The sequence below is a fragment of the Bos taurus genome, chromosome 15 (genome assembly GCF_002263795.3).
Source record: "Bos taurus isolate L1 Dominette 01449 registration number 42190680 breed Hereford chromosome 15, ARS-UCD2.0, whole genome shotgun sequence".
NCBI lineage: Eukaryota > Metazoa > Chordata > Mammalia > Artiodactyla > Bovidae > Bos > Bos taurus.
This window is the reverse complement of record NC_037342.1, coordinates 74,045,740-74,117,828: the sequence shown is the minus strand read 5'-3', so window position 1 is coordinate 74,117,828 and position 72,089 is coordinate 74,045,740.

Sequence of the window (72,089 nt, the reverse complement as noted above, 5' to 3'; positions counted from 1 at the left end):
AGGGGGTGGAGGACGGGTTCTGGAAATGCGATAAAACTGGGAGCGTCAGGAATTCCCTGGAGGTCCAGCGGTTGGGACTTGGTGCTTTCACTGCCGGGCCGGGGTTCAATCCCTGGTTGGGGAACTATGATCCTGGAAGCCGTGCGGCGCTGAGAATGTCACAGGGAAATTGGGGTGAGCTGATCACTCATGAAGTCTGGTATACAAAGCACAGAGCACAGACCCTGGCTGGGAACACACCCAACGCACGAAAACTCTTTTGCGTTACCAGGCCCTCTTCTGAGCTGTGGCTCCCTCCACCAGCCTGGCTCATCACAGACAGTCTGCCTCCGAGCCCAGAAGCCCAAGACCCCACCAAAGCCCAGTGCTGCCCTCTGGGCCCTCCTCCCCACTGCAAAACCCTTTGTCCTCAGAACGCTCCCTTCCCCCACCCAAGGCAGGCTGGGTGCCAGCAGTAATTACAGAATCACTTATTCACAGGAGCTGGCACGTGCAAACCCTGATCAGCGGTAATTAGGCAGCAAGGGGCTTTGAAAGCCTGTCAGCCAGTGCTGGGAGCGGGTGCTGAATGGGACAATCAGCTTCGCCAGCTGGGGGCAGGGAAAGATTGGGAGTCTTGGGGAGGATGCCATTGAAATGGCTTCCCCCCACCCCTTCTCCAGCTGCTGTGTACAATGAAGGGTGGGGGTGCGCTTGCCGAGGACTGAACAGCACAGGGCAGGCTGGCATGAGGGAGACGTGTTGGGCTGGGAGGGACGTCCCCCCCTGGAGGGAAGGGTCTTTGAAGACAAGGCCACCCTCATCACCCCAGTGTGGCCCCATAAAATAGACCTTCTGAACACCCTCCTTTGGGGGTCGACCCTGTGGTATCCCCTCTGGGTTGGGAGGTTGCATTATTTTAAGGGAAAGAACTTCTTTAAGGCAGTGCTTCTCCAGCTCTAAAGTGCTTGCAAATTACTAGAGTTCTTGCTAAAATGTGGATTCTGGTTGGGAGTCCAGGGAGAGGCCTGAAATTCTGCATTTCTAACTAGCTCCCACACCGGTGCCCTTGAGTCAGACCACACTTAGAGCAGTGAGGTTATACATCTCTGGGGAGGGGTGGGTGAAGGGAGAGGAAGACCCTGGGGTCATTTTCCTGCTCTGTGACATTGGGCAAGCCCCTCAATTTCCAGAGCCTCATTATCCTAACGTAGAAAAGAGGGACATCATGCCTGCATCACAGGGCAGAGAATGAATGGGAAACGAGGGCTGTGGACAAGCCCCGCATTTATGGGGAGGGGGCTGGACTTCAGCTTGGCCCAGAAAGCCTCGGGCAGTGGGGAGTGAAGGGGTGAGGGGGAGGAGGATAGGAATCAGCCAGAGCTCAAATTTCAGAACAAGATGGTGAAACTGCTTCTCCCACCTGGGGTCTGGATGTAGTTTGGGGGTCCCCCAATGGTTCAGCAAGTAAAGCATCCGCTTACAATGCAAGAGACTCGGGAGACATGCATTTGATCCCTGGGTCAGGCAATCCTCTGGAGGAGGAAATGGCAACCCACTCCAGTATTCTTACCTTCGAAATCCCATGGACAGAGGAGCCTGGCGGCCTACCATCCATGGGGTCACAAAGAGACATGACCGAGCACATGGCACCCAAGGGAGGCACGCAGGTGGGCAGACACCAAGAAGAAGAGACTGGCCCAGAATGGCCTGATCTGGGCCCCGCCCCTGACTGCCCTTCTGCTCTGGGGTCCCTGGGCTCCCAGCCTGGGACGCTTTTCCGCCTGCACCCGACTCACTCCTGGGAGCCCTCAGCCTCTTTTCCCCGCCCACCTGCAGACAGCCCCATCCCTGGTTCTCAGCACCAGTCAGAACCAGAGGTTGTAGATAGCTGGGCAGCCTCTGCTCAGGGTCCTGGATGTCTGGTTCTGGTGACCCTGACCCCAGCCTCTCCCAGGAGCCCTACCTTCCTCCTCCATCAGGGAGGAGCTCCCTGCTGCAGGCTGCTGCTCCCGGGGCCAGGGTCTTCCAGGGCAAGGCACTCACCACCTGGCGTGTAACAGGTGCCCCCAGCAGAACCCAGACCCACAGCCCACGGGCAGCAGTCAGGGTCAGAGCTCCCGGAAACTTCCCGGGCTGCCTCTCCATGCTGATTACCTGAAGGGCAGGTGGAAAATCAACAGGGAGAAGCTGGCAATGGCTGAAGAGGCCCTGAGAAGTTCCTTCCAGGGCCCTTCTCTGCCAAATCCCGAAGTTCGTGCTATATTTTAAGTTTTCTCTTTTCTTCTCACTCCTTTTAAAAACAGGTTTCCTAGCCATTGGATTACTTTTCTGCAAAAGTTAATAACATTTAACCATTTACAAACATTTGTTAGTTCACTTGCTCCTTGGAAGAAAAGTTATGACCAACCTAGACAGCATATTCAAAAGCAGAGACATTACTTTGCCAACAAAGATCCATCTAGTCAAAGCTATGGTTTTTCTAGTGATCATGTATGGATGTGAGAGTTGGACTATAAAGAAAGCTGAGTGCTGAAGAATTGATGTTTTTGAACTGTGGTGTTGGAGAAGACTCTGGAGAATCCCTTGGCCTGCAAGGAGATCCAACCAGTCCATCTTAAAGGAAATCAGTCCTGAATATTCATTGGAAGGACTGATGCTGAAGCTGAAACTCCAATACTTTGGCCACCTGATGCAAAGAGCTGACTCATTTGAAAAGACCCTGATGCTGGGAAAGATTGAAGGCAGGAAGAGAAGGGGACGAGAGAATGAGATGGTTGGATGGCATCACTGACTTGATGGACATGAGTTTGAGCAGGCTCCGGGAGCTGGTGATGGACAGGGAGGCCTGGCATGCTTGCAGTCCATGGGGTCACAAAGAGTCGGACACGACTGAGCTACTGAACTGAACTATTTGTTATGAAATAATTCACGTGAACTATAAGGTCTTATCCGTGTACACCCACCCAGCTTATACATCATCGACGCATGCCTCCTGATGCCTGTATGGGGTCACATCTTCTCCTCCCCTGATCCCAGAGGGGCCACCATCACAATGCCCCCATCCGATCCTTCCAGCCCCCAGCAAGGCCATAGCAGCCACGCCCTTTTTATGGAGTCACTTCTCCACCAGGAGCCTAGATGGTGCTTTTTGCATATTATCTCACTTAGTCTCCATGACAAAAGTCACTCTAGGTAAGGTGACTATCCCTTTTACCAGGGAGGATTCTGAGGCTCAGAGCGGTTAAATAGTTTGCCTGATGACACACAGCATTCAGGCCCATGGAAGGTAGATTCCCAGATAGCCCTTTGCCAGATGCCAGTTAGGTCTAGGAGAGCCCCTCCCACACAAGTAAGGGCAGAGGGAGGGGGTGGTAGCCCTTAGGGAGTGACCACCTGACTACAGTCTCTAAAGTCACTGGCAGTTCCCAAAGTCCAGTCTCTTGGGAAGTGAGCGGTAAAACCATGGGCTGGCCCCAGGGATGACTTTTGGTCTTCGTCAGATCAGATCAGATCAGATCAGTTGCTCAGTCATGTCCAACTCTTTGCGACCCCATGAATCACAGCACGCTAGGCCTCCCTGTCCATCACAAACTCCTGGAGTTCACTCAGACTCATGTCCATCAAGTCAGTGATGCCATCCAGCCATCTCATCCTCTGCCGTCCCCTTCTCCTTCTGCCCCCAATCCCTCCCAGCATCAGAGTCTTTTCCAATGAGTCAACCCTTCGAGTGAGGTGGCCAAAGTACTGGAGTTTCAGCTTTAGCATCATTCCTTCCAAAGAAATCCCAGGGCTGATCTCCTTCAGAATGGACTGGTTGGATCTCCTTGCAGTCCAAGGGACTCTCAAGAGTCTTCTCCAACACCACAGTTCAAAAGTATCAATTCTTTGGCACTCAGCCTTCTTCACAGTCCAACTCTCACATCCATACATGACCACAGGAAAAACCATAGCCTTGACTAGACTAACCTTTGTTGGCAAAGTAATGTCTCTGCTTTTGAATATGGTATCTAGGTTGGTCATAACTTTCCTTCCAAGGAGTAAGCGTCTTTTAATTTCATGGCTGCAGTCACAATCTGTAGTGATTTTGGAGCCCAACAAAATAAAGTCTGACACTGTTTCCACTGTTTCCCCATCTATTTCCCATGAAGTGATGGGACCGGATGCCATGATCTTCGTTTTCTGAATGTTGAGCTTTAAGCCAACTTTTTCACTCTCCTCTTTCACTTTCATCAAGAGGCTTTTGAGTTCCTCTTCACTTTCTGCCATAAGGGTGGTGTCATCTGCATATCTGAGGTTATTGCTATTTCTCCCGGCAATCTTGATTCCAGCTTGTGTTTCTTCCAGTCCAGCGTTTCTCATGATGTACTCTGCATATAAGTTAAATAAACAGGGTGACAATATACAGCGTTGATGTACTCCTTTTCCTATTTGGAACCAGTCTGTTGTTCCATGTCCAGTTCTAACTGTTGCTTCCTGACCTGCATAGAGGTTTCTCAAGAGGCAGGTCAGGTGGTCTGGTATTCCCATCTCTTGAAGAATTTTCCACAGTTTATTGTGATCCACACAGTCAAAGGCTTTGGCATAGTCAATAAAGCAGAAATAGATGTTTTTCTGGAACTCTCTTGCTTTTTCCATGATCCAGTGGATGTTGGCAATTTGATCTCTGGTTCCTCTGCCTTTTCTAAAACCAGCTTGAACATCTGGAAGTTCATGGTTCACGTATTGCTGAAGCCTGGCTTGGAGAATTTTGAGCATTACTTTACTAGCGTGTGAGATGAGTGCAATTGTGCAGTAGTTTGAGCTTTCTTTGGCATTGCCTTTCTTTGGGATTGGAAGGAAAACTGACCTTTTCCAGTCCTGTGGCCACTGCTGAGTTTCCCAAATTTGCTGGCATATTGAGTACAGCCCTTTCACAGCATCATCTTTCAGGATTTGGAATAGCTCAACTGGAATTCCATCACCTCCCACTAGCTTTGTTCGTAGTGATGCTTTCTAAGGCCCACTTGACTTCACATTCCAGGATGTCTGGCTCTAGGTCAGTGATCACACCATCGTGATTAACTTGGTCATGAAGATCTTTTTTGTACAGTTCTTCTGTGTATTCTTGCCATCTCTTCTCAATATCTTCTGCTTCTGTTAGGTCCATACCATTTCTGTCCTTTATCGAGCTCATCTTTGCATGAAATGTTCCCTTGGTATCTCTAATTTTCTTGAAGAGATCTCTAGTCTTTCCCATTCTGTTGTTTTCCTCTATTTCTTTGCATTGATCGCTGAAGAAGGCTTTCTTATCTCTTCTTGCTATTCTTTGGAACTCTGCATTCAGATGCTTATATCTTTCCTTTTCTCCTTTCCTTTTCGCTTCTCTTCTTTTCACAGCTATTTGTAAGGCCTCCCCAGACAGCCATTTTGCTTTTTTGCATTTCTTTTCCATGGGAATGGTCTTGATCCCTGTCTCCTGTACAATGTCACGAACCTCATTCCATAGCTCATCAGGCACTCTATCTATCAGATCTAGTCCCTTAAATCTATTTCTCACTTCCACTGTATAATCATAAGGGATTTGATTTAGGTCATACCTGAATGGTCTAGTGGTTTTCCCTACTTTCTTCAATTTAAGTCTGAATTTGGCAATTGGTCTTCCTATGTCAGGACTAATTATAAACTGAAGCCAGAGAGACCCTCACGTCATAAACTTTGCTTGAAAACCATCTGTGCAACTTCTTCCTATAAATGAGTCATTCCTGGGGGTCCTGTGTACTCCACTTGGGTGCAAACAGGCCCAGGGGTGGAGGATGGGGGGATGAAGGGTGGGGGGTGGTCTGGGGAGGACTCTGAAGGGATGAGTCTTCAAGGCCAGGTTCAAACAAAGCCCAGAGCAGTGTGGAGAGGCTCCGTCCCCTAGCCTGCCCCAATCTCCTACCTCACTGGAATGCACCCCTGCTCCTGGTGGTCTGGGGTCCAGGACACAGGAGAGAGGAGGAGGAGAGTCTGTGTCACCTTGGCCCAGGAACAGGGACCAAGGAGCAGAGACAAACCTTTCCCTACCTCCTATGCCTGCATATAAAAAAACAAACAAACAAACAAAGATGATAATTGCAAACCCATTTCCTTTACCCTGATCAGCTGCTACCAAGGCACCCTTCCTGATCCATTAATACTGGGAACAGCCATTCTGGCCCTGCGAAGACTGTCCTACACCTACCAGGGTGTAGGAGATGCTGAGGAGAAAGGGACTGGGTCCCTCCTAGGCCCTCTCACCCAGGGGATAGGGGAGGGAGCCTGTGGGGAAGCAGGGCTCGGCCTCCTTAAGCACACACATATACTCCTGCTCGCCCCTGCACCTCCACCCGCTCCATCCCACCCCAGCCATGATTCCAAGGCAGAGATTGAGCCTCCGTTTCTATAATTCCTCCTGCCTGTCCTCTTACTGTTTAGATGTATAATTTGGCTCTGGAAGCAGGTGAATAGGATCTCCTATTTTCTTGAATGAATACAGGAATCTATGAATGATTCCCATTGGACAGATGGACAAACTAAGGCTAGACTCTGCCACCAGCAAGTCATCGCAGACGAGGCACCCACTTCCATTCTTTTCTATACAGCTTCACCCCAGAATCTTACAACATTTCCCAATTTTAATAATTTTGATAGTTCTGTTCCATTTTTTTTTTAATGTGGATCTCTGTTGCTGATGGTAGCATAAGACTGAACAGAAACAGCAGTTAAAAACTGATGGGGAAGCTCAGAAACAAATCACCAGCCAAGGCTGGACAGCTTGGGTGGCTGGGTGTCTTTGTCCCCGGATGCAAGAACAATCCTTGTTTGTTATTTCATTTTTCAGATACAAATAATGAATATCATTTGCCAATCTTTCTTCTGGTAAAATGGTTCCCGGTTTCCACACAGCTCAGCTTTGTGTTTGTTTCTGTCTCCCCCACAAGACTGGGAGCTCCCTGACGGGAGGGAGTGTATTTTATACATGGATCTCTGTGACCCCTGTGACCAGGACAGGCCTTGGCCAAAAACAGGTGATCAGCTAATGTTTGAATAACAAAAATCATGGCGGCTGTTCCTTGAGGAGGCAGCTTAGTTAAGAGTTATAAGGACAAGCTCCAGGATCACGTTTGCCTGGATCTGGGTCCAGACTCGATTTTCTCAAACTCTCCGTGTCTCAGGCTCTTCATCTGTGAAATGGGCTGATAGTACAGTCATCCCCTGATTTCCACAGGAGACTGGGTCCAGGGCTGCCCCACCCCCACCTCCATCCCTGTAGATATCAAATCCCGGGATGCTCAAGTCACTTATATAAGTGGCCCTGTACCTGTGGACTCTGGATCCGAGCATATGGAGAGCCGGCTGCATTTCCTTCACAGAGCTAAGTATAAGACTGAATGGCTGTGGCAAGCCAGCTCGAACCAGGCTCACATCCGTACACCACAGCAGGAGGACACGGTTCTATTCAGTCGCTCAGTTGTGTATGACTGTTTGTGACCCCATGGACTGCAGCACGCCAGGCCTCCCTGTCCATCACCAACTCCCAGAGCTTACTCAAACCCATGTCCATTGAGTCGGTGATGCCATCCAACCATCTCATCCTCTGTCGTCCCCTTCCCCTCCTGCCCTCAATCTTTCCCAGCATCAAGGGTCTTTTCCGAGTCAGTTCTTCACATCACGTGGCCAAAGTATTGGAGTTTCAGCTTCAGCATCAGTCCTTCCAATGAGTATTCAGGACTGATTTCCTTTAGGATGGACTGGTTGGGTCTCCTTGCAGTCCAAGGGACTCTCGAGAGTCTTCTCCAACACCACAGTTCACAAGCATCAATTCTTTGATGCCCAGCTTCCTTTATAGTCCAACTCACATCCACACACGTATTTGTTTAGCCTCTGCCTTGTGACGGTTCCTGGCTAAGCTGTCCACGTACTCCGGTCACTCCACCACCACAACCCCTGTTCAGTGAGGTCTACTGTCGCCCCTTTTGCACATGTGGGGAATTTGAGGTTCAAAACGGTTAAGAAACTGCAGAACGGGATTTAATTCAAGGTTTGCCTAACTCCAAACGTCATGCTTTTAACCTCCATGCAAAGCTGCTGGTGATCTGGTAAGCGAGTAGAGATGCCATTGGATGGCATCCCTGCTGCTGGTGGTCTGGTAAGCGAGTAGAGATGCCATTGGATGGCATCCCTGCTGCTGGTGGTCTGGTAAGCGAGTAGAGATGCCATTGGATGGCATCCCTGCTGCTGGTGGTCTGGTAAGCGGGTAGAGATGCCATTGGATGGCATCCCTGACCCGGCACATCCCATTCCTTTCCCAGTGTCCCCATCCCCACCCTCTGTAGGTGCAGGAGAAGGGAAAACATTCTCTCCACAAGGCAAGGCCAAGAACAGCAGCCACTGGCACTGCTGAGCCCCTGAACCAAAGTCTTCAGCTGCCAAAGTTAGCCTCTTGTGTGGGATTAACAACACATTTGTTTTAGCCGTTATTCCTTGGGTTTCCTATTACACACAGCCAGGAGCCTTCCTGATGATCCATGGCAACAGGTGATCTGTATTTCAAGGTGTTCACACAGGTTTCTTGGCTGGATGAAGCTTAAACACATCCATCTACTTTTGAATCTGCCCCAAACCACACTGAAACGATAGTCAAGGGACGGTTTTGCAGCCGCGAAACTACAAGGATAGGGAGAATAGGAGAGGGGAAAACAGCATGAAAAAGCCTGCTGCTAACCGGCAACCAGACAGGTTGTAGCTGACTTAGATCCCAGACGGCTGGATCCTAAACCAACACTTGGGGGAAAGCAGACATTTAACCTGATTGGCGCTGCAGAATCCCCTGGGGGTTCAGGAATTGTCAGCCCCCAGGATCTCTGGAGGGCTTCACAGGTGGCTCAGTGGTAAAGAACCTGCCTGCCAGTACAGGAGATGCAGGTTCGATCCCTGGGTCAGGAAGATCCCCTGGAAAAGGAAATAGCAACCCATTCTGGTATTCTTGCCTGGGAAATCCCATGGGCAGAGGAGCCTGACGGGCTACAGTTCATGAAGTTGCGAAAGAGCCAATCATGACTGGAAGTGGGAATGGTGGGCTGAAATAAGGGGTTTGGTTGAAAGTTCACAGAAAAGCAGGTGGAGTCACAGGTCCCCTTCCCATTCCTTGCAGTTGGGCAACCCCACTCGGACCCTGCCCCTCCCGCTCACCCCCACCTGGCAGAAGATGCTGAGAAACTGAAAGAATCTTGTCTGGAACTCCCAGGACCCCAAAGAAACCGACACCAGGGGTTCCCAGAAACATGGGTTCACTCCAACCCACCCACAGTGAAGCTGCAACACGGCACCCTCTGCTAAGCTAAAAAAACAAACAGAAAACAAAAACCCCTGACACTTGCATCCCACATGAGAGATTCCAGTTTAATGGTCTGGGATGTGGCCTGGACATGGGGATTTTAGTCTCCCCACACGAGTATAATGTGAAACCAAGGCTGAGAACATCTGTTGAAGACACGTGTCTCCCTCACTGAGGTCCATCAAAGCCGCTCTAGCTAAGTCCCCGAGGCAGAGGCTTCTGGAAACATCTTAGAAGGAGAGCCCAGTCTTTATCTCCGGTCCAAACTTTCCTGGGGGCCAGAACCGGCAGCTCCACTGGATGCCTTAAAAGCACCTCAGATCCAGACACACACCACGATATTTACCCTCAAACCTTGCCCTCATCACCCCTCATCCCAGGGACAGCCACTGCCATAACAGAAGGCAGCATCCTAAGACTCATCCTTGACGTGCCCTGTAAATTCTGTCTTCTGAGTGTCTCCCACGACTGCCCCAGTCACACTGAACAACCATCAGCTGTCAGTAGAACGGTAATGTGACTGTCTCCTCCTGACAGATCTCCCCACAGGTCCATTCTCTATGCCATCCCAAGCAAGACCATCTCAAAACACCAGCGCTAGTCATGCCGGTCATTCCTCTGCTACAAGCCACCCATGCCGGATCAGTTGCCAGGGGCTGCTGTAACAAAGAACCACAAGCCAGGGGCTTATGCGGCCGAGCTCTATCGTCCCACTACTCTGGAGGCCATAAGGCTGGGACTGGGTGAGGCAGGGCTGATCCCCTCTAAGAGCCGTGAAGGAGAATCTGTCTCACGCCTCTCCTTGGGCTTCTAGTGGCTTGCACACGGCTCTCCCTGTATCTCTCCATGGTCTTTCCCCTGCTTGCATCTGTCTCTGTGTTCAAATCTCTCCTTTTTAAAAGGACATCAGTCATATAGGATGAGGGCCCACCCTCATAACCTCCTCTTGATTATCTGCAAAGAGCCTATTTCCAATAAAATCACTCTCACAGGGGACTTCCCTGGTAGTCCAGTGGTTAAGAATCTGCTTTGCAATGGAAGGGGACGTGGGTTTGATCCCCGGTCAGGAAACTAAGATGCCACACGCCATGGAGCAACTAAGCCCGTGCCCCCTCTGCTGAGCCCACGTGCTCCGGAGCCCACGTGCCACAACAAACTCGTGTGCCACAACAAACTCGTGTGCCACAACCAAGACCCAACGTAGCCAGATAAACAAATAAATGTAAAAACTCACATTCACAGGTACTGGGGTTAGGACTTCAGCATCCTTCCGGGGGAGGGAGAGACACAATTCAACCCGAACACATGGCTTCTCACTGTTTTTAGAATTAAGACCAACCTCACCCCAGGGCATCCTATTCCTGTGAGGGCTGGCCCAGCTGCCTCTCCCGCTTAATTCTCTCCCTTGCTCTCTGGGCTCCAAATGCTCTGGCCTCCTTCCTCTTAAATGCAGCTCACCTTTCACCGTCTCCTGGGGAGGGGAACTCTCTCCTTCCTGCCCCCTCACTTACCGGCTTCTACTAGCCCCCTCCACCCCCTCACAGTCTCTCCCAGGTCAGGTCATGTTCCCCGGGACACACTCTCCTTTGCCCTCTCCACCCTCAAAACATCTGCATGGCAACGAGCTACTCATGCTGTCTTCTCCACCAGGAAGAAGGTAAGCTCCCTGAGGACAGGCACTAAATCAGTTCTGTTGACAGCATCACCCATGCACGTCCTCCATGTGGGCAGAGAATCCTATGCCCGACAGGAAGATGTCATCCTCCAATACGGAGGCACGATAGCCTTCATAGTCGCTGTGGAACCAGAGTCTCAGGTTGGAACCCCAATGCCACAACAGCCATGGTAGGTCACCTAACCTTCCAGAGCGCGAGTCTTCATTGAACAATGGGACTAAGGACACCCTCCCCCATAACACCTGGCACCCTGCCCTGCAAGTTCTAAGTGGGGGTTCATTCTCCTCTGCCTGGAAAATGTATGAAACTGGGGATCACAGCAGGAGCAGAGGCTCCCAGCGCCACTGTGCCCACATCACTCTCCCTGTCTGGGGTGTATTTTATTCTGTCCAGGGTGGGAGTGGGACTAAAGCAGTGGTCTAACCTCTGACGCAGTGTCCCCCCTTTTATAGTAAATATTTAGTAACATCCCCTTTACCTCCCAAGATGAAATTCTTGGGAACAAAAAACAACCCATTCACTAAACTAAAATACAAATACACACACACACACTCACACACACACACTCTGCTCTAATGCTAATACAAAGGAGAAACAAAAGAAAAATATTTTATACTAAAATCACAGACATTTCAAAACTATTTCAGTAATGGTATGACTACACCAAAGTCACACATTTGAGAGATGACCGCAAATGACCCAGCTACAAATCCAGACCACACTGGAGCCTTAAATCAGCCGCTCAGACACCTCCTGAGGCATTGCCAGGGAGGTCTCTATTTTCTGAGCTGGTGAAAAATGCCTGGTAAACAGTACAAAAGAGATTAATGTAATTGCAATCTCAAAAAATGAAAAATATAAAAAGGCAAAAAATACTTTGTATTTAGATGTCAAACAGAATGATATTCCAGGTTCAGATACTTAAAAACAGATTTTCCCCCACAACAGCGGTTTTCAAAGTGTGGTCCCCGGACCATCAGAGTCAGCATCACCTGGGAGTTGTTAGAAACACATACTCACTGCAGACCCACTGAATCGGGAAGCTGGGCCGGAGCTCAGGGACCTGTTTTCTGGCCCTGTGTGTTCAGGTGTGGAAGCGCTGCCCTGCAGGAACGTGGGAGGCAGGAGAGTTTCTGCCCAGCCCAGAATCCGCAGCATCCTTGGCCGGTGGGCCGCCTGTCACTGGAGTCACCCAAAATGCACCCACTGAGTTCTGAACATCCCTGCTGAGAACCACTGGACCGTCTATGGTCAATAGGAATCCTCTCTTCTCAGGTTTCCTGAAGTCCTTGACTTGGCGTGGGACCACTGAGAGGGGGCAGGCATTGGAATGAGCAGGCGACAGGGCAGGGAGTCACGGAGCCAGCTGGGATGCCAGGTGTCCTGGCCCAGCCATGCTGCTCACCCCAGCAGGGCTGGCCAGGGGACTGGTTCTGCTTCCGGTGGCTGGAAGTGTTGGGGGAAAGGGAGGCTGAGCTTCCAAAGGGCCTTTCAAACTGCAGCTGCACACGCTTGGCCGTGGAGGCAGGCCTGGTCTCGGCTCCATGGCTGGTACAGGGGGTGGCGCAGAGATTTGTCCTCCAAGCAGATGAGACCATCTGAGAGTCTGAGACATTACCCACAACCCAGCCCGGCCCATTCCACAAAGGAAGGAGAGGGACAGCCTCCTGGGGTCTGGGCTCCTGCAGCTGTAAAATTTGGTCCTAGAATGCTGAGAGTCCCAGGAAGGGTGCTGGGCCTAGAGCCATGCTCCCACCCTCCATGAGCTCTGCCCACCCCCGCCCTGACCAATGGGCAGCCCCACAGACCAGGAAGGGTGGGGATCCATGAACGGCTCCAATCATTCCAGTCCAGCGTGGTCTGGACTGTGTCTATGCCAGCACGTGGGGGTGGCCGGGAGCCCATCTCCCTCCATGGTCGGGGGTCTGCCTGTTGGTCTCCATGCACACACGCAGGAGCTAGCATCACACTGGTGGTTGCCTTGGCAGAGATGGTTAGTGTTCACCCGAATCCACATCCTCCCCTCCTTCTGGGGCACACACTAGCCCCCCAGGTCCCACTTCCTCACTCAGGAGTCGCCATGTGATGGGGTTTTAGGCAACAGGATAGGAGTAGAGGCGGCCTGTATCAATTCTTTTAAGTGTAGCTGGACTTCCTCACAGTCTCACTTTCTCTTTCTGCTCATTGGGTGCAGATGACAACAAGGACCTAAATAATGGTAGAGCCTCAAAATGGAGGGAGCTTGGGTCCCCTGATCACTGTGTGGAGGAAGCCATATGCAGACCAGAGCATGCCTCTCAACCTTACATGTGAAAGGAGCATACTTCCAGCATGTGGGTACCATCAGAGTGTGTGTGGTCTACACTGGCTAACATATCCCATTATACCAGCGTGTAGAGACTCTCAGGTCTTCTCTGTTAGAGTTGGCAGTGGGGATGGCATTTGTCAAGGTCTTTCCCTTACAGTAGGGTGTGAATCTCTAACACTGATCCCGCCTTCCACTTGGGTAAATTGAGGTTGATCATCAGAGGTGTCTTGGCAGACATGAATGCACTCATCAAAAGTCAGTGCTGAGTCATATGCCAAAAGTTAATGACTGTCAACACTCCAAGCCACTACTAGGCTCTCAGGGCACCAGGTAAACGCAATGCATTCCTGCCCAGGGGCTGAGGGGATAGACCTTGGCCACGTGATAATGATCACCACGGGGAGGGACACAGTGGGGGCATGAACACCTGGCAGGTAGAGCCCAGATCCAGGAGGGATTTGTGCTGTCCAAGAGGCTGGGAAGACTCTACCCAGCAGTGGCAGGTAACTGGGACAGCCCTGAAAAGAGGAGGGAGAGGTTAAGAAAAGAAGGGGAGGGAGGGAGAAATTCCAAGAAAGGAGAAAGGCTCGTGCAAAAGCAAGACTTGTGAAAGGGCTGAGTTGTTTGGGAAGTAGTGATGGAGATGAAGTATCCTCAGGACCAAGTTAAAGACAGGGTTGGTGGGGGATGGGGAAGGCATCACTGGGACCAGATCACAGAGAGCCTGAGTTCAGCATGAATGTTGGAAAGTTATGAGGAATGGAATGACAGCATCCTTACCATCCTCATCCCAGGGTTTCCACTTGGAAAATATTTCACATACTGTGATCGAAGAGCTGTGTAGTCTGCTGACACTCACAGCAAGCCCATGGGGCAGGTTCTCTAGGATCCCATTTTGCAGATGACAGAATTGAGGTTCCAAGCATTTAAAAACTTGCCCAACGCCACCCAGTTGTAGGGCTGGGACTTGCACTCACTAGAACATAAGCTTCCTACTTCATTTAGGTTACTGCTGCAGCACAGAGTCAGACCGCAAATATTTGGGGGACGGCGGTGAATGAATAAATCTAATTCCAAAACTCTACAGCGCTAATCAGACTTTTTATTTAGAAAGATGCCCTTGGCTCTAGCGGGAGAGCAGAGGCGGCAAAGCCAGCAGGAAGGTTTGGCAGCGCCCCAGGAGAGGCTGGCCCCGCACAGCAGTGGAGGAGACGGGAGTGATGTAGCAGAGCTGGGCTGGGCGGACTTTGCAGAGCAATCAGGTAACAGGAGCTACAATTTACTGAGGATAATAAGATGAGATGGTTGGATGGCATCACCGACTCGACGGACATTGAGTTTGAGTAAGCTCCCGGAGCTGGTGATGGACAGGGAAGCCTGGTGTGCTGCAGTCCATGGGGTCGCAAAGAGTCGGTTGGACACGACTGAGCGACTGAACTGAACTGAACTGAATAGGAGCTACAATTACTAAGTGTCCAGCCCTGTCCTAAGCACTTCACCAGTGTTAACTCAATATCTCTTCCCCGCAGGCCCATGAATAGAGGGATCTCCTTAGCTCCATTTCACAGATGAATAAATTGAGGCACGAAGAGATGAAAGGCCACGGATCTAGTAAATGAGGGATGTGGCACACCAGGGTCAGAGCTCTGTGCAGGGAGGAGGAGGGGCAGGGGCGGAGGCAAGGGCGGCTCCCAGGTTTCTTGAGGGGTGACTGGGGCAATTAAGACCAGCCAGGCAGCAGGCCAGGGGACTGTCCGGCCTCCTGGCCGGGCCAGCGCTCTGGATGGCTGTTTCTCTAAGGGCCCCTGAGGTCACTCTGGAGGAAGCCGTGTATGGGACTACAGATGACTCCACCCAGTGCGCAACCTCAGCAGTGACGACCGCTGCCGGGGGCCTGAGGGTGCTGATGGCCACGAGGGGCCAGGCTTGCAGAAGAGGGGGCCTGGGCGGGCAGGGCTGAGCCCTGACAACGGGGGGCCAACCCCAGCTCCCCACTTTCTCCATATTTCCAACAAGTGACCAGCCCCCACCCCAAAGCCCCCTTTGGGCACCTGACCTTTGCCCCTCTTGGCTGAGGGTGTGGTGCCTGAGCTGGGAGTCAGGATGTGGGGGCTCAGGCCACATGGAAGGAAAGGGCTGGGGGCAAGGAGCCAGGGAAGGACACGGTCCGGCTTGGAGTCCGTCCCGTGAGAGAGACCTGCAGCCACCACATGGCCCCAGGCAGCAGAGGAAACAGGAGGCTTCTCAAAATAGACCAGGAGCGTGCAGCTCAGCGGCATTTCCCTGCTCCCACCATCTGGCTGAGCCTGGGCCGGAAGAGAGGCAAGGGGGTGGGGGGGCGGGGGGCAGGGGGTGGGGGGAGCAGTGTGTGGATGGGCTCCCCCTGAGCCAAGCAGACGCCCAGCACCTCTCCCTGCCAGGTTTGCTCTTCCTCTTCTGTGGACTCTCATGACAGGGCTGCCAAGGCAAGGATATTGCCACGCAGGAAATGAGGCAGGTGCGGCTCAGAGAGGTGAAGTGACTGGTCCAAGGCCACACAGCTGGCAAACGGCAGAGCTGAGTGGGTCTGAGTCCCGGGTGGAGGCACGAGGCAGCCTGCTCACCCCGGAACCTGCTAGGAGTCTCCAGCCTGTTGGCTCAATTTCTGCTTAGACCAGCTCCCCTTGAAAGCCAAGTTCATAAGGACCCACCTGGTGGCACTGGCCTGCCTGCACTGGGTGGGCCAGGGCAAAGTGAGGCTCGGTGCCAAAGAATGGTAGGGGCACGGTGGGCAGACCCTGCTAGGGTTCTGCAGGGGAGGAAGGCAGGGCCCCCGCAGAGCCTTGAGGTTCTCCCATGCTGGGTGGTTTCCTCAGAATCGCTCAGCCCAGAACGTTTGATCCCCTTCCAGCCCCAAAGAAGGGGCCCCGCACAGGCCTCTCCCGCCATCACCGTCACAACCTGCCCGCCTGGAGGCACCGTCACACCTGCTCCCCTCAGCTGCCCCTAGGGGGTGGACAGGGTCGGGCAATTCCTCCTCGTTTTAACCGAGGGTCCTGAGGCTCAGAGAGGTGAAGGGGTGTCTCTGAAATGAAGCAGTCAGCCAGGACTTAAGTCTGTGGCTTTCATTCAGTCGCTCAACAAGCATTTGCTGGATGCAAGCTGTGTCTGGGGATACCGCTGGGGCCACACACTCAGGGAATGCAGTCTTGAGACGCCTACTCCAGGGCGCTTTCCTTGGCCCCCGGACTCCTTCCTGCACTTGCAGGGAGGAAGGTGGAGGGGGTGGCAGTGTCTTGCTTCCAGCGCTGGCCCAGCAGGGTGGGTGGCAAGGGTGGGGTTGCTGGGTGTCACCACGAGGCCGTGCCGCCCCGACACTCAGCCCAGAGGAAGACCCACAGCGCCCAAGCCTGGCACTGCACTATGCAACCCAGTGAGCAGACCTCGGGCCGGTCTGAACGCCCAGGGGTCTGGAGGTGGGCTGAAGGCAAAAGTGGCCTCAAATCTTCCATGAAACAATGCTGGAGTGAAGGAAGGAAGTGAGGAGATGGAAGGAAGAAGGGAATGAGGCAAGAAGAGAAAAGAAGGGAGAAAAAGACAGAAAAGCAAGGATGACTGAGAGAGCCTCTTCATGAGAAGAGGGGAGAAGAGGACAGAAACCATGTTCTGGAACTGAAAGCCCAGTCCTGAACCCTAAAGAAGACTGAGTCTTGCTCTCCCATCTTCTCCCCAGAGCTGTGGCCTCCCTGAGCTTCCTGGAACCCAAGCGAGCAGTGTAACAGGGCGTGTGGGTGGGGCGCAGCAGGGAGGGCTTCCTGGAGGAGGGGAGCCAGGACCCAGGTGACGGAGATGAGCGTGGAGGCTGTGGCTAGCGGCTGGCGGCAGCCTCTGCAGGTACCTGTGTCCTGCGGCTGTGTCCCTTCTCCGCGTGCTTCCTTTTCAACAAGAAGTCTAGGTGAAGGCCAACCTGGTTACAGCCTTCCTCCCCGCTTTGAGGCTGCTGAGAGAGCTGGAACTGGGGGTCCCTGGGCTCCAGGGCCAGCTCCTGGAGCAAATAGCACCAGGCCCTGCATACCTGCCTGGGGAGCCCCTGGTGAACTACAGATCCTGGTCTTGTGGAGCGCACCGTCTGATGGCAGAGACGAACACCTGTGCAGAGTAAGCCACGAGGAGGGCAGACAGGGGACCTCTGAAAAACAGGGGCTTCAGGCGAACCCAAAGTGAGGCTCCCTGCCCTCCAGCAAAGGCCTGGCTTCCCGGAGCCTTTTCCAAGCCCGCCCTGAAGCTGGGCATCCCAGGGGCTCCTATATTTTCACCAGGCAGGTGGGAGCGGGAGAGAAGGTAGGGAGGAAAACCGCATCCGTGGATGCCTTCCGGTCCTCTCCCGAGTCACTCTGATCGGGATTTGGTTGACGTCTTCCAGTCCTCTCCCGAATCACTCTGATTGGGATTTGGGGACTTCCTGAAAAAATAAAACAGAAACCCACACTCATAGAAGCCTAAAATTCATCATTAGAGATATTTGGGAAGAGGAGGTGTTGAGTGTTTTGTAAAAGAAGAACTTCAGATCGAGCCTAATTAACCTTGGTCCAAATTACCTAGCTTACTCCGTTAAGAACGTGCATTTGGGAGTCAGGTTGCCGTGATTTGAACACTGCCGCCACCGCTTTAGATTCCTGGATAAGTTATTTCACCTCCCCGAGCCTCAGTTTCCTCCTCTGTAAAATGGGGATAAGTACAGTACCTACCACATCTTCACCAAGGTGAAGATGAGATAAGGTAACATACATAAAGCCCTTACCTGATTCTGTGGCATTTAGAAGACATCCAGTAGTTGTTAGCTGTTATGATTTATTTTTGTTATTTCTGTCTTCTTTATGATGATCCACACAACACCAACTCTGAACCAAACCTTGTACCTGGCACTGCAACCATGAAGAGGAATAAACCAGTCCCTATGCTCCAGGAGCTCATAGTCAGATACACAGGGCAGGCGAAGGTCAGCAGGCACTTGTTCACATGTTAGTATGAATTAGCTTCATAAACCACTTGTCTTTGAAAGGGGGAAGGTTGTGAGATCAAGTCCGTAGGAGAGAGAGGTTCACACCGTGGAAAACACTTGCCTGCGCCTAGAACATCAGGGGATTTCATCTATCCTGTTTTGTTGTTTTGGGATCAGAGTGGGGATGCAGAGCTGACCTCTGGGACAGAAACCAGGGAAATCAGCTTCCAGGCAGATTCTTCCAGATTTTGCTGGTGCTTGGCCTGAGGAAGTTCCCTGCAGGAGGCGGGGGAGCGGGAAGGCATCCGCCTAAAGTTCCAGAAAGGAAAAATCTTCTGGGCCTGCCAAAAGCACATCATTGTTCCCACCATACCCCAGCCTCAGACCCACCTCCGCAGGGACCTCCGCCCTGCCTTGGCCTTGAACTTGGGAACGCTGGCTTCTCTGCATTCTGTTCGCTTGGGAAGAGCTGCGGGGCTTATTCTGGGAAGTTGGCTCGACCTCCTGCCCTGTGTTCCCCGCTCCTCCCCTAGATGGGGACAGATACTGCATGGGCCCTGGGCCACCCCCATGGTCTGCGAAGAGGCTCGGTTCAGAGGCAGGCAGAGCAAGCCTGGGAATGTGGGTGGTGGAGTGGGGAGGCTGGGTGGGCTGGTGACCCAGATTTCATTTCCTGTCCCGCTTCCCTCCATTCCCAGACACCAGCTGGGGCTGGACACAGACCACAGGCCAGCAGGGAACCGACAGTCATCTCCTCGCTGTGAAGCCAGGACTCAAGTTTTGCTCCAGCCTGGAGTCGGGCGTCCTGGAGCCCACCTGGACCCCGCCTGGACGGCGTCCCCAAGGCCTTTCTGATGGAGGCGAGGAGTGTGTCCACCAGGTCCACCATCCCCACCTCCGCTTCGGCACAGGAACAAACTGAGCTCGGGGTGCAGCTGAGACCTGACGAAAGTGACACAGTGGGTTGGTGGCAGGGGTCGCATCCAGGCCCAGGTCTTCTGACTTCACGTTGCTGGGAAGTTCAGGATAAACGCAGGCGTGAATGAACAAATGTATGAAAATCCTGATGCCTACGCCCCTGCCACAGTAACAGGGGAAATTAAGAATCCATTAGACAGCTCGTCATGAGGACTCGAGAGGACCAGGACACCAGAAAGAGGGAAGAGGGTCTGGCAGTGCCCACACCATGCCAGTTCTTGGAGTGGGGACATCCCTAGAACTTATTTACCTCTTCTGGGATGGGAGTGGTGAGGGAACTCTTTCCTTCATTTAGTTAACAGAAGTTTATTGGGGGAATATCAAATGCTGGGGGCTTCCCAGGTGGCGCTAATGGTAAAGAATCCTCCTGCCAAAGCAGAAGACATGGGTTCGATCCCTGGGTCGGAAAGATCCCCTGGAGGAGCAAGTGGCAACCCAGTCCAGTATTCTTGCCTGGAAAATTCCATGGACAGAGGAGTCTGAGGGGCTACAGTCCATGGGGCCCCAAAGAGTCAGACACGACTGATCAACCGAGCACACACCTATCAGCGTTTGCTGCCGTGAAATTTGCCCAGCAAACCCCTCAGATAAGGTCCCTGCACTTGTGGGCGAGACAATCAAATGACAAGCCAGCAAAGGAAGGTGGGATGACCAACGGCAACACCCATGTGACGGGAGCAAACAGGGCTGGGAGGCACTTGACAGAAAGGAGGGTTTGGAGGGCTTTGCCTCTCTGAAGAGGTGGCATTTAGGCTGAGCCCACGGAAAGAGAAGGAACCAGCCTGGTGGAGCTCTGGAGAAAGGGCTGTTCCAGGCAGAGGAAACAGCAGGTGCAAAGGCCCTGAGGTCAGCATGATCTCAGCATTGTCACCAAAAAAGATAAAAGGCCACGACAGGTGGCTGCAGCTCCATTAGGGAGCAGGGTCGGGGGTACCAAGAAGGTCTGTGATGTGGGCCAGGTCACACAGGGTTTTGTGACCAGGGTGTGAAGCTTGGGTCTTATTCTGAAAGCACCAGGGATCCAGGGAAAGGTTATAAAGCAGGAGGGTTGATGGGATCCAGTTTATGTGTTAGGAACATATTTTACTCTGAATGGGCTTCCCTGGTGGCTCAGACGGTAAAGACTCCACCTGCAATGCAGGAGACCCGGGTTAGATCCCTGGGTCAGGAAGATGCCCCTGGAGAAGGGAATAGCTACCCATTCCAATATTCTTGCCTGGAGAATCCCATGGACAGAGGAGCCTGGCCAGCTACAGTCCATGGGGTCGCAAAGAGTCAGACGTGACTGAGCGACTAACACTCGCACTTTCAACTCTTTACTCTGAATAAAGGGTGGATGGGCACGAGACGGGAGAGAGGCGGGCAGCAGGGAGACTGGCTAGGAGGCTGTGCAACGGTCAGCATGAGCGATGCTGTCACCCGGAGGGAGGCAGTGCGGATGGTGAGAGAAGCGGGCTGCCTGAAGGGAGCTATAGGCAGCAGGAGTGCCGGAGCTGCTGAAGGAGTTGATGACTGAGAGGAGGAGAGACAAGGCTGCTTTCTGGCTTTAGTGACCCGACAGATGGCGCTTCGTAAGCCTCGGGGAGAGTGAAACGAAGTGCTTGGCTTCAGACATGCTAAGTTAGAGACGCCTTTAGACATCCAAGGGAGATGTGAAGGAGACAGCTGGATGTTCACAGCAACGACAAGAATCCCAATCCTCATACACGGTTTGTGTTTCTATTTCCTGTTTGCCGTGTGTCTCCCCACCAGGCTTTGCCCTGCAAGGGCAGGAGCTGAGCCTGGCTTTGCTCCTAACCCTGTTCTCAGCCCTGAGGCCGGTGCTGGGCTGGAGCCTGGTGGGCGGGGAGGTAGGGAAGTGCTCAGTAAATATTTATAAAATAAACTGAACAGAGAGAGGCTGCTGGGTGCGTAGCCTGTCTGCTGGGTGGGAGCTGGAAATCGAGCCCCCTCCACCCGCACCCCAAGACAGACCCTGCCCGAAGAAACTGTCCACGTTGACCCCCTGGGAAACTCGGGTGGGTAGCTGGGTGTGGAGCCTCTCTCTGCTGGGTGGGAGCTGGAAATCGAGGCCCCCCGAGACAGACCCTGCCCGAGGAGACTGACCAGGTTGACCTCCTGGGAAACTCGGCTGCTGGCTTCCAGCTTTCCTATCTCTCACTGTGGTCTCCTTCCCTCCTGCCAACTTCCTGCCAGGAAACACAGCCCCTCCAAGCATAAATCATTAACTAGCACCACCTCTTAGGCAGGCGCTGTGCTTCGGTTCCCAAAGCACTTTCCTGCCATTATCTTGAGTGATCCTTCAGACTACCGTGGGAGGTGGGCAGAGGCAGGCCCACTTGATGGCTGCTCCCCCCAGGAAACGAGGGAAGTGTTTAGGGCCTCACTGGCATGACCGGAACTCACCAAGAGTCTGGGGGGTGGTGTTCTGTTCTCCTGGGATATTGCCCTGAAAACAGAAAGGCATAGAAGCCCCTAAAAAGAGTGTGGCTGGTGGCGCTGCAGGCTTTGTGACCGCTGACCAGAAAAGCGTGCAGGGCCGGGGGGGAGTACCCTTGGGGACCCACTCCACGGAGCCTCTCCCCATTTTGAACAGGAGCCGTGGGACAGCCAGCCTCCCTCTATGTTGCTCCATGTTCACAGCCCAGGCTCCCCCTCTTCTGAGGACGACGCCCACCAGGGGTCCTTTCCAGCCTCCTCTGCAGAGTCACCCATGTTCCCAGGCTGTCTGCCACCCCCTGAGCCGAGTTTCCCTGCAGGCCACGGAGGTGGCCCAGGCCCCATGTAGTATCTGTGTCCCCATCCGTGAGAGGAGGCTAGAAAAAACCTGCTGTGCTGCCTTGGCCAACTCCCTTTTTTCTCCCTGGGCCTCAGTTTTCCCATCTGACAAATGGGAAGTTGGATGAACCTGGACGGGTCCCTGGAGCCCCTGCAATTCTTTGAGTCTCTGTCTCTGATCTGAAGGTCCCTGGACCCCAGCTTTGAGCGGTCCCCAGAGTGTGAGCTGAAGTCTCTCACCCAACCCCCTCCCCATGCCCCCGCCTGGGTCACCCCTCTGGTGCCCCTTGCCCGGTGCCAGGAGGTCCCCCAGGAGTCCCTCCCATCTCCGAGCAGCCTCCGCTTGGTCCAGCAGACAAGCGCCACCTGTTCTCCACATCGAAGGCCCGTGGCCCAGGCTTGGAACAACTTCCCTCGGTTGGGCAAGGCTGTGACAGGAAAGGGACAAGACCTGACCCCTGCTTGGAAAGCCAGTTGTGCAACACAGCCCTGTGAGGAGAGGCACGTGACCAACGGGAACAGCCGCCGGAAGGAGCCAGGGCCTTCTTTGAAATGAATATCTTGGCAAGATCGACGGAGAAAAGGTCCTTTTGGACGCCACTGACTCTGGGTCACTGCTAATGCATTCAGAGCCTGGCCATGGCGCCGTGTCCCGGCCGCATCCCCGAACACAGAGCCTTGCTGGGTCACCATCACATGGGACATGGTGACCCATGGGGAGCTGCAGGAACGTATAATATAAGCTACCCTTCCGGCTTCTGCACACCCAGACCTCTTGTTTGTACTTACAGGCAGTCTAAACCTGCAGTACATTCCTCCGGGCATCCTCTCCCAAGGCAAGCGAGCAGCATATTTTTAGTAACAAGTGAAAGTCTTTTGTATCAAGCCTAATAGATAAAGTAGATGATGTTTTTGGATGCTAGGGGGGGTGGAAGTAAGTACAGAAGAGAGTTTAATGGTGAAACAGATTTTTTTTTTCCCCTTATAATGTAAGGTGTTTCTGAAGATGATGAAATATTGACATCATTGTTTGGAATAAGTGCATGATAATGGCTGTGTGTATTAGACACCTACCTACCATGTGCCAGAAACAGGGCTCAGAATCAGATTTGTTTTTTAAACTTCTTTCAGTGATTAAAGGCATTAAACTATTCTTTTCCCCCTTGAATCCATTCTTGCTGTTTTTGCCTTTCAGAGAGCTTTTCGTACGCAAACGTTCACTGCACTGGCACAAAGTTGTTTATAACACCCCCTTCCTCGTTTGGTGTCTGCAGGGCCTCTAGTTACGCCTACGCTCGTTCCAGATACGGATCGTTTGTGCTCTTTCTTCTTATTAGTTTCACAGATGAGGAAACTGAGGTTCCAGGAGATAACGGGGTCACCTGAGCGATAGTTAGTGGGTTAAGAAGCTGGAATCCAAACCACATCTGATTCTCCCTGCCCCCACCAGGCCCTTTATGATTATCTTTAAGCACAACATTTAATGGGTGATTTACAAGTGGCCCACGGAGAAGGCAATGGCACCCCACTCCAGTACTCTTGCCTGGAAAATTCCATGGACAGAAGAGCCTGGTAGGCTGCAGTCCATGGGGTCGCGAAGAGTTGGACACGACTGAGCAACTTCACTTTCACTTTTCACTTTCACGCACTGGAGAAGGAAATGGCAACCCACTCCAGTGTTCTTGCCTGGAGAATCCCAGGGACGGGGGAGCCTGGTGGGCTGCCGCCTCAGGGGTCGCACAGAGTCAGACACGACTGAAGCGACTTAGCAGCAGCAGCAGTCATAACACCTCCATCTGCTCGGCATGTTCCTCAAAAAGTTACTCCTGTTCCTTCGCATCCCCTTGTGACCTCAGGCTGCCGCCTTCCTGTGCCCTCCGTCTCCCGGGTGGCCCAGAGCACGTCCTGTTTCTGTACCGCCTCCCTCCCTCTGCTCAGCATCTGAAAGAATTCCCCAGCCTTTGGGAATTTTCCAGAATTCCCACTGTCTTCTCTCCCCTTCATAGCGGTGACCGACACCCAAACCGACCCTATACACCAACTTAGCGGTCGTCCGTCTCCCCGGCTAAGATGGACACTCACGTAGGCAAGGACCACATCCCCTGCTCCAGGCACATAGAAAGTGCGTGACAGATATTTCTAGATGAGTGAATTAAGTGAAAGCGATGAAATTCTGCTCCTCAGTCCCCCTCTTGATATCGTGGGGAAGGCCGCCCACCTTCAGGGTGACCTGGGGGGTGGTACCCACTGCTCTGCTGCCCACCCCTGCTTTCTCCCTCCCATCCCACAGCCCAGATCCCGAATCACTGCCTGACTGTGCCATGCACACTTATCTCCTTCTCAGAGCTGGCTCCAGGGGTCCCTGACCATGCCAGGTGGGACTTACAGGCCCGCCAGTAAACCCAAGGCTGAGTCTAGACCAGAGACCCAGACCCCTGGCTCCCAAACCCCTACAACAGAGTTCAGGCTACTGTGCGCCTGGTTCAGGCCTGAGCCCTGGGGACAGGTGTTCTTGGAAGATGCATCTTTACTCCCTCCCCCGTCCCAGAGCTGCGTGCACACATGGGCACCCACACACAGACACACACACACAAGAGCAATAAGGATAAAGAAAGCCAATAGTTTACAGTGGTGATAAGCTGTTTGAAAAAAAAAAAACAGTTTAGGAAGCGGTCAAGAGGGTCTTGGGATGGGAGAGGCCAGTGAGATGGGTGGTCCTGGGAAGGCCTCTCTGAGGGAGATGAAGGGGAAAGGTAGGGCCGCTGAGGGCACCACCCGCCACCCACAGCTCCCTGGGCACCGTCGTGCAGGCTCTGTCACCCTGTGAATTAGGAACGGGCGTTGTTGGAGCCCCCCAGGCCCACCCACCGTCCCCGTTTCTGCTCCAGTGAGCTGTCTACATCACCAGCGTTAAGCAAAGCTTTCTCAAAGGCACTGTGGCTACTCCACACCTTCAAAGCCACAAACAGACCAAGACCCAGCGACCCGCCCTCTTCTTCCAGCATCCCGGCAGGGAGAATATTTTGATTGGAGGTGAAGAGAGAAAAGGAGATGGTGAGGTGTCCCCGCAGGGAGAGGGGCTGAGGCTAAGGAAAGCCAGCCTCCCTCCCTCAACATTTTGATCCAAACTGACGATGGCCACAGGCACCAAGGCTGCACCGTCCCCTACCCGCGCATTCGGCCAAGACATCAGGCTCTTGAGCAAAGGGTCCCCAGGGCTTAGCTGCTGGGCTGGCCTCCTGGACCTCAGAAGGCGAAATTCCCAGAGTAAGAAAGATGAAATTCCTTCCCATGTGACACAGTGGACGAGGGGTGATATGATAGAAGGATTGGCTAAAACTGGGAGGACTTATACAATGTTGCATGGGAAGAAAAGAACTGCCCTTTATTGTATAAGCATTCATCAAAAGTGACCCTATTTAAAAAAAAAAAAGATAAACTTGCCTACTGTGGCAGATCCTTCTTCTCCTGCTCGTACCCCATACACCCTGACTCGCGGCTTTGGACAGCGAGCCTCTGTGCTTCTCTGCCTGGGGCCTCCCACCATTTGCAGGGAAAACAGTGCTTGGGGGAGGTCTGAAGTGGCAGCGAGTTAATGTCCTCGGGGGGCTGACTTCAGTCAGTGCTACAGGGAACTGATGGATAAATACCCGGCTTGAGGCCCCTCTCATGGGTCTGTGTCATGTATTACCCAGTCCCCCAGGAGTTTCCCACTAGATGGAGGCCAGCTGTGTACAGCGGCCACCTGCTTGGTAATGCAATCTGTGTCAGTGTCCTTCTGACCTTATCCCGTCTCCCCGCCCCCTTGCCCTTTCCTGGGGTCACATCCCAAATAAATGGCACTCAAATCCCCTCTCAGGGTTCACCCCTGGAAGAAGCTAAAATAACCATATAGATGATGTTCTGGAAAGCAGGCCATGTAGCAGGGTCTGGGTTCAAACCCTGGCTTCATCTACTTCTCTCCAGGTGAAAACTCCTGAGCCTCGAATTCCTCACCTATTCAGTGGGAGTGATAATAACAGTACCAAGATCAACAATTTGTTGAAAGAATTGAATGAGATAATTCATGTAAAGCAGTTTTCTTAGTAAATAATACTTGTAAACACTCAAAAACTACTAGCTGTAATTAACAGATGGTCGTAAAACAACCAAGTAACAGACAACAACATTTACAACAGGTGACAAGCAAAGGATTATTATTCCTGATAAACAAGGACTCAAAGTTCTTATTCAAAGGACGTGAATACATGATCACAGAAGAGTAAATGAAAGGACCCAATGTCTGCATTAAAAGACGTGCAACCTAACTTCACTAATTAGACAAAAAATGCTAAGAAAACCATAGTAATTCAAGGACATAAAAATTATCCAATTGGCAACATTTCTTAAAGATTGTAATATCCTATGATGATAAGGGTGGGGCTAAAACAGACAGCTGATGAAAACACAAACTGTTCCAATCTTTCCGTAGGGATAGTTTGGCAAGTTCCTGTTCAAATCTCAAATTCACAAACCATTTGTGGAAATTTCTCAAACAGAAATTCCACCCTTCTGCAAAAAAGGCTCTGGGAAAAGAATGGTCAATACAACATTATGCACAGAAAACAGTTGTAAAACCCAAACGTGGTTGATAGGGGGTTAAATGACTGCATTACATCATACCCAAACAACCAAATTCTAGGAATCCATGGAAAAGAAAGAAAGGGGACTTCCCTGGTGGCCCAATGGCTAAGACTCCCCGCTCCAAATTCAGGGGGCCCAAACTCGATCCCTGGTCAAGGAACTAGATCCCACATGCAGGAACTAAGAGTTGGAATGCCCCAACTAAAGTTGCTGCATGAAAGTGTTAGTCCCTCAGTCATGCCCAATTCTTTGCCCCCCACGGTTTGTAGCCCGCCAGGCTTCTCTGTTCATGGAGTTCTACAGGCAAGAATACTGAAGTGGGTTGCCATTTCCTTCACCAGGAGATCTTCCCAACCCAGGGATCAAACCCAGGTCTGCTGCATCTCAGGCAGATTCTTTACCATCTGAGCCATAAGGGAAGATGCTGCAAGCCACAACTGAAAAAACAATCCTACATGCTCCAACTAAGCCCTGGTGCAGCCATGTAAATAAATTATTTTTTAAAAAGGAGAGAGAGAGATTTATGTGTGTTGTCGAGATGACGTTTATTATGAGGTAGATGTCACACAATTCTGTAGACAGCAAGACCATACTTTTCATTAAGTAATACTTTAGTACATCCTTGTAAATTTTTGTTATTGGATAGATAAATCTGAAAATAACATATACCAAGCAGTGGCGATTATTTCTGAGGTTCAGGATTACAAGGATTTTGTATATCCAAGATATACATTTCCATAAGGGGCTTCCCAGCTGGCACTAGTGGTAAAGACCCCTCCTGCCAATGCAGGAGACATAAGAGACTGGGTTTGATCCCTGGGTCAGGAAGACCCCCTGGAGGAGGAAATGGCAACCCACTCCAGTATTCTTGCCTGGAGAATCCCCATGGACAGAGGAGCCTGGCGGGCTACGGTAGTCCACTGGGTCCCAAGGAGTCGGACACGACTGAAGTAACTTAGCACACATGCACACACATCTCTGTAATGTTTAAAATTTTGAAACAAGCATATGATCAGAAAAATCCAGGCCAATCTGTTCTCTCTCTTCTCTTGAGCTAGCAGGACACCATACAAGCATCGCCACCCAGCTCCCAAGACCACAGGTAATTCTGAACACCAAGGAGGCACCTTACAACAGGTCATTTCAAGTGAAGAAAGCTCATAAAATAGTACATGCACCATAAAATTAATATTAATTTATATTTTTATATATTATTAGTTAATTAACCTTCAGTTCAGTTCAGTTCAGTCACTCAGTCGTGTCCGACTCTTTGCGACCCCATGAATTGCAGCAATGAATAAGGCTACTATTAATATCAAGAAAAACACTGGAAGAAGAAAAGAGCAAAATATTAACAGAAGTGGCACACTGGTGATTTGTTTTTCTTGCTACTTGTTTTGTATTTTTATATTTGTCATATTTCCTAGAGTGAGAAGATCAGGACAGTTCAGTCGCTCAGTCATGTCTGACTTTTTGCAACCCTATGACTAGAAACAAAGCATATGGATTTGAAAGAGATGTCATCAAGTTGGAGTGATCTCAACTAACATTAGGGGGTAAGTGAGGACATTCTGAAAAAATGATCACTTTATGTAGATATGTAGATCAAACAGAGGACACGTTCAGTTCAGTCGTCCCCTTCTCCTCCTGCCCCCAATCCCTCCCAGCAGCAGGGTCTTTTCCAATGAGTCAACTCTTCGCAAGAGGTGGCCAAAGTATTGGAGTTTCAGCTTCAGCATCATTCCTTCCAAAAAACACCCAGGACTGATCTCCTTTAGGATGGACGGGTTGGATCTGGTTGCAGTCTAAGGGACTCTCAACAGTCTTCTCCAACACCACAGTTCAAAAGCATCAATTCTTTGGCACTCAGCTTTCTTCACAGTCCAACTCTCACATCCATACGTGACCACAGGAAAAACCATAGCCTCGACTAGACGGACCTTTATTGGCAAGGTAATATCTCTGCTTTTCAATATGCTGTCTAGGTTGGTCATAACTTTCCTTCCAAGGAGTAAGCGTTAGGTGGATGTAAAGCCTCACTGAGCGCCTGCAGCTTTTTTTCTAGTAATAAAAAGGGCAAAACGGCCGTAAACAACAAGAGCTCATCCTCCGGCCCTCGTGAAAAGGTCTGTGTCTCATCAAACTTCAGTCTGGATTAGGTTTCAGTGAAATAGAAAGGGTGAGTGGCTTTACTCCAGCCAGATGTAAACCACCCAGAGCCCGCACATGAGGGCTACCCCCGGCCCTTTGCCCAGATTTAAGGGACAACAATCATAGACATCCCTTACCCAGAAATGATCAATAATAACATTAGTACCAAAAGGCTTTCCCAGTGAAACCCCAAATCCCAGCCTCTCCCACTCAGGGCTGAGTTCTGCCTAGAAATGAAAGGAATGAACCCTCCTTACCGGCAGAAGCACAGGAGGGGCCACGAGCCTGGAGAAGGGCAGCCCCCTTTGATGCCTAAGACCCCATCTTCACCAGGAAGTTTCATCCGTTTCATGTGGGTTATTCAGACATTAAGTACATGAGGTGTTTCGGCCACCCTGAGGACCATTGTCTCAAGCAGGAAGAGATAAACAAGTCTCCCCACTTCAGAAAGATGGGGTGATGGGAGATTCGGGGCCTCCCAAAGCATATGGATTTGAAAAGAGATGCCATCAAGTTGGAGTAAGCTCAACTAACATTAGAGGGTAAGTGAGAACATCCTGAGAAATGATCACTTTATGTCAATATGTAGATCATCCTGAGGACTGTAGCCCACCAGGCTCCACTGTCTATGGGATTTCCCAGGCAAGAATACTGGAGTGGGTTGCCTTTTTCTTCTCCAGAGGATCTTTCTGATCCAGGGATCGAACCTTCTTCTCTTGCATTGACAGGTGAATTCTCTACCACTGAGCCACCACGGAAATCTGTGTCCATTGCTACTGCTTATTATTCATGGAGTGTGTTCTACATGTTACACAAAAATGATGTCCTTAGTAACCCACATCAACCCTACAGGCATTATCATCCCCACCTTACAGATGAGGGAAATGAGGCACAGAGGAACGAGTGAGGCCTAGACTCCAATCCAGGTCATTCTGACTTCACCACCAGAGACGATGGTTGCATTCAGGGAGAGACGTCACCAAACAGTCCTGGCGGGTTCTTTAGGCAGGATGCTCAGCATATTCATTTCCTGTGGTCACAAGTCACCACAAATTCAGTGGCTTAACACAGAAATAGAGTTCAGAAGTCTGAACGAGATCCCACTCAGCCATAGTCAAGGTGTTGTCAGAACTGCATTTCCTTCTGGGGACTCCGGGGAGAATCCATTTCTTTGTCCTCTGCAGCTTCTAGAGGGGCCCACACTCCTTGGCTCCTGGCCCCTTCCACCACCTTCAAAGCCAGCAGTGACCAATCCAGTCTTTCTCACAATGACATGTCTTTGTTTCTCCTTCTTCTGCCCCCTTCTTCTGATGTCAGGACCCTGGTGAATACCCAGGGCTGCTGCTGCTGCTGCTAAGTCACTTCAGTCGTGTCTGACTCTGTGTGACCCCACGGATGGCAGCCCACCAGGCTCCGCCATCCCTGGGATTCTCCAGGCAAGAACACTGGAGTGGGTTGCTATTTCCTTCTCCAATGCATGAAAGTGAAAAGTGAAAGTGAAGTCGCTCAGTAAGTGTCCGACTCTTCATGACCCCATGGACTACAGCCTACCAGGCTCCTCCGTCCATAGGATTTTCCAGGCAAGAGTACTGGAATGGGGTGCCATTGCCTTCTCTGATACCCAGGGCACACCTAGGTAATCCAGAGCAATCTCCTTGAAGTCTGCTGAGTAGCAACCTTTGTTCCATCTGCAACCTGAATTCCCCGTTGCAATGTAACGTAACACATTATTCGCAAGTTCAGGAGATTAGCATGTGGACACCCTAGGTGTGTGTGCTGGTGGGTGGGGGGGACACTCTTCTGCCACCACACTCAGAGACATTGTGACTGCTTGGAGTCACCAAACCCAGAGTTTCATTCTCACCTTCTCGTGGAGTTTGAAAAAACTGATTCACCCTGACCAAAAATGCCAAGAAACTGATTCCTCAGCTAGGAGCATCAGTGATTTATCACAGTGGGAAGGGCCCCTGTCCTGGTCTTGGTGGGGTTAGAAAGACCCAACTGAGACTATTCACCCATTCTTACTTACATTTACTGTTATCAAAGGAATACCTGCTCAAAGAAAACAACCAAACATCAGAGAAGTGGGTAACTGTGGGGCCCCATAGTGTGCTCATCAGAACCTGTCTCCGGCTCTCGCTGGACACAGGCTGGCCTTCTTTTCCCAGCCTCCCCTGCGGCCCAGTGTTGCCACGTGACAGGTTCTGGCCAATGGGAATGAGCAGAAGGGAAGTGCGCCACCTCCAAGCCTGGCCCCAGGAATCCTCCTTAGTCATCCTCCTGGGACACCAAGTACGGAAAAGGGCAGGCTCGGGATGCAAATGGATCACTGCTTGGAAGAGAGAGGTACATGGGCTGGGACTTGAGTTTGACATGATGAGCTAGAAATAAAGTTCTACTGTGTGTGCCAGGCAGCTTTGGCATTCAGTTACATCAGCTATCATCACCTTAACAAGTACTGAGACACTTCAGTTTCGTTCAATTTTTCAGAATTATTTCTACCAAGTAAATATAAAGCATATACTTATAAGACAAATATAGAAATTGTATCTTGATACAAATGCTGTTTTTGCAACTTGTTTTTCTCACTTAGCAGTCAGCCAAAGGCATCTTTCAGTACATGTAGATCTACTTAGCTGGTTTTTCTTTAAAAAAAAAAAATTCTTTATTGAGGTAAAATTGATTTGCAAATAAATGCACATATTTAACGTGTACAATTTGATGAGTTTGGACATATGCAAACTCTAAAGATAATAAACATATCCAGGGGCTTCCTTGGTGGTTCAGTGGTTTAGACCCTGCACGTCCAAGGAAAGGGGCATGTGTGGGACCCCAGGTCGAGGAACTAGATCCCACGATCTGAAACTAAGTGTTCATATGCCACGACTGAAGAGCCCACATGTGCAGCAGCTAAGACCAGGTGCAGCCAAATAAATAAGTAAATACAAATAAATGTGGTTTTTTAAAAATTTTATTTATTTATTTTCGGCTGCACTGGTTCTGCATTGCTGTGATCGGGCTTTCTCTAGCTGCGGCAAGTGGGGGCTACTCTCTAGTTTTGGGGTACAGGTTTCTCATGGCGGTGACTTCTCTTATTGCTGAGCATGGGGTCCAGGGCTCATGAGCGCAGTTGCCCTGAAGCATGTGGAATCTTCCTGGACCGGGAATGGAACCCATGTCCCCTACATTGTCAGGCAGATTCTTAATCACTGGACCACCAGGGAAGTCCCCAAATAAATATTTATTCTAAACTGTTTTTAAAAAGGACATATCCAACACTTCACAGGGTTTCCTGTATGTGTGTGTGTGTGTGTGTGTGTGTGTGTGTGTATAATTGACATGAGAGCTACCTTCGTAACACATTTTGAAGTCCACAACACCATATTGTTAACTACAGACACTATTGTTTCTCAGACTTTGGGCTAAGACTAAGTGTAGTATCTACTTTGTCTTTTTAATGGGATTGAATTTCTTGGGGGTAAGGTTGTCCTGTATTTACCTGGCCAGTACCCACATAGATATTGGACCTTGAGCTTCATTACACTCTCAGTGTAACTGTCAGGCAAGAATATTGGAGTGGGTTGCCATCTCCTATTCCAGGGGATCTTCCCAACCCAGGGATTGAACCCAGATGTACTGCACTGCAGGCAGATTCTTTACCATTTGAGCCGTCAGGGAAGCCCTAGATATTTCAAATGACTCTAGTTTTTTGATATTATGAATGACACTCGCCATGGGTGTTCCTGCAAATCTATCTTTGCACAGCCTCGTGTAGATTTCTAAAGGCTGTGTTCCTACCTGGAGAAACTGCTGGGGCCAAAGCCTCGCTCATACGCCCATTTTGAAGGACTAGCATCAAACCGCTTTCCCCTAAGTTTGTACCAATGTCAACTCCAGTGAATAGTGAATGCAAGTGCCTGTTTCCCCAAACCCTCGCCGGTACTAGGTCCCATCCAGGTGTTTCATTTCTGCCAACATGTTAGGTAAGAAATGGTAGCCTGTTTCTTTTGGCATGCCTTGGTGCCCCTCATGAGTATTAGTGAGGTATAACAGTGGTTTGTATTTCTGCTTTCATGATGAAGTATTTTGGTGAGTGTAGAACAACTGTTTAGGGAATGGGTGATCCCGGGGGACGTCTATGTGACAGAAACACTCAAAAGACTGCGTCTGACCCGCCATGGAGCCCGTGCCTGATGGCTACATGTTCATGCTGCCTGGAGCGGGATAAAGGATGGCCACATCCTCCCTGTGGGCTTGTGACTTCTTTTAACAAATAATTATTAAATGCCTACTGTGTACCAAGCACTGGTTAGGTATCGGGGATACAGAGGAGAGAGAGACTAAGATAGGGCCACTGCTGCACTCCATCCTTGCTAAAAGACAGTGATTTTGTTCAAGCTTCAGACAGCACTGTGGTGGATCCTTCCCCATGCTATGCAGGGTGCAGGTCCTTGACTGCCTGAATATTCAACCTGATCTCATTCCCTGGGCCACGTGACTAGCTGGAATAAGAACATGTGACATCATTCTGGCCAATGAGATGTTCAGGGATGCCGGACCGGGGGCTTTGGAGAAAGTTTTCTTTGTGTCTAAAGAGGGACACAAGTCTGGACCCTTGCAGTCAGGAGCTGCTGCCAGTATTTTGGCACCAGGAGGTCAGCCAGGCCCAGAGGACAACTTGATCACTGGAGGCTGGTAGAGAGGAGAGATGGGGGCTCTCTGGACCCTGGATGTTTTTTCTGAGCCACTGGATTAGCCCACAGTAGAGTTCTTCTGTTTATTGTGATGGCAACAAAAACAATCCTTCCTGATTGACCTCTGTATATCAAGTCTCCTGTTACTTGCAGCTGAAAACAGGCTTTTTATCACTGAACCCTCAACCAGCGAGGCAACGGTTCACACAACAGACACAGACTCTGAGAATAAACAGGAGTTTGCACCACTCCAGTACTCTTGCCTGGAAAATCCCATGGACGGAGGAGCTTGGTGGGCTGCAGTCCATGGGGTCGCTAAGAGTCAGACACGAAAGACTTCACTTTCATGCACTGGAGAAGGAAATGGCAACCCACTCCAGTGTTCTTGCCTGGAGAATCCCAGGGACAGCAGAGCCTGGTAGGCTGCCGTCTATGGGGTCACACAGAGTCGCACACGACTGAAGCGACTTAGCAGCCCCAACAGGAGTGTTCCAGGCAGACAGAGTTGCACGTACCTACAGGTGATACGCTTTATGCCTGAGAAGAAGCTGTATTCAGTTGGTGTGAGGAGCGCTAAGAGATGAAAATGGAGACAAGATGGGGCTGGCATGAAGGGTTTTGTGGACCATCATCAAAATCTTGACCTGCATCCTGATGATATCAGTGAGCCACCGAAGGTCTGAAAATGGATTGAAATGGTCTTTGGATTGGCTGCCATGGGAAGGAGAGACTGGAGGGTGAAGAGGAGAGGCCGCGGGACCATTGGAAAGCTACTCTCATGCACTTTTTGCCTTGAATTTCCGTGGCTTCCTCCTCAGGGTGGTGGTGGCCTCTCTCACCTTCCGTGCTCAAGTTCCAGGAAAATAACTCAAGAACTCTGAAAGTTGAATATTACCTTCTGTGTGCCAGGCTCTGCCAGGAGACCCAACCCTGGTCCTCCAGACACCGAAGACCAATAGACAGAACCCAAGTGTCCACTGAAAGATAAAGAAAGAAAGTGGGGTGTATACATAGAAAGGGACATCATTCAGCCTTTAAAAAAGAAAAAAAGGAGGGGATTTTGACACCTCATACAACATGGTAAAACCTTGGAGATATTATGCTGAGCAAAACAGATCAGTCGCAAAAAGATAAATACTGCGTGATTCCCCTGATACAGGTTCCCAGGGTGGTCAAACTTACAGATACGCAACGTGCAATAGTGGTTGCCAGTGGACCCGGGGGTGAAGGAAGAATGGGAAGTTAGTGTTTAATAGGTACAGTTTCAGTTTGGGAAAATGAAAACATTCTGGAGATAGTTGATGGTGATGGACGCGCACTGTGAATGGACCTAACGCCAGTGAACAGTACACTTAGAGGGTTAAAATGGTGATTTTTATGCTGTGAATATTTCACCATAAAAAAAGAACGAAATGATGGCATTTGCAGTAACATGGGTGGATCCAGAGATTATCATACTAAGTAAGTCAGACAGAAAGACAAGTATCACATGATACCGTTTAGATGTGGAATCTAGAATACGATATTTATACAAATGAACTTGTTGACAAAGCGGAAATAGACTTATAGGCATAGAAGACAGACTTACGGTTACCAAAGGGGAAAGTGGGCGGGGGACAAACAAGGGGTTTGGGATTAACAGATACGAACTGCTTTCTGTGGAACAGATCAACAACAGGGTCTCCCATATAGGCAGGGAACTTGGCTTTCGTTAAACGATTATGAGACAATTATACTAACAATCAAATCAACGTTTGATCCCTTGAGGAACAATAGGATCATCTTCATCTCATTTTGTTTGCTTTGTTTTGTTGCTTCCGTAGTAAGCAAACGATATCCTTGCACAAGTTTCCTTATACACTGATGAGAAAGCGTCTTGATGGACACCTCAAAGTAGAATTGGTAGGTCACATTTTAATGAACATCTTTTTACTTTAGTGAAAGTGAAAGAAAGTGAAGTCGCTCAGTCGTGTCCAACTCTTTGCAACCCCATGGGCTGTAGCCTACAAGCTCCTCTGTCCATGGGGTTTTCCAGGCAATAGTCCTGGAGTGGGTTGCCATTTCCTTCTCCAAGGGATCTTCCCAACCCAGGGATCGAACCCGGGTCTCCTGCATTGTAGACAGACGCTTTACCGTCTGAGCCACCTACTTTAGTAGGTATTGCAAAATCTTCTCTAAGGAGACTGTACCCTCTTACATACCCACTAGCAAATATTATTAACATTTTTGCTGAATTTTTTAGCATCATTTTTGCTAAATTGGTGGATATGAGTTTTTATTGTTGTTGTAATTTGCATGCTTTCATTCCTAGTAAGGTTGGGCATTTTTTCTGTAAAGTTGCCAGATAAACCATAGGAAGCCAGGATGTGGATATACAGGGAATGGAGGAAACACAGGACATGCTGCTAAGTCACTTCAGTCGTGAATGACTCTGTGCGACCCCACTGACCGCAGCCCACTGGGCTCCCCCATCCACGGGACTTTACAGGCAAGAATACTGGAGTGGGGTGCCATTGCCTTCTCCGAACACAGGACATACTTACCCTAAAAACTTGTGTTTTTATGTCTTACATTTTTATCTGTTAAATTCTGTGAACTGCCAACTCAACTACTTTGCTTATTTTTCTGTTGACTTTTTAGAAAATTCATTGGGGGATGGAGTTCATATATTCTGGACCCAAGAGGTCCATTTTATGAGTTCTAAATATTTTGTCCCCATCTGTGGCACATCTTTTACTGGATATGTTGTGTCTTTGGTCACATAAAGGGTTGGGTTTTTTATATAAATATAATTTCAGTGTAGTCATACAGATGTGAAGGCATTTCTACCATGTTATCTTCTTTTAAAAGAGCCTTAAATCTGTCTGGAATTCATAACTATATGTGGTGTGAGGCAGCAACTTTCACATTTTTCCATACAGATAGCCATCTTCCCCTACAGAATACGTTAAACTGACCATCTTTTCGTCACTGATTTGTAGGGCTCCTCTGTTTTTTCTGTATTTCCATGCTTACTTAGGTCTAATCCTAGGCTCTCAATCCTGCTGGTCTGTCTGCCTCTGCCCCTCCAAAACACACTGCTTAACTACTACTGATTTAGCAAATAGAAATCACTCCACATTTATCCCCAACTGTTTGCTCTTCTAGGCTAAATGTTCTTCAATATGAAAAGTTTCCCCAATGTGACAGCAGAGATTTATTTCCAGAGGAAAAACTATTATCAGCCCATACCAAAAAAAGCCCTTTTCTTTTGTATCAGAGTGTCAAAAAGCGGTCTCGCAACATAGCCGTCAGGCACAGAGGCTTTGAAACCAGGTTACAGATTTCAGTTCCTGGCTCTGTTCTTTCTAGTCCTCTGACCTTGAACTTAACATGTGTATGCCCCTGTTTCCATATCTTAAAATGGGGATGAAAAATAGAATCCACTGCACAGAGCCATCATAAGGGTTAAACTAGTTAACATGTACAAAGAACTTTTTACCTACTCTTAGGTAATTTGTAAACACAGAATTAATTGACTAAGGGCTTATGCTCTGATGTCAGCCTGCCTGGAATAGAACAGCCCTCTTCATTCATTTATTAAAACAACAACAACAACAAAAAAAACAAACGAATTCTTTTGTGAAATATGTCACAGAAGAGGCTATGAAGTTAAGGTACGGTAGATCCTCTATCCAAGAATTATAAAGGGCTTCCCAGGGGGTGCAGTGGTAAAGAATCTGCCTGCCAATGCAGGAGACACAGTTTGATCCCTGGGTCGGAAAGATCCTCTGGAGAAGGAAATGGCAACCCACTCCTGTATTCTTGCCTGGGGAATCCCATGGACAGGGGAGTCTGGTGGGCTACAGTCCATGGGGTCACAAAGAGCTGGACGCAACTGAACAACTGAGCGCTCAACAACTACAAAGCAAACACCCATATAATCACCATCCAGCAAAGAAACTGACCATTGTCAACAACCAGGAGTCCCCCCTGTTCCCTAACCACCCTCCTCACCACCACCCAGGTGAGTACCGTGAAGACTCTCAGTATAACCAAAATGCCAGTTGCTCTAATTACCCTCTTATCCCTATTAATTTTTTTGCATTAAAACCTACTTTGTCCACTATATATGCACCCACACCACTACTGTTTTTATTGAGATTATATTGGACATGTTGTATAAGTTTAAGGTGTAACACATAGAGCTCTGATACATGCATGCTGCAATACGATTGCCATGGGAGCTAATACATCTATCATGACACATAATTATCATTTCTCTTTGTGTTTGGAACAATTAAGATCTAGTCTCTTGCTTCCCTTGTGGCTCAGCTGGTAAAGAATCCACCTGCAATGTGGGAGACCTGGGTTCAATTCCTGGGTTGGGAAGATCCCCTGCAGAAGGGAAAGGCTACCCACACCAGTATTCTGGCCTTGAGAATTCCATGCACTGAATAGTACATGGGGTCACAAAGAGTCGGACACAACTGAGCGACTTTCACTTTCACTAGTCTCTTAGCAAACTTTAATATCTATAATACAGTCTTGTCCACTCGTTACCTTGAGGGTTTAATATTTACATAGGACAAGTTTTTTATTCTTGTTTTTTAGTATGACTTTACATTTTAGATGTCTTTTGTAAACAGCCCATATCTTCATTTTAAAAATCTAATCTTTATTTTTTACCTAAAGTAATTGGCCTGTTAATTTTAATGCATTTACTAATATATTTGAGTTTAAGTCTACCATCCTTTTTTAATTCTTCTTATTTAGCCTACTTGTTATGTTTCTTTTTATTTTTCTTCTTTTTTCCCCTTGGATGGATTGAACATTTTTATGGTTCCATTTCTCTTCTCCACAATTAGTATCAGGCCTTCCTTATGCACTCCTCAGACTCTCTGAGTTATTATCCTAGAAATTGTTACACGCATCCAAAACTTGCCAGGACCCACTGTAAATGCATATCAGAGCCTCTTTCTAGACCATGAAAGAAGCTTACACCTCTTTAACTCAATTTATTCAATGTTTCAAATACATGCTATTGCTGTGGTGTGTGTTTTTATTCTTTTTATTTTATTCATTTTATTACAATAAAATGTATTTTAAGAATACATTCAGTTCAGTTCAGTCGCTCAGTCGTGTCCGACTCTTTGCGACCCCATGAATCGCAGCACGCCAGGCCTCCCTGCTCATTGCCAACTCCCAGAGTTTACCCAAACTCATGTCCATCCAGTCGGTGAAGCCATCCAGCCATCTCATCCTCTGTCGTCCCCTTCTCCTCCTGCCCCCAATCCCTCCCAGCATCAGGGTCTTTTCCAATGAGTCAGCTCTTCCCATGAGGTGGCCAAAGTACTGGAGTTTCAGCTTCAGCATCACTCCTTCCAATGAACACCCAGGACTGATCTCCTTTAGAATAGACTGGTTGGATCTGGTTGCAGTCCAAGGGACTCTCAAGAGTCTACTCCAACACCACAGTTCAAAAGCATCAATTCTTCGGTGCTCAGCTTTCTTCACAGTCCAACTCTCACATCCATACATGACCACTGGAAAAACCATAGCCTTGACTAGATGGACCTTTGTTGGCAAAGTAATGTCTCTGCTTTTGAACATGCTATCCAGGTTGGTCATAACTTTCCTTCCAAGGAGTAAGCGTCTTTTAATTTCATGGCTGCAGTCACCATCTGCAGTGATTTTGGAGCCCAACAAAATAAAATCTGATGCTGTTTCCACTGTTTCCCCATCTATTTCCCATGAAGTGATAGGCCCAGATGCCATCCATGATCTTAGTTTTCTGAATGTTGAGCTTTAAGCCAACTTTTTCACTCTCCTCTTTCACTTTCATCAAGAGGCTTTTGAGTTCCTCTTCACTTTTTGCCATAAGGGTGGTGTCATCTGCATATCTGAGGTTATTGATATTTCTCCTGGCAATCTTGATTCCAGCTTGTGCTTCTTCCAGCCCAGTGTTTCTCATGATATACTCTGCATAGAGGTTAAATAAGCAGGGTGACAATATACAGCCTTGATGTACTCCTTTTCCTATTTGGAACCAGTCTGTTGTTCCATGTCCAGTTCTAACTGTTGCTTCCTGACCTGAATACAGGTTTCTCAAGAGGCAGGTCAGGTGGTCTGGTATTCCCATCTCTTTCAGAATTTTCCATAGCTTATTGTGATCCACACAGTCGAAGGCTTTGGCATAGTCAATAAAGCAGAAATAGATGTTTCTCTGGAACTCTCTTGCTTTTTCCATGATCCAGCAGATGTTAGCAATTTGATCTCTGGTTCCTCTGCCTTTTCTAAAACCAGCTTGAACATCTGAAGTTCACGGTTCATGTATTGCTGAAGCCTGGCTTGGAGAATTTTGAGCATTACTTTACTAGTGTGTGAGATGAGTGCAATTGTGTGGTAGTTTGAGCATTCTTTGGCATTGCCTTTCTTTGGGACTGGAATGAAAACTGCCCTTTTCCAGTCCTGTGGCCACTGCTGAGTTTTCCAAATTTGCTGGCATATTGAGTGTAGCACTTTCACAGCATCATCTTTCAGGATTTGAAATACATCAACTGGAATTTCATCACCTCCACTAGCTTTGTTTGTAGTAATGCTTTCTAAGGCCCACTTGACTTCACATTCCAGGATGTCTGGCTCTAAGTGAGTGATCACACCATCATGATTATCTGGGTCTTCAAGATGTTTTTTGTACAGTTCTTCTGTGTATTTATTAGGCATTGTTATATTCTCTTTATACATAATCACTGCTTGTTTTGATTTATCTCTTCTTTACCATTTTCTTTTTCATTCCTTCTTGCATTTCTAACCTTCCAGTTATAATCAACTTTCTTTGGCCTGAAATTCCTTTAGAATTTCCTTAATGGCAGAGGGTTTTGTCTGAACAATCTTTATTTTGACTTTATTCTTTTTGAACAGTAAGAAAAATTTTTGGTATAAACAATGGAAAAAAACTAGTATTATGAAGCTGTCTACCCATCACAAGTTTCATCAATTACCACCTCAAGAACAATCCTATTTTCTTCATCTCCACCCCCTGCCACATCCTCCTAAATTACCTTAGAGGCAAACACCAGACATCATACTATTTCGCCTGTGAATATTTCACAATCATATCTTTTAAAATATTTATTTATTTATCTGGCTGTGCTTGGTCTTAGCTGCGGCATGCGGGATCTAATTCCCTGACCGGGGATCACACCCAGGCCCCCTGCATTGGGAGTGCAGAGTCTTAGCCACTGGACCATGAGGGAAGCCGCTTTATACGTATATCTTACCAGAAGGAGACTTCCTATTCTTTAAAATTGGTATTTATTTATTTATTGGCTACATCATGAAGCACGTGGGATCTTAGTTCCCAGATAAGAGATAGAACCTGCACCCCTTGCATTGGAGCACAGATGGAATCTTAACCACTGAACCAACAGGGAAGTTCCCAAGACCCTCTTTCTAAACACAGTCATCTTATCTACTCCCAAAATATCACTGATGGATATCGATGAAGCTTGTGGCAGTCATTTTCCAGTATACACACATATCAAATCAGTGTGTTGTACACCTTAAACTAATACAATGCTACATGTCAATTATATCTCAACACCAGAAAAAGAAAACAGGGGGAAAATTCAGTAAAAACTCCTTACATCATCATACATCTTGCCAGTGTGCACGTGTCCCCAGTTGTCCTGTTCATTTTTGTTTTTACAGTTTATCTGTTTGAACTGGCAAGTAAACAAGTTCTGTGTATTATTATTGGCCAATTTGTCACTTCAGGGTCTTCTATCCATTTCCTCCTCCATCTTCCTCTTTCTTGCATTTTGTGGCTGTTGTTATTGAAGAAACAGTCTGGATTTTGCTAATTGAACCTCTATTCTGTCATTTAACACATTTCTCTTATTCTCTGTGTTTCCTGTCACTGGATCTGGAGACTTAATCAAACTCAGGTTTAATTATTTGGCAAGACTGCTTCACAGGTGAGCTTGTGTTCGTCCATCAGGAAGCACATAATGTCCGTGGTTTCTCTTGGACACATAACTAGGGTCTGAGGGTCACCACCTACATCCATGAATTCCTTAGAGGTTGAAGAATGGTGACATTCTAATGCTAGTCCTACTTCACTAATTAGCTGGAATACTTTTGTGAAGAAAAACATTTCCTCATCAATCACTGGGCTTCCCTGATAGCTCAGTTGGTAAAGAAACTGTCTGCAATGCAGGAGACCCCGGTTCAATTCCTGGGTCGGGAAGATCCCCTGGAGAAGGGATGGGCTACTCACTCCAGTATTCTTGGGCTTCCCTGGTGGCTCAGCTGGTAAAGAATCCACCTGCAATGCAGGAAACCTGGGTTCAATCCCTGGGTTGGGAAGACCCTGTGTAGAAGGGAAAGGCTACCCACTCTAGTATTCTGGCCTGGAGACTTTCATGGACTGTGTAGTCCACAGGGTTGCCAAGAGTCCATGGAGCAACTTTCACTTTCACATCATTTGGTAATCCTGAAGGCAAAATAATTGATTTCCCCTGCCGGAGTCCAGCTCCAGCAGCCAGGGAATCAGCCTGAAGGGGTGAGCGGTGTCGGTGGACAATGATGTAGTTTCTGACTCATAGTATGGAACTACATGTTTATTTCAAGCTTCAGGTTCTCTTTTATACTTTGACAAAAGCATTAGGTCAGAGGTTTGACATTTTCAGTTTTCCCCACCCAGATTTACTGTCTCCAGAAATCATTGTTGTCCTACAAACAGAGTTCCTGCTTCAGCGATTCTCTCACAATCAGCTTTACTATCTATTATCTACTTTCTCTTATGTGTCCTATACTTAACTTGTGATTACATTGTAACTCATGCTACATTCCTTAGTTTATTTCTTATCTTCCTAAATCCTGTTTGCCCCTAGCATCTTAAGATCACTATCTCCTAAAAAGGTTTCTAGCTATTCTTAATTATTCTTAAACCCTAAGCTCAGCAAACTTCTTTTTCCATAAACATTCCCCTCACAAACAGGCCTCAGATAACAATCCTTCCCATGGCCTCAAGCTGTGGCCTGCGTGCTCATCCTGGAACATTCTTTGTAAAGATCCTTGAACAAATGTCAATGGTTACTTTATAGATTATTTTCTGGGCACAACTGCAAAAGGCTTTGTGCCTTCTCATGCTCCTCTCAAGAACAATAAGCACCCTAACATTCTTTCCAGCCAACTCAACCAAAGAAAGGAAAGAACAAGTCAGAATCATAAGGCCTAACTCCTTCATCCCAGGTCCATGCCTGTGGGACAAGGAGAGGCGGTTGGGGGCCGTGCCTCCATTTTGTCAGTAATGCCCAACACGGCTCCCGACATTCCCCCCTTTATTTAGCATTTCCAAAATAAGTTAGTCCCTTGCTATCTCCCAAAGGTGATTCATGAGATTTTTTAATACCATTATAGATTTATGTATAGTCCATGGGTTCGCAAAGAGTCCATAAGGTTGCAAAGAGTCGAACATGACTGAGCGACTTTCACTCACTCACGTAGATTTATGCAATTAAACACATTTGATGTGCTTCAAACCACTGCAGTTATAATAGCAGCAGCAGCAGCATAGCCCGTGGGTTTGCAAAGAGTCCATGGGGTTGCAAAGAGTCGAACACAACTGAGCGACTTTCACTCACTCACATAGATTTATACGATTAAACACATTTCATGTGCTTCAAACCACTGCAGTTATAATACATACTGATGCACCAACTGTTCCATCTATGGTCAGTATGAGCTTAAATAAATGGGTATCAGGGTCCTTTTGAGTTCTTCTTCTTTTTCTCCTTCTCCTTCTCTCCCTCTTTCCCCCCTCCCATCCCCCATCTCCTCCTTCTTCCCTCAGTTGTATCCCACTCTTTGCAACCCCACAGATTGTAGCCCACCAGGCTCCTCCTCTGTCCATGGGATTTTCCAGACAAGAATACTGGAGTGGGTGGCCATTTCCTTCTCCAGGGGATCTTCCTGACCCAGAGATAGAACCCAGGTCTCCTGCATTGCAGACTCTTTGCCATTTGAGCTACCAGGGAGTTACCCTAGTAGTCCTTAATAGCTTCTTTGCTTTCTGGTGAGAAAAGATATTCCAGCCCCCACCCCCACCCCCCAGTACATTTCTCAAAAGTTCCCTGGTAACTTTCAGTGGCCAGTGGTATTTAAAGACCACAATCTGGGCAGCAGGGGTGCTTCTTACAACTGGGCTAGTCATTGTTTCTGGACTTTTCTGTGGACAGAATTAGGAAATCTGTTCTTATTTTTAAGATTAAAAAATATCACAAGAAAAAATATTATGAGTTGATGTTCATATTTCCAATTCAAATTTGAGAGTACAGGTTTTCACTTAATCTCATCAAGCATGTTCTCACATCAAAGATTATGGTCCTCCCTGACATCAGCATATTTATTCACTTGCTTTATCCTACACGTGGCCAGGACAAGGGTGAGGCAGGTGAGACACAGATGGTGTAAAATTTAAGGCGGCCTCACTCTCAGGGTTGTGTAGGTGATGGGTGCCTCCTTCTGTTGTGAGCCCTAAGGGTCTCACTAACCTCACCCATGGTTCTGGCCCTGATTCCATTCTATACACACAACAGTCTCAGAGTAACAATACCAACATTAGCACCGACAATATGACTAGTAGGAACAGCCTAAGGTGCTGTTGTTGTTCGGGCAGTTCTTTATTCCTCGTCTGCACTCTATTCAGGATGTGTAGCAGATTACTATGCTTAAAATGCTTAGAATAATTCCTTTCTATACCATTGGTCCACTCTGACACACAGTTGGGCTCCTCTGTTTTATTTTACTTTTAATTGGAGGGATTAGTTCTTAAATTTCATTGTGTTCTATAACTATTAAGAGATTTACAAGATAAGTCATATTTACAAGATAAAGGTATTCAAAGACATCTAACTTCCATCCACATCTCTGTTCCTTCTGCCCACATGTAATCTTTCTAAGAAAATACATGGTCGTCCCTTTTTTGTAATATAAACACATACATGCATATGTGTGTGTCTCACAATTTCAGATAAGAGGTAGCGTGCCATACATACTTGTTGTACTTAACACACCTTAGGAATCATTGCTCAGGCTTCATTTGTGGATGTGTCATGATTTATTCAACCAGTTTCCAATGGATGAATTTGGGTTATTTCTGGTCTTTTCTAATACATATAGTATTGCAATAAATAATCTAGTGCTTTTGTCTTTTTGTATTTTTAACTTTGCTTGAAGAATATTCTTCAATATGCTCGAGGGATGTTTTCACTAAGGGTATAATTGTAGCTTGACATTTAATTTCCTTCATCACAGTGAAGAAGTAACTAAAATATCTTCTGGTACAATTATTGCTAACAAGCCAACACTCAGTCTAAATGGCTCCTTTGAAGGTAATTCTTTTTGCCTTTGGCTGCTTTTAATAAACTTTTCTCTTTTTCAGTGGCTTTTTGCAGCTTCACTATAATATTTCCGAGTAGAGATTTCTTTACATTTGTCTTGAGATTATTTTGACTTTTGAGATTGGTAGATGGGTATCTTCCTTCAATTCTGAAAAATCCTCAATCATTATCTCTTCTAATATTGCCTCTTACTCTCTTTTTCTTATATTTTATCTATGATGAAATATAGGTTGAATCTTCCAGCTGCATCCTTTAATATTTATCATTACTTCTATAGTTTTCATTTTTCCTTGCTAAAGGTTTCATATTTTTTTATGACTTGTTTTGAGTTCACAAGTTCCCTATTCTGATGTGGTTAATCTACAATTAAACCACTCATTGAGCTATTCAATTTTAGTTACTGTATTTTTTTCCTCCCTAAAATTCTATTTGGTTCTTTTCCAAATATTCTATAATACTTTTAGAGTTCTTACCTGGAGTAGGAAGTGGCAACACACTCCAGTATTCTTGCCTGGAAAATTCCATGGAGAGAGGAGCCTGGTGGGCTACAGTCCATGGGGTCACAAAGAGTCGGACACGACTGAACACATATATAGTTTTTTGTGTTTTTTTTTTCACAGATATTTTCAAGCCCACATTTCATTTCTTTAAGCACAGCAAGCATCAGTATTTTATTCTCTGGGTCTAATGATATCAATATCTCAAGTCTTTGGGAAATCTCTTTCTATTGGTTCTCACTCCTTTCACATTTCCTTATGCATTTGGTTATCCTGTGCATATGAAAAATTAATCATACAAATAACTTGAGAACAGTAGGGCAGTGCTCTTCCTCATAAGAGATTTTTTTTCCAGAAAATATTTTTGTTTACTTCTACAGAGAACCTGGAGGCACAGATAATCTGAGATTACCCTAATTGAATTCAAGGGTGGAGATTTCCCTGGGCTACCTGCTGAAGCAAATCTGAGTTGCAAGGCTGCTCAGACTACTTTACTTCTTGCTTACCCGTATAATGAAGTTATAGATATCTGAGGTTCCAACTTGGAAGAAAAGAGTTATCAGTTTTGTAACTGATTCTGCTAGATTAACAAATGACCTCACTTCTCTGAGTTTTCACCTTCTAGATTTTGGCTCAGTACTTCATCATTGTCTTGTCAACTTTTTAATGCTTTTAACAAAATGAATTTAAATTTCACTCAGCTTTTTTTAAGTTGTCACCAGTAGGAGGGCGTATCCAAATTATTTAGCTTGCCATTAACAACAATGGAAGTTTATGTGTATTCTCGTAAGTTTTAGAGATAGATGTCTACAAGCCAAGGAATTCCAGGGATTTCTGAAAGTCACCAGAAACTAGGAGAGAGGCATGGAATGGACTCTTTCCTCAGAGCCTTCAGAAAAAACCAACCCTGTCAACACATAAACTCCGGAGCTGGAGGACTCCACCACCACCGGCGGCCACGAGAAGTCAGGCCACCCATGTGCTCCTCGCTCTAGATTCAGAGGTGTGTGTCTTGAGTCATGCCTCCTCTTCTTTTTACCTTTTGGACTCTCATAATGGCCATTGAACAAATATATAATGAACACCTACCATTTGCCCTGTGCTGTTCCCAGTGCTGGGGACACACCACAGTGAAAAATGAAGACAAAAATCTCTGCCTTCCTGAAGCTTTCATTCTAGTGAATTTCAGTTCAGTATCTTGGCACTTTGGCTCCTTCAAATCCCCCCCTGTTGTAATGACCCTAGACATTCCCTGGAGGAAAATTAAGAGAGTTCTGGGGTGATAATTTAATAAATGAAGAAATGCTGAATGCTGTGATACAGCCAGTTCCAAAGGAAACAAGGGGAGTGAATTATCCTTTAGGACCTCATTCTTTAAGCAAGGATTTAAGGACAGCTGCCTCAACACTCACTGAAACCACTTTAAGCTCCTTCACCTTTTCCCCTTCTTTACATGTTTCTCTTTTCTTTCCTGACCTGGGAGCTCCCTTTTATATCAACTACAATCAAACAGCTCTACTCCAGTCCACTGCAGGGATTGAAGGCAGACCAAAGTAATATTTTAGACTATTAATAATATGGAGATGGTATTGGATTAAAGCATTATTGCTTTGCAAACTATTATTGCATATACCAAGGTTTCTTTTCCAGCATATATATCAAAACCAACCAAAGAACAAGACATGTACATTTATTTTTAAAAACTTCCATGATGTATGCATATGGAATCCATAAATGGAACACTCACACATTAAACCTACCACTCAGAATCATTTTGTGCATAGAACATGTACAGCAATTACTTAGTGCCCGGGATAAATAGTCTCAGATTATCTCGCAGAATCTGTGTCCACACCCATGTATTTGGCACTGGTTGTATCTCGTTCCAGGTCACCTTGTAGAGTCTTTTCTCTAAGCTGTTGGATCTCAAAGTCCAGTGTCATCTAGATCAGTTTAGGTGGGTGCTTTTAAAAGATACAAATTCTCCTTAGAAGTTGTGATTTAGCATAATTGAGGTTCTGCGTTTAACCAGCTCTCAAAGCGATTCTGCAGAGAAGGCAATGGCACCCCGATCCAGTACTCGTGCCTGGAAAATGCCATGGATGGAGGAGCCTGGTGGGCTGCAGTCCATGGGGTCGCTAAGAGTTGAACACGACTGAGCGACTTCCCTTTCACTTTTCACTTTCACGCATTGGAGAAGGAAATGGCAACCCACTCCAGTGTTCTTGCCTGGAGAATCCCAGGGACGGGGGAGCCTGGTGGGCTGCCATCTATGGGGTCGCATAGAGTCGGACACGACTGAAGCGACTTAGCACCAGCAGCAGGAAAGCGATTCTGATGCAAGGAAGCCCTGCTCCTGGGTGTTCTCCTCAGTCCTGGCTCGTTGCTTGGTCACATGTGGCCTTTTCCTTTTAATTTACATCTGGTCTGTACTTGGCCTTTTTGGTAAACCTAATCCAGAAGCTCTTTACTTGCTCCTGTCAGTGACAGCAGCTCTCCTATATCCCGGGGTATACTCCTAGTCTGCTGAGTTTAGCCCTAGCACCTACTATTACCAGGAGAGTCCAGACCTCCTGGGAGGCGTGAGATTGTCTTTCCAGAAAGGTCTCTCTGGTCACCTGCAGAACTGCAAAGCCAAGCACAGCTGTCAGTTTGGGATGGGTTCTAAGGTCACTCCTGGTATCGACATAAATCACCAGAAACACCCTGGGCTAAATTAGCTAAGTTGCTTCAGTCGTGTCCAACTCTGAGACTCTATGTACTGTAGCCTGCCAGGCTCCTCTGTTGATGGGATTCTCTAGGCAAGAATACTGGAGTGGGTTGCCATTTCCTTCTCCAATCATGTAAATTTCAAAACCAAGTATTAAGAATATAAATAACTTCATTTTACTGAGAACTACTTACCAGAGGCCTTCTGCATGGGTTTTTAGACGTCTAGAGCTATTTCCATGGGGCTGGGAACATGAACACTGAGGTGAAGGGGTGTGGGGGACACAAATCACAAAGGTAGAATGAGCTTGTGTGATTTTGGAAATAGGCCCGTTTCTTCTCGGAACAATCAAGCATACCTTCACTCTTCACAGCTGAGGATGCTCTATTGCAAAACTCTAGGGGAAAGTCAATGAAAGCGTTGATAAGAAAGCAAAGAGCTGCAGCCATTTATACATGCCCCAAGGACTTACTGAGTGCCTACTATCTGTCAGGCGGCCCAGGAGATACCATGGTAACAAAACCAGGCATGCTGTCTGTTTTCATGAGTCTCAGAGTCTACCAGGGTAGACAGACGTGAACTAACTAATCAAATAAATAAACAGTGATCAATGTCAGCAAGTAGACAGTCAATGGTCAAAGTCATGGACCCTTGGGCAGGGAGCTAACGGTCAAGGAGCACTGATGAGGGCTATGACACAGAGTTGCTATATGTGCAACCATGTCCCAGATGGTCCAGAAAATAATAATCATACTGATGTATGTGTGTGTATATATATATATGGATAGATAAATCAATGAATAACATGATAGAGCAAATGATGTAAAACGTGAACATTTGGGGAATCGGGGTTAAGGATGTACATAAGTTCTTTGTACTATTTTTGCAACTTTTTTCCCCTAAATCTGAAATTATTCAAAAATTAAAAGCTTTCCAAAAAAAATCAAGAAAAACTTCAACGCTGCCCTCATGCCTGTTCTGGGGTAGAGGGTGCTCAGAGGGAAGAGGAAGGAGAGCGATCTGAGGTCAGATCTTAGAATTGGCACACCGACCCCGGGGCTGTGCCTCCATGCAGACAGAGTCGTTTCCGGCTGGCAGGGAAGGGTGCTGACAGTGAGAAACATTATTTCTGGCCCTTTTCCAGCGCGGGTGGAAACGAGAGGAAACAGTGAAAGCTCTGTGAGGCCGAGGAGCTCGTCCCTGAGGACTGGCGCCGGGGAACGGCAAATGAGGCGTGGGCAGGAGGTGGGGTCCTGGCGGCCTCTGTGGACCAGCAGTGCTTGCTGGGCACAGTGGGGGCCTCTGCCCAAGGCTCTGCCCCACCACAGGGAGGGGGCACAGCGGGGGCCACTGCCCAAGGCTCTCCCCCACCACAGGGAGGGGGAGGGGGCGCTGGAAGGGGCTGGGAAGAAGGGAAGGGGAGAACTAACACTTGCCCGGCACCTCCTCTCTGCCACGCGTGGCTCTGGGTGGTTTACCTAGGCTACCTCGCTAATGCTCATAGTAAGTTTTGAGATAACCTCTGCTATTATCCCTCATCCCATGGAGATGTGGAAATAGAGGTTTAGAGGCATAAGGAGAGAGATTCTGTTTGGGGCAGTCTAGGGGAATAGATCTACTGACTGACTTTTATGCTCAAAGCAATTTTAAACAGCTGGTCAAAATAATAATTTTTTTAAAATTAATCAATGATCTCACAAGAAAGTATGGAAAACTCAGAAGCCAAAAAAATAAGTGAAATCAGGAATCCAGAGTGGTGGACAGGGCAGGAGGCTGCCTTTCTCCTTGAGGGCATTCATTTGTCAAGTCATACGAAGCCTAGCTTTGGTTCTCATGGGCTGATAGAGATGAGAAACAAGAGTGAACGCCCAGAGCCCACGCAAGACGGGGCACCGCTAGAAGACCCCAGCCTCACACAAAGCTTGAGCTCCAGTGGCATCTCCACCAGGTTAGGGAGAAACTAAAGGCAGAACTCACCACTCACCATCCCACTAAAGCCTGGAAAGAAATCTTAGCACTGAGTGGAGAGGAAAAAGCATTTTCTAGAAGATACCATAAGCCCAAATTGACGTTAGGTGGTTTTGAAGCTTGAATTCACATTCCCTGATGAAACTGAAATATTTCAAGCTGAAGTTTTAACGTATCCACCCAGAGATTTGGGAATGAATGGAGAAGCAGGAAGAAGCAAAATTTCTCTTCTTTTCCTGGATATTCAAAAGTGAAAAGGTAAACAGAAAAAAAAAATAATAATGTGGACTCTAGGATATTAACCAAGCACTCGAAAATGTAGACTAGCAAATGCAAAGATTTGCAGAAGGTGTGAAGATGAAGTACAGCAGAAATTGCTTGGTGGGGGCTGGCAGAAAGTTGAATAGCGAGCCAGCCCAGGTGTGGCCAATCTCCAAAAACTCCAGCAAAAATACTTTACCTTTAGTTGAGAGCTCATTTTAAAGAAGAGTTTCTCAACCTCAGCGCTACTGACATTCTGGGTACACAATTCTTTGTCATACGGGCTGATACATTATAAGATGTTTAGCAGCGTCCCTGGGCTCTACCCACTAGACGACAGAAGCATCAAGGCCCACGCCAAATTGTGGCAACCCGAAATGTTTCCAGACATTGCGAAATATCCCCTGAGGGGGAAAACCACCGCTGGTTGAGAACCACCGGCCTAAAATAATAAACCTAGATCCCTTGAATTCAACACAAGCTGCATACAGATGTGAGAAGCACAGAGGAGAGACGTCGAAGACTCATTGTGGTCTGGTGGGAGGTGGAGGGAGACAACTAACACACAGAGAAAATGGCATAACATCGCAGCGACAGCAGCCCTCAGCAAAAGCGAGCCAAACTACGCTGCCGGAAGAGCCTTCTACACGCAGCTGGGGGCATGAGAATCCAGCTCACTCAAGGGATGACATTTTTTTTAATTGAGTGAGCACAGGAACAATACAAAGACCCTTCACAAAAGGATGGGAAATGCCATTAAACCTATCAGTAAAGAACACTGGCCAGGACTTCCCTGGTGTTCCAGTGGTTAGGAGTCTGCCTGCCAATGCAGGGGACGTGGGCTCGATCCCTGGTCCGGGAAGATTCCACAGCTGCAGGGCAACTAGCCCTGTGTGCCACAGCTAGAGAGCAGTGCCTACTTGCCAAAACGAGAGAAAGCCCACGCACAGCAGCACACCCAGAGCAACCAAAAATTAATTACCTTTTAAAAGCCGTGTTAACTCTTAAAAAAAAAAAAAATTGGCCAGAAAAAAAATGTTACCACAGGACAGATGAAAAATTTGACCAAACATTGCTTTATGAATTAACAGATCCTATATAACAACCATTCCAACCAGTCCATTCTCCTCACAGAAACCAGAATCATCTTTTAAAAATGCAAATCAGGCCTTGTCACTCCACCAGGTCGGTTTCTCTAAGCTAGGGCCCCCTTGAGCCTACAGAAGGAAGAACCTGATGCCCCCATTTCTTCCTGGGGACCCTCCCTCTGCATGGGTCCTGCCTGCTCACAGCGCAGAAGGAACCTTTACACTGAGGGAAGCTACAGAGACCTAGAGCTGGAGATGCGCGTGGGATGGTGGGTGCGGAGCAGGGAGGTGAAGGGCCTTCCGAGGCTCTAACAGTGGTTGTAGAAGCAGGCTTGAGCTCTGCATCTGCAGTGTAGGTACACTTAGCAATTTTAGTACATTGAGAACAACTGTGACGGTCAAGAGTCTGTCTTTTGGACAAAGCTTTTATGAATTGGGGTGTTCATTTGTTTTAATTTTTTTTCCCTAGATTAGTTTTTTAAGTTTATTTTTCATTGAAGTGTCAGGTCAGTTTATTTCTCTTCCTTTGTTCTTGTCTTGTTGCAACAAAAATTAAGAATGACGAACTAAAGGGTTTAAAACAAAAGCCAAGTTATAGCTCAGTTCAGCCCAAGGAGACAGATCTTTTATTAGACAGACACTTCAAATACATGGGAGCAGGCCAACCCCAAAGGAGTCGTCTGTTTTATGAATTAACAAGTCTTAATAAAACCATTGCCTCTGTGAGGGAAGAGCACAAAGCAGACATCTAATCAGGCAGTGAAGAGATGGCAAGACAACGAGGAGAGGCGAGACAAGAGCTGGAGGAACTGAGGGCAGAAGCATAAGGAAAAAGAAAATAACTTCAGAGATGAGGAAGCAGTCAGGAGGAGGACCTAGACACAGAAAGTAGAAACAGACGGTATAAACAGGGAAAGTGAATAGAATAAGACAAAATGTAGAAAGTGTTTTTTTTTAATGAGAGAAAATGATAAATATAGGAAAAGGACATGAGAGAGCCAACATACACATAATTGGAGTCTCTAGACAAGAAAAACAAAACAATAAAATACAAAAAAAATAGAACTAAAGGAAACTTTCTTGAAATAAAAGATATAAATTTATGTAAATGATACTATGTGTACCAGAGAAAGTTCACCTAGAACTGAAAATTCCAAGACTCCCTTAATAAGATTATTGGACTTTAAAGATAAAGAAAATATCCCGTGAGCAGACAGGCCCCCCAGAACAACACTCATTAAAGGATAAAATCAGGCTAGCCCCAGCAATTTTCAATGCCAAAACAGTGGCACAATACTCATGGGATATTTAAGGGAAAACGTGTACGCCAAGGATTTTATATGCTGTCAAGCTGTTCCTCAAGTATAAAAGCTCCAAACATTTTTTAGGCATGCAGGAACCCAGGGAATACTGTTCCCATGATCCCTTCTTGAGAAAAACACCAGAGAACAAACTGTAGACCACCAAGTGGCGACTAGGGAAACCACAGCAAAAGGACCAGGAGCAAGCACTGAATATATTTAAATGTAGAGCAGCGACAAGAAATGCGGACATCTGAGTGTAAATTCACGTATGCCATGACAACATAGAAATGACACATCTAATAAAAAATGGGGTGGAGGAGAAGGAGAAGCTATGTTCTCTGATGGTCCTGTCTATCTGTAGGAGCTGGGACTTAAAGATCATCACACACTGAGAAATCGAATAATATATTTAACACATTTATTATAACATTTAATAATACAAATTCAGTTCAGTTGCTCAGTCATGTCCAACTTTTTGCAACCCCATGGACTGTAGCATGTCAAGCTTCCCTGTCCATCACCAACTCCCAGAGCTTGCTTAAACTCATGTCCATCAACTCAGTGATGGCATCCAACCATCTCATCCTCTGTCATCACCTTCTCCTATCCTGCCTTCAGTCTTTGCCAGCATCAGGGTATTTTCCAATGAATCAGTTCTTCACATCAGGTGGCCAAAGTATTGGAGCTTCAGCTTCAATAACACAAATATAAACATATATAGAGATCATTTTGCATTGTGTTGAGAGAGAAATGGGGAGGTGGGAAATGTACCAATTTTTCATTGTTCATTCTGGGACAGTGATAGATACTGTCTATATAGAACTAAGTGTTCTATATATAACACTATGATTATGAAGGTAAACACTAGAAAAAAAAAAGAAGGCTTCCTAAATAAGAATCTTAACTGCTCTGACTGGAACTCCCAGTGCAATACCGAACAGCAAGGATAAAAGTAGGCATCCTTGTTTTGTTTCTGAACCTAGTTAGGGAAACTTTTGGTCTTTCACTGTTGGGAATGATGTGAGCCATGGGCTTTTCATAAATGTCCTTTCCCATGCTGAAGAAATTCCCTTTTATTTTAGTTACTGAGCGTTTTTATTATAAAAAGCTATTGGATTTGTGGAACTAGCTTTGCATTCCTGGGATAAATCCCATTTGGTCATGGTGGTGTTGTTGCTCAGTTGCTCAGTCGTGTCCAACTCTTTGCAACCCCATGGACTGCAGCACATCAGGATTCCCTGTCCTTCGGCATCTCCCAGAGCTTGTTCAAACTCATGCCCATTGAGTCAGTGATACCATCCAACCATCTCATCCTCTGTCGTCCCCTTCTTCTCCTGCCTTCAATCATGGTGTATAATCCTTTTAATGGGCTGTTGGATTCAGTTTGCTAGCATTTTGTTGAGAATTTTTGCATCGATGTTCTTAAGAGATATTGGTATGTAGTTTCCTTTACTTGTGGCATTTTGTCTGGCTTTGGTATCAGGATAATACTGGCCTTATTGAATGAGTTAGATAGTGTTCCCTCCTTTTCTAATTTTTGAAGGTTTGGAGAAGTATTGGTATTAATTCCTTTTTAAATATTTGAAAGAATTCAACCGTGAAGTCATCTGGCCTAAAAATGTTCTTTGTTGGAAGATTTTTGATTACTGATTCAATCTCTAGTTACACGTCTGTATTTAAACTAATTAAAAAATATATATGTATTCAGATTAAATCTCAAAGTAAAATTAAAATCAACCCTTCACTGTACGCAAGGGCGTATGGGGCTTCCCTGGGGGCTCAGATGGTGAAGGATCGGCCTGCAGTGCAGGAGATCCAGGTTCGATCCCGGGGTCGGGAAGATCCCCTGGAGAAAGGAATGGCAACCTACCCCAGTATTCTTGCCTGGAGAATTCCATAGACAGAGGAGTCTGGCGGGCTACAGTCCATGGGGTCATGAAGAGTCAGACTTCTGACTGAGTCTGAGTCAGACTTTTGACTGTTAGTCAGACTGAGTGACTAACACTTTCTTCAGCAGATGCAAGAGATATACCGATAGAAAGAGGTTGAAGCTAAAAGACAAACAAAGGCATTCTAGTCAAATATGTAATAATAATGATGGCTAACAGAAGTCATTATCTCATTATCAAACAAAGGACAATTCAGGCCAAAGCATTAAAAACAATGAAAAGGAGTTAAGCTATGTATCAGGGTGCCACTCAAATGCAGATATAACTATTATAAATATCTGTGCAGCAGATAATCCAGCAGCTCCATTCACCAGGACTAGTTACAGTCACACAAGGAAAATCAGAGCACGTGAGAAGTCAGACATGGAAATTCATCTCTCTCATGGTGGTCTCAGGGGCAGAAAAGCAAAGATCATGTATTCAGTAAGGCAGCTCTGCTCAACACAAAAGACTTACAGAAGAAATAATTTTATTTTTCTCACCTGTAACAGTCCAGGATGCTAGACAGCTCTACTCACTCAATAGTTCACGGACCCACATTCCTTCCACGTTTCCCTAAGACCACAAAGCAACATCAGCTTTGTAGAACTCAAGTTACCACCATATCTAGGTTGCTTCTGGAGGGAGCAAGGAGAAATTGTGGAGCTGACATGTTCATAATCTCAGACCTGGGTCTGTAAGTGGGAAATACTACTTACATTCATATTTTATTGGAGGAAACTTGTCACTGGATAAACCTAAAGAGAGTGGGGTGAGCTGGTAGTGGCCCGGCTTCATGCCTAGGAAAGTGGACAGATCTCAGGGGATCACTAGCAATCTGTGCCAAAGCCCATCCCTCTGGGTGCCCACTACCCCATGAGGAGGACACACTCAACCATCCTCCACGGGCCACACGCCAAAGTCTGTCCAGTTACAATACTGGCGATCCCTCAGTGATACACAGACCTCTCCACCTGGCCCAGATATGGTTCCTTGTAGTCCAATGGCCTGGAAGCCAAAGACAATTTGTTTGTCCCACCCTCCTGACCAATAGGCAGGCATAAAACAGAGAAAGGAAGACCACAATAAAGACCTCCATCCAGAGGACAGAGCATGGACAGTACACAGTAGTCCCAGGGTAGGGACTGTCAGGGCCCCGACCCAGCAGTGGGTGCTCTGTCTGCTCTGAGACAGTCTTCCTTCTCTTCTGCCCCCATCGGAAGTGGGTGTCAGAAAACATGTCTTCCTTGAGAGCTGGCTTAGGGCCTAAACAACTATGGGGGAAAAAAAAACCAGTTCCCTGGAAGATGTATGAGAAGTCAAAGTCTGTTTCCAGGACTTCCCTGGTGGTGTAGAGGGTAAGAATCCACCAGCCAATGCAGGGGACCCAGGATCGATCTGTGGTTCGGGAAGATGCCACATGCCACAGAGCAGCTAAGCCTGTGGGCCACAGCTACTGAGCTCACGATCTAGAGCCGGTGAGCCACAACCAGTGAGTCCCTGTGCTGCAGCTCCCGGAGCCCATGTGCCTAGAGCCTGTGCTCTGCAACAAGAGAAGCCACCGCAATGAGAAGCCACCGCAATGAGAAGCCTGTGCCCCGCAATGCAGAGCAGCCCCTGCTCACTGCAACTAGAGAAAGCTTGCTCACGGCAACCGAGACCCAAAACAGTCCAAAAGAAGTAAATAAATAAATATAGCAGTGTGTGCATGTCGATCTCAGGCAAGGGTTAAAAAAAAAATTGTTTGTTTCCAGTCATCTCCTAAGCCAGTAACCACATTTGAAGCTATTTTCTCACAGAATTCTCAAGTCGGCTTCATCTTTTTGCTTCTGGGCTCTAGCCACACCCCTTTCCTCACATAAAGGCAGCTATTTGGAGTCCTTCCGAAATAAGAGGTTTGCTGAGAAGCCCTTGGTCTGATCCCTGCCTTCGGGCTGGACGCCTTGAATGAATGTTTTGCTTGACAGACAGTCTGAGAAAGGCTCTGAGCCATGACTGTCAGATCTCCTGTGGTTTGGGTGACAGAAACAGATGGCTTTTTCAACCCTGTGAAGCCCCTACACTTTTACATGTTTCTCCCTTTCATCTTGGCTTGAAATCTGCCCAATATGTGTGGATGTCATCTCTTTTCTTCGAATATCTTGCTAAAAGTAACAGGGAATGACCAATATTCGCTAACAGTCCAGCTCTCTCCAACTTCTCCTTAAGTTACAGCCGTGGCAGGCACAGAACCTGCCTCTCAGACCTGCAGGAAACAAATTCACCAATGATTTGGCCAGGAGCCCCCAGCTTTCCAGCATACAAACCCACAACATCTGTGTTCCTGCCACCTGCCCACTGGGGTTTCGGTTACGGCAGTGTCCTACCCATGGTGCCAGTTTTAATTATTCGTTAGGGTGAGGACTGGGGCTTCCCAGGCGGTGCTCCTGGTAAAGAACCTGCCCGCCAATGCAGGAGATGTAAGGAACGTGGTTCAACCCCTGGGTCAGGAAGATCCCCTGGAGGACGGCATGGCAACCCACTCCAGTATTCTTGCCTGGAGAGTCCCATGGACAGAGGAGCCTGGCGGGCTACAGTCCATAGGGTCGCACAGAGTCGGACATGACTGAAGCGACTTAGCATGCCGGCATGCACAGGGTAAGGATTGCTGCCTCTGTGGGTATGTGTGTGTGTGAGAGAGAGAGAGAGAGAGACACAGAGACATAGAGAAAAGAAACGATGACTTAAAGAACCAAGTTTCTTTCTCATGTACTAGAAAAAGGTAAGCATTCCAGGCTGAGGTTCCTTCCAAACGTCTAGTCCGCCACCTCTGGAGCTGTGTCTTCATCAGCATGGTGGAAGCTGAGCCACCACCATATACAGATTTCAGCTGACAAGTAGAAAACAGAAAATGTGGGAGAGGTGTCAGTCAGTCAGTTCAGCCGCTCAGTCGTGTTCGACTCTGCAACCCCATGGACTGCAGCACACCAGGCTTCTCTGTCCATCACCAACTTCTGGAGCTTACTCAAACTCATGTCCATTGAGTCGGTGATGCCATCGAACCATCTCATCCTCTGTTGTCCCCTTCTTCTCCTGCCCTCAATCTTTCCCAGCATCAGGGTCTTTTCAAATGAGTCAGTTCTTCTCATTAGATGGCCAAAGTATTGGAGTTTCAGCTTCAGCATCAGTCCTTCCACAGAACACCCAGGACTGATCTCTTAGGATGGACTGGTTGGATCTCCTTGCAGTCCAAGGGGCTCTCAAGAGTCTTCTCCAACACCACAGGTCAAAAGCATCAATTCTTCAGTGCTCAGCTTTCTTTAGACCCCAACTTTCACATCCGTATATGACCACTGGAAAAACCATAGCTTTGACTAGATGGAATTTGTTGGCAAAGTAATGTCTCTACTTTTTAATATGCTGTCTATCTTTGTCATAGCTTTTCTTCCAAGGAGCAAGCGTCTTTTAATATATACAGTCATTAGACCTAAATGTAAAAATGGCACAAAAGTTTCTACCTACATTCTATTGGATGGAACTTAGTCTCATGGGCACACCTATCTATAAAATCTGGTAAATGTAGTCTAATCCTATGCCCAGGTAGAATAGTAGAAGAGATTACAGTGAATATCCTATTTGTCTATATCACAGACACATAGTAACATACTAACATTATAATTTATTGGGCAAATCTGACATGAAAATTGTAAACACATTGTATTTTCATGTGACCACGGAACTTTCACAAGGTCTTTTTTCACAAATAATCTCAAACTTTCCAGAAAGAGGAGTACTATGGAAAGCATTGCCTGGCCACAATGAAATTAAAGAAGAAGAAATTAATAACTATATCTGAAAAAATAAATATTCTTCTGCATGGAAAAATTTTAAAGTGTTAGTCACTTGGTCGTGTCCAATTCTTTGTAACCTCATGGACAGTAGCCCTCCAGGCTCCTCTGTCCATGGAATTCTCCAGGCAAGAACACTGGAGTGGGTAGCCATTCCCTTCTCCAAGGGATCTTCCCAACCCAGGGATTGAATCCCCATCTCCTGCATTGCAGGTAGATTCTTTACCATCTGAGCCACCAGGGAAGCCTAATATTAAACTGATAGTTAAACGACTTAGATCAAAAAAGGAAATACAAACTAAAACTACAGTATTCCCATAAAAGAGTAAAAATGAAATACAGTTACAGGAGTAGTTGGAGGAAAATTTATGGCTTAAAGATCTACATAAATTTTTTTAAAGGGTGGAGAGAAGAAGAGAAGTAAAGTTAGCTTCCAATTCAAAAAATTAGGCAATAAGTTGAAAAAAAAGACAATAAATTGAACCAAGGAAAGGAAGAACTATTAGAGATAAAAGCAGGCATTAATAAAAGTTATAAAATAGAAAACATTACATAACCAATATACAAACACAAAAGCTAGTTCTTTGAAAAAAAATTCAATAGCAAAAGGCAGGTGAATGCAAATACGCACAATAAGAAATGACTGGGGGATCCCGCAGAAATGGAAGAGATTAAGAGGTTCACATGAAATTGATTTGTTTACCTTATGTGCGTGAACTTGATAACAGATGAAATGGATAATTTCCTCAGTAAAAACAATAGGCAAAAGCTGTCCAAAAGAAATAAAAACATTTAAACAGATCATTTCTAATAAGGAAATGGAGAGCTATGTCAAGAGTTATCAATTTCAGGTAGCACCAAAAAAGGAAAATTCACAGCCTGATGTCATTTGTAAAAAACAACCTAAAATACCTAAAGAAAATACCTAACAGAATCCAGCTGCATGTTAAAGAGCAATACATCATGCTGACATAAAAATATTCCCTTGGACTTTAAGGATGGTTGAGTATCCTTAAAGCAAATCTATTCATGTAATTTATTTTATTAATTGATCTAGGACGGGGAAAAAAAATCATGGTCATCTCCATTGATGCCAAAAAGGCATTTAACACTCACCTCCATTATTTATAAAAGCATTCAATAAAATAGAGATTATTGATATTTGCTCTAAAGGATCCTTTTGAGTCTTGCTTTAGGATTTGTTGCACAAGACCAGAGCTGTTGTTGTTTAGTCGCTGAGTCGAGTCCAACTCTTTTGCTACCCCATGGTCTGGGGCCCACCAGGCTCCTCTGTCCACAGGGTTTCCCAGGCAAGAATACTGGAGTGGGTTGCCCTTTGCTTCTCCAGGGGATCTTCCCGACCCCAGGATTGAGCCCGCGGCTCCTGCACGGGCAGGTGGGTGCTTCACCCCAGGCCACCCGGGAAGCCCCATGTTTAGGGTCAGGTTAATTGTCCCCGCTACTGAGGCAAGCCCTTCGGAGTAGTCTTTCCAATGCCCTGAGAATTAGGAGGTTTTCCAGTCTGGCTGATAGAACGGGTGTTATTCTCACCTCTGTGTGAGCACCAGGTAGGGTTTCCGCTAATCCTTTCTGGGTGTTTCTCTCCCCAGCCTCACACACATTCACTGATCAGGGCTCTGTTGGATCCTGGAGCAAGACCCTCTGCAGACATCTGGAATTCATTCTTTTGTAGCTCTCTCCTCTCGCACACACTGCCCTGCCAACTCGAGACGCTTTGGTCTGCCCAGGCTGTCAGCTCCTGCTTCTCAATTCAGGGAGTGTGCCAGGATCCATCTGAGTTCCTGACGCTTCCTGACCCGCAGTCTTGGAAGTCTTTCAAAACAATGATCCAGAGCGATGCAAGGCTCACATGACTTACTTCCTATGTCAAGAATCACTGTCCTTCACTGCCTGATATCTAGCGACTTGAAAACTGCTTTTTCATAAATATTTTGTCTGACTTTTTTTGGCTGTTTCAGGCAGGAAGTTAAATCCAGTTCCTGTTGCTCCATCCTGGCTGATAGCACCAAAGCTTCCGGTTCTGCAAAGAAGAAAGAGAAGCGCAGGCAGCACCCTCTGTGTAATTTGCATATCATCTGCATAATATGAAATACACAGACAGACCCCATACCCCTACGTCCGAGTCCCTTGTCCTCTCTTCCCAACTGAGGAGAAACATACGGCAGAGCCCACCCAGAGAAACCAGGGCTCCCCTATAGTACTTGCAACTTGGCCTTTGTCCTCTTGCTTCACCAAGAATGTGGAAACATTTTCTCCAGGCTACTGAGCCAAGTTTGTGCTGGTTTTCAGTTATCTGAACTGTTTGCTTAGACAGCCAGTTCACCAACTGGTGCCTCCACTTCCCATCTTTGCAAGAGGGCTAACTGAGCAGCCTTATACAGCCTCAGAGAATAGCATTCCAAAGGCACTCCATGCATACGCAGACTTCTAGATTCCCTAACAGATGTGCTGTTCTTCACCTTGCTTCTTTTACATAAAAATATATCTTAAGGACTTTTCCATATCAGTTCATAACCTTGTTATTTTTTTGCTGTTGCATATTACTCCATTCTTATGAATGCACCACAATTTATTTAACTCTACTGCTAACAGTTCCTAGTCCTTTATTGAAGCGAAACATGCTTCAGTGAGTTACTCTGTAAATACAGCAAGAATTTTTTTTTTTTAAAGCAGGTATTGTGTGGTAGCCAGGCTCCAAGATGGCTCCTTATAATCCTTTTCTGCTGGGATTCACACCCTTGTGTAATCTTCTCACATACAGGCTGGTCACTTGCCCTGGGGAAAGCCAGCCACCATGTCATGAGGACACTCAAGCTGCCCTCTAGAAGAGACCACAGGGAGAGGAGCTGAGGCTTCCAGCCAATGGCAGTACCAATTTACCAGCTGTGTGAGTGTGTCAGCTTGGACCCTCCAGCCCTAGTTAAGACCTCATGTGATTACAGCCCCCAACTAACGTCAGACTTCAGCCTCATAATTGACTCCAAGTCAATACCACCCAGCCAAGGTGCTCGCGAACACTGACCAGAGACCTCATGAGAGATACTAAATAATTATGTTGTTTTACACCAACCACCAACCTTGGGAATAGCTATTGCAACAGCAATAAAGATTGGAACTGGAAGTAGGTACTACCATAACAAAGACCTAAACATTTTGGAGTAGTTTCAGGGCTAGGTAGTAGACAGAAGTTGAAAGGATCTTAAAGGACAGTCTTAGTAAAAACTTAAAGACTCTGTTAGGAGAAGCCATATTTCAGAAGAGCTACAGACTGATGCCTTGGTGTGCCTTCCATTTTCCTTATATTTGAACAAAAAGGTCTATATCAATTATCCTATGCTTATTCTACCACTGTATGTTGGATGTGTGATGGACAAATAATTTGTCCCCATGGTCGACATGTCTTCAGATCAAGAGGAACTATAGGTTGGGGAGCTGTACCTCAGGGACTGTACCTAATAAGCCTCACTGAACTTGGATATAATTTAGATGAGATTCCTGAACTTTGAGATGATGCTACAATGGGATAAAAGAGAGTTCTAGGTGAAGGTTCTTTGTTTGTCAGGACCATCCTTCCTGCTGGAAGGCTGATGTGATGCTGGTACTGTGGCAGCCATCTTGTAACCATGGGGAGGGGTGGGGGGAGGGGAACGTTGTCAAAAATGGCAAAGAACATTGTCAGAATCTGGATCTCTTATTTTCCCCCTAAGCCTTATTCATCTTTACTGCCCAGTCCTTAACACCTGGCTTTTTCCCCCTCTGGAAATGGAGAAAGTGGCTTAGCTCCAGGTGGCTTTCTGATGCTCAGATCTGCCTTTCATTAAGCCATGTCTGGTTGTATTTCCTATCCTTGAGATACTCTTTGAATCTGGGTCTTTGATGGCATCACTGAGCCATTCAACCCTCCTTCAGATGTCTTTTCTACAAACAGTAACTATTGTCTTTGTAATTTGAGCCATCACCACTCTGTGCTACATTTTTTGAAGCCAAATACAACCTAGGGGACTCAGAGTCAGTATTTAAACCCCCATGGACTATAGCCTGCCAAGGCTCCTTTGTCCATGGAATTTTCCAGACAAGAATACTGGAGTGGGTTGCCATTTCCTTCTCCAGGGGTTTGCTCCAACCCAGGGATCAGACCTGGGTCTCCTGCATTGCACGCAGATTCTTTACCATCTGAGCCACCAGAGAAGCCTCTTTAAACCCCAACTTCCACCCCAACTCAAGTTGAGAGCTTCTTCCCCATCCTGAACTGTTTTATAAATGTCTCTGTGTGTGTGTGTGTGTGTGTGTGTGTATGTCCCTATCAGACTTCTTTAGGGCCAGGGACCAAGCCCTGCAGAGGGCTCTGCAAGTCCTGGTCCCACACATGGGCTACTCACTGATGGTTCAAAGAAGATTGGGCATGGCCAGCAGCTTTCTGTGGGATTACATTCCATAGCAGACCAGAGAACAGCTAACCAATAAACCTCAGAACACATAAAACAGCCAATAAAATGGGTTTTATGGGGCATGGATCTGGGAGTAACAGGCTGACAGGGTCTGGCCTTTCCTGGAATATCTCACAGGTTCAGGGCCACGGGGACAAGGGTGGCTCTGTCAGACTCCTCTGCATGAGATCAGAGGGAAGGTCAGAGGTTTCCTAAGGGCCAACCAAATCTACCAGAACAAGTTCTGGTGGGGGCAGAGCAGGCCCATGGGGCAGTGCACATTGGCTGGGGTTCCAGCCCACATCAGGTTGGCTCTCAGGCTCTCGTTTTGGGTTTGGCATGAATTATTCTGCACCAAACAGCCCAGCCCAGGGTTTCTGGGACTCTACCCAAGGCTGGGAGAGAGGAGCTGGAGGGAAGTGCTGTGCCTCTGTCTCCCAATCTTTACGGGACAGGGTTACAGGTCTAGTCTCGGTCCTTGCTGCCTGCCCACACGTCCCCCAGGGTCAGGGTTCTCAGGCTGTAGGTGCTCTAAGGCGATCCATGAGGGTCTTTGATAAACTTCAGCAATCGAAGCTGGGAGGGCTCCAGGGACAGAGGGGAAGTGATCTGCCCGAGGCCACAGGTCAAGGAGCAGAGCTGGGCGAGTGTATGGTGACTCCTGAGCCACTTCCATTTCCCCGCCCCCATGGCTGGACCACATCGGGGGTGGGAGGATGGGGATTTTCCTACTGTGGGAACACCTGCTCTGATCAGTTTGGTGGAGGGCACCCTGCACTCCCACCCCGGCTCTGCTGTGGACTGAGGGAAAAGTCCTCTGTATTAGTTAGATGAATCCAAAGAGACTCAAGAGGAAGGCAGTGGTTTAGAGAAGACTGGAGTCCATTTCTCTCTGAGAACAGTTCATTTTGAGTCCACATTCCACCTCCTCAGGCAGCTCCCGGTCCTGTCCTGAGGTGCCCAGCACCTCCCTCATGCTTGGTCACTGGCAGGCCACAAGAATGCCCACATTTATCTTCAGGGGAAGGACAAAAGCCACGTGCCCCCCATCTTAAGGCCGAGGCCCTCTGTGGCACGTGTCATGGGCTCGCTCCTTCTGGAGCACTGGGGCCCTGCTCAACGCGAAGAGGGGAGACTGCAGCCTGGCCCTGTGCCCGGGAAGATGCAGAAACAGATTTCATTGGTCTACGGGCAGCCAGTATCCACTGCTCACCTGGCTACTAGGTACCCGTCCTTCCCACAACAGAACACAGGCATGCCCTTTCTGAAGATATGGATCCCAAACCCCCATCTGGTTACACTTTCAGATCAAAGTGCGGGAGACCTGGGGAAAAAGGAAATCCTCTCCAGAGCCCCACATGACTCCTCACGGTGCACGACAGAAACTGTGAGATAATTCGTCTGCCCCTTTCCCACCACCCCAGCCTCACCTCTCCCCAGCTGAAACAGAGTAGTGGGAAACAGGAAATAGGAAAACCGCAACACAAACTCCCATGTGGAAAAGGGAAGAGGGAAACATTCAGAAGTGGCTGGGGCGTGCATGCTTGTGCTAAGTCGCTTCAGTCGTGTCCGACTCTGTGCGACCCCATAGATGGCAGCCCAACAGGCTCCCCTGTCCCTGGGATTCTCCAGGCAAGAACACTGGAGTGGGTTGGCCATTTCCTTCTCCAATGCATGAAAGTGAAAAGTGAAAGTGAAGTCGCTCAGTCGTGTCCGACTCTTAGCGACCCCATGGACTGCAGCCTACCAGGCTCCCCCATCCATGGGATTTTCCAAGTGAGAGTACTGGAATGGGGGGCCACTGCCTTCGAGGTAGGTAAATCCTACTGGCCTGAACAGTCAGGACTTGCTCTGGCAGAGGAAGCTAATCTGGCCAGTCCAGTTCTGGAAAATTCTCTTTTCCCCAATCTTCTGTGGCTACATCTGAAGAAGGTATTAAATAGTTTGGCCTCCTTGAAGGTTTCTTTGGGGCTCAAACAATCGTAATCACTGGCCAACTGCTACTTGCCTTGGCAATTCTCTCAACAAGCTTCTGGTCAAGGTGCTTATAACTGATTCCAGGGGCCAAGAATCATACCCAAAGATGTTTTCTCAACATGATTCTGAAAGCAGTTTTATTTCACTGTGGCCTGCTCTGGCCCGGCCCTCTTGAAACAGGTTGGAACCTGGGACCTGTGACACTTTGCTGCAGTACTTGCACCTGGACAAATGTTTCCCCAGGTAACAAAATACAAAGAAACTGTAAGGGGCTAAAAATAATTGCATGATGTGCAGTGGGGGCAAATTATGGACAACAAGATTCAAAAAGACCAAAAACACCCCCACACTGCCACTTCGGAGGAGCCAGAAGCAAAAGCAGGGTACTACTGCACATGCCCGCTTCACATACCCAAAGAGGTCATGTGAACCAAAGAGACAGGCAAAACACCTAAGCCACCCCCATCCCGACCTCTGGCCACATCCCTACCCTCACCCTGTATTAGGAACCAGCTCACCCCACCCCATCAGCGAACAAGAAGGAAGAGAATCTGCCTCTTGCTGCAGAAGGAGCCCCAGTAAAACCTTGCCTGAATATCTGGTCTGGGCTCTGGTCAATTTCTATTGATTCACAGAGGCCAAGAACCCTCCTCAGTGATACTCTCACTCTAATTTGGGCTGTGTGGGGTGGCGGAGGGGAGGGGCAGGGAGGGGAATGTGGATTCTCCCACAATAAGTTTGAGTGGGCAGATGATATCCTTAGTCTAACCTTGCTCCAGGGCGAGGCTTCCTGGGTGGCCTTGGAGAAAGGCTCTGAGCCTCATCAGCTGATCTCCTTCTGCGTGGGTTACAAAAAGGGGTGGCTCTCGCCCCTGTGAGGTCCCATGTTTCTAGATACTCCCTATTCTTTCCCATCACTCATGTCTTTCCTGTAATAATTTGCTAAAAGCCACAAAGCCACAGAGGATAGCAGACCCATGCTAACATTCCGGCTCTTTCCAACCGCTTCTCCTAGAGCTATGCGCTCGGTCAGTACACGATCAGCCTTCCAAAATGTCATAAACGTGATTTTTCCAAATGCTCTTCCAAAGCATAATGAGGGACTCTAACTCTCCAGCCTGCAATATTTATACCCTCCCCACAGGCAGCTAAGTCAAAATCCCTAAGTCAACGCCTGGCACCGCAGGAGCTTTTTTTAGGACAGCACCCCACTGCCATCACCAGATTTTGTTTATTCAGGGTAAGGTAAGGTTGCCATAATAAAGGGACCCAATAATGATTTACTGGCACAAAGAAGACGGGAGTGTGTTTCTCTCCTGTGTCATAGTCCGTGGTGATCATTCCAGATGGGCAGACTCTTGAGTTCCACGAGGTCATACTGGGGCCTGGGGTCCTTCCCTCTTGTTTCTCTGCCATCCCCTTGGCCACAGGCCTTGGCTTGAACACGGGGTTGCAGGCACATCCATTGGAGAAGGGTACGTATTAAGGCTGAGGCCTGGGAGGGAACACATTTCTCTTCCCAATCTATGCCATCGGCAAAAACCTACCTCATCGACATACCTAAGGACAATAGCATCTGGGACACAGAGACTGCATGCCCTGGAGGAAGCAGAAAATCAATGCTGGTGGACAATCAGCAGTCTCCACTGCTAACCGGAGACTGGGAGCTGAATGAGTAGGTGGCTGCTGTGTGAGTCACGTGGCCTTGAGCCTAGGCTGAGAGGACTGTCCTCCTGGGCTCCCCTTGCCCCCTCAGCGCATATACACACACAGGCCACAACTGTTCTCCACCCAGAACCACAGGGCGAGCAGACCTCCCCACACACCTCTGCTCGGTAAGCCTTGCCACGCCCCTACAGTTCTCTTTCCGATGATGCCTGCCACCCTCCCTCGTGCCTGAGGGGCCTGAGGGAGACTCAGGGCAGGCCCCGAACCTGCTGGGAGATGGAAGCGAGTGCCTGCCTGGGTTCTCTGGGAAGCAGATGCCAAGCTGGGATTAAGTGTGCAAGGCTTCCATTAGGAGGCGGGCTGGTGTGACATGAAACACAGAGGGAGGTAGAGTGGGTTGGGGACGCCAGCCGGCAGGCTGTGAGGCAAGAATGAACCTGAGAGAAGGAGAGAGAGACAGGGTGTCCATGGACGGCCCTGCAGTCTGAGAAGGCTTCAGCAGAGCCGTTGGGAGATCCTTGAGCTGAAGTCCAGTTCAGTTCAGTCGCTTAGTCGTGTCCAAGTCTTTGCGACCCCAAGGACCGCAGCACGCCAGGCCTCCCTGTCCGTCACCATCTCCTGGAGTTTACTCAAACCCATGTCCATTGAGTCGGTGATGCCATCCAACCATCTCAGCCTCTGTCGTCCCCTTTTCCTCCCGCCCTCAATCTTTCCCAGCATCAAGGGGTCAGTTCTTCACATCAGGTGGCCAAAGTATTCGAGTTTCAGCGTCAGCATCAGTCCTTCCCATGAATGTTCAGGACTGATCTCCTTTAGGATGGACTGGTTGGATCTCCTTCTAGTCCAAGGGACTCTCCAGAGTCTTCTCCAATGCCACAGTTCAAAAGCATCAATTCTTCAGCACTCAGCTTTCTTTATAGTCCAACTCTCACATCCATACATGACTACTGGAAAAACCATAGCTTTGACTAGACGGACCTTTGTTGGTAAAGTCCACCAACTGAAATCCACCTACAAAGAAATCTCAAGTCTCCCAGGAACTGGGAGAGTTCTGTCTTAGAACCCCAGCCACCCGCGAAGTTGTTGGTGGGGAGCACGTCTAGGGGGAGGGGCCTGGCCTCAGCCAATGAAGGAGACGGACTGCAAAGCCAGAGCTGCTCTGTTCTGTCCCCCTGTCCCCAGAGGCTGCCACAGGACAGCACGGTGGGAAGTTGGGGACCTAGGAAGAGAACAGGCTTCGGAATAGAAAAGACAAAACACGTCATGATCCAGCTCACTACTGACTAGCTGTGTGGCGCTGGGCAGGAAACTGAACCCCTCCGATCCTCAGCTCTCTCCTCTGTAAAATGCCTGGGAAAGGATGGATTTAGAGTGCTGGAGGTGCTCACTAAGTGGTGGTCTTTGTCCTCTCCCCTACTGTCTTAGAGAAGGTGTGGGCCTAGGGGCTACTCCAAATGTGCTCCCTAAGGGAGGACTCCCAAGTCCATGCTGCTGCTAGTCAGTAGCCGGGTCCAACTCTGTGACCCCATGGACCACAGCCCACCAGGTTCCTCCGTCCATGGGATTTCCCAGGCAAGAACACTGGAGTGGGCTGCCATTTCCTACCCCGGGGGATCTTCCTGACTCAGGGATCAAACCTGTGTCTCCTGCATTGGCGGGCAGATTCTTCACCACTGAGCCATCTGGGAAGCCTCCCAAGCCTATAGCTGGCCTTGATTCCCTGGGAGCAGACAACTTTCCCTCTCACCAACACCGCCCCCCCTCACCGCCCACCAAGCAGACCTGAAGTGGCACATGGCGGACCACAGAGGCCAATCTGGCTTTTAAACAAGTGCAAGAAAAACACCCTGAGAAATACTGCCCCCAGGGCCAAGAGAAACGTTTAGAAGAGGCTGCCAGCCAGGGCTGGGATGGCAATGTGCTACCTCCTCGGGCTCTGGCTTGTTTGAAAACTCATCACCCAGGCTAGGGCTGCAGGCTAAAGCCCAGGTGGGGAAGGGAACGAAGGAGGCGTCTCCTTGTACAAGCTTGTAAAGCCAGACGGCTGTAAAGCCAGACGGCTGGGCAGGCTTCCACCCGGCCCTGGCGCACGCAGGCCCCCAGCTCCCAGCGAGGCGCTCTGGCCCTGGTTTTCTCTCTCCTGCAAGGCCCGTACCCAGAGGACTTTGTATGTCACTTTGTACGTCGCCTCTCCTCCCCTCTACTCTCCACGGATCCCGTTCTCTCGCTCTCTCCAAGGCTGGCCCCGCTTCTGCTCAGTCTCGTGACATTTTCTGGCTCCTAACTCTGGATTTCCCCATCTCTCTCTGTCTCTGCATTTCCCCGAGGGCCTCATTCCTTCCCGTCTTTCTGGTTCTCATGCTCTCCTGCTCCCTCAGCCCATGTCTCCCTCTCTTCTCTCCCCTCCAACTATCTGGCTTCCTAGCCCAGCTCCTTGGAGCCGTGTGGTGCTTTGGAGCACACGGGGGGAACTGAGCCCTAGAAGTTGCACAGGCACCTCAGAGAAGCCCCTCCTGACTCTCTTCCTTCTTCCCCCGAGCAGAGCAAAGATGTTCGGAATCAGAGCGCATCCCCAGTGTAACGTGGGGGCCCCCAGCTCCCCAGACCCAGCCTGCTGCCTCCAATACAACAGCATCCCCATCTCCTCCCCTTCTCCCTCTCACTACTGCTTCCAACTTCTTTCTACACTCAGTCCAGGTGGGGCTAGTGGTAAAGAACCCGCCTGCCCGGGCAGGAGAGCAAAGAGACATGGTTTCAATCCCTGGGTCTGGAAGATTCCCTGGAGGAGGCCATGGCAACCCACTCCAGTATTCTTGCCTAGAAAATTCCCATGGACAGAGGAGTCTGGCGGGCTACAGTCCATGGGGTTGCAAAGAGTCGGACACAACTGAAGCGTGTTAGCACATGTGCGTGCATACTCAATCCTTAGAACTAATGTCAGTTATAGGCAAAACTAAGAAACCAGAACAAACGTCACTTTTATGCCAAAGAGTGGGAAATTCGTTTAGTTAACTGTGGGGCATCGATTCAACGTACTGTGCTGTGCTAAGTTGCCTCAGTCATGTCCGACTCTGTGACCCCATGAACTGTAGCCCACCAGGCTCCTCTGTCCATAGGATTCTTGAGGCAGGAATACTCCTAGGCATGGAGAGTTGTCACGCCCTCCTCCAGGGGAAACTTCTCGACCCAGGGATCAAGCCCTCATCTCGCACGTCTCCTGCACTGGCAAGCAGGTTCTTTACCACTAGCACCGCCTGGGAAACACATCTATTCCGTAGGATTTTATTACAAATCATGATATACATCAATACTGATATTAAATACAAATCCAAGTAAGAAAACAAGCAGCTTAAAAAAAATAGTATTGGGGTGCTTCCCTGGCAGTCCAGTGGTTAAGAATCTGCCTTGCAATGCAAGGGACCTTGGTTCGATCCCTGGTATGGGAAGATCCCACATGCTGCGGGGCAGCTGAACCCATGCACGACGACTACTGAGCCTGCGCTCTGGAGCCTGTGAGCTGCAACTCCTGGAGCCTCACGCCTAGAGCCTGTGGTCCCCAAGAGAAGCCACGGCAGTGAGAAGCCTGAGCACAGTAACTACAGAGTCGCCTCTGCTTGCCACAACTAGAGAAAGACCACGAGCAGCAACAAAGACCCAACACAGCCAAAAAGTAAACAAACATTAAAAAAAAAAATAGTATTTACAGCATAAGCCCATTTTGTGAAACATGTATATATGTATACATATATATATATACACACACACACACAATAACATAGGCATAACCTCCAAAATGTTGACATATTTATCTCGGGGTGGTAGGAATATGAGTTACTTGTTTTTATTATAAGGAACAAATAGTTCTTGGGTAATGAAACATTAGAATAATTTTAAAGCGAACCAGGAAGTAGGCAAGATGAACATCAATCTTCCTCCCTGTCCCCTTACTCATTTTAACCCAACAAACTTTTCAGAAGTGACTACTGGGTGTTGGGTCCTGCCAGAGGCTGAGCAAGAACTGGAATAATGACATGTGGTCCCCCCAAAATTCCCAGGTCCTGGCTAGGGTGACTCAAGGAGACCCTATAAGTAGGCCTTCAGCTGGGGTATGGGCTGAAGGTGGTGGAGAAGGAGGTTCTTCAGCAGGGAAAAGGGTACTGGCAGGAGCATGGTGCCCAGAGGGAGACACCTAATCGGGATCTCAGGCATTAAGGATGAACCCATAGGAAGGTTGGGGGCGCCTGGCTCTTGAAGAGCAGAAACAGGAACTACTGCTAAAAATGTAAGATAAGATGGGGGTGGGGGTGGAACAGGATGAGGGAACAGAATGGGAGGAGGTTCTAGGAGGGGCTTCTGAGCTTCAGCCACCCTCCTCCCACCCAAGGAGCTCAAACCAGCCTAACCAGGGCGGCTGCAGAGACTGGAATCAAAACATGGACCCATGGCTGCCTCACCACGCCAAGTGCCCTGTTGATGCATCCCAGCAATGGAACTGGCTGTTGATGGGGCCCACAGAGGCCAGTGAATTCCGGGGGTAAGGGCGAGGATAGCACCGAAGACTCCTATCCCCAAGGCCCTGAGCCTGGCCCCGCCTGTGAGCCAGAGGGGAGGACATTCTATTAGACCCCTGTTGTATGCTCAGTCATGTCGGACTGTGCCACTCCATGGACTGCAGCACGCCAGGCTTCCCTTTCAGACCCTGTGTGATCCCTTTTTGTTTCTTTGTTTTGTTTGCTCTGCCTTCTGGTTTTCTGCAGAGCCCAGGGCCACGACAGGTGAGGTGTGAGGAGTAAAAGGCAGTGCAGGTGCCCTGCAGGGCTGGGCTGAGCTAAGCACCAGTGTCCCCTACCACCAGGGGACACCCGAGCACAGACACACGGCGACCTGGAGAGACCCGAGTCGTCAGGGCATCCACCCTCTCCGTGTTCCTAATAACTACGCAGAGGAAAGCCTGGTCCTGGTGGCTCAAGGCTGGCGTGACCCCAGAGGGATGGGCTGGGTGGGAGTCCCAAGTGTGGAGAAGTGCTTTCCTTACCACCTACTGCCAGGGACGCCGGCCGCTGCTGGAAAGCACTGGAAAGACAGAGTCGTGGGACGGAAGGAGCACTGGACGCCGAGTCAGAGCTGGCTGCGCAGCGCCTGCTCTTCATGTGACTTTCCCCTGTCTGCCGGGTTTGTTTTCTCATCTGTAAACAAAGGCGGGGTTGGGGTGCGGGGAGAGACTCCGTGGTACCCAAGCGCCCTTCAAGGCTCTGACAAAAGACAGATTCCTTGCTGAACCTTGACGAGGGCAAAGGGAAAAGCTGGGGAAAAGGACCAAACCAAAAGCAGCCGCTGTTTGCTGCCCCAGCGCAGGGGCGCCGGGGGCCCTCGGACGTAGGCGACTTGGAGTGCGCGCGCGCACACACACACTCTGGCCGGCTCCCAGCCGGCCCTCGGATCCCACCACCCAGAGACCCCCGCCAGGGTCTCTCATTGCTGGCTGGGGCATCTCTCCACCCACTGCCTGGAAAGGGCG